This window comes from Eutrigla gurnardus, assembly GCF_963514095.1.
Source record: "Eutrigla gurnardus genome assembly, chromosome: 24".
Classification (NCBI taxonomy): domain Eukaryota; kingdom Metazoa; phylum Chordata; class Actinopteri; order Perciformes; family Triglidae; genus Eutrigla; species Eutrigla gurnardus.
In genome coordinates this window covers 6,966,194-7,038,282 of record NC_139935.1, presented here as the reverse complement: position 1 = coordinate 7,038,282, position 72,089 = coordinate 6,966,194, and the positions used below count along the sequence as shown (strand labels likewise).

The window sequence follows — 72,089 nt, the reverse complement described above, 5'->3', positions numbered from 1 at the left end:
GGGTAGGCATATTATCATAACCGTGTTATAACTTTGAAGGACTTGCCTTTTTGCTTTTATGCAAAACCACATTAATGAGGCTAAAAAGCAGACTACAATGTACACACGTTATATGACCTCCAACCAATTTCACACCAGCATACAACCATGATTTAGATCTAGCATGTATAATTATTTTGCTTTGGCAATATGTGCTATTAAAAAATAAAAAAAAATCGACTATAGGGTTTGAGTATGATGATATTGATGGATCATATGCTATGGTATCACAGAAGAAGAAGAGACAAATATGCTATGCAACATTCTTTATTGTATTTTTAATTCTATAGAGAAATAGAGGACATTCACTCAGGAGACCCGTGTCTGTGTCCTGTGTGAAACCAAAGTTTTTATCCACCCTACACTACAAATATACTTATTTCAAGGCAAATCATTTTTTTTTTTTTTTTAAATTAATATGCAACAATCATGCTGGCAAAAATAAAAAAAAACAACTCCATGGTCAACAACCATGCAAGCCCTCTCCATCAGCGTCATCACGGCACTAAATGAGGGAATGTATGTCTGATGGCTTTAATCCCTCCGGCGGAGTTCCAGAGACTTTTAGATTCCAAGCCAAGGAACATTGAAGCCACCATCTGTACTTTTCTACAGATACACAAAATGCTCACACATAGTTACCCAACCATGGCAGCTAAAACAAGATGACTGTATAGTTACCATTAGGGAAATAGAGGTGTCATTAATCTGCTGAACAAATACAAAAGCATCCCTTTTGATTAAATAGGCAGCCCAGTGTCGTGAAATCATCTTAGTTTCGCGTGGATTGCTTTTGTGGAGCACTCGGGATAACATTTCCAGCATTGCGTTGCTCTGTTATAATTAGAACAAATACAGCAGGAAAATGCAGTCTTGTAAACACACTCACACACACGCGCGCATACATATTTGTAGGCTTTCTACAGAGTGCATAATTCCACATCTAAAAATACCCTGGAAAACAAATGAAACAACATCAAACCACCCATCCGCATTAATATGCTGATTTCTGAGCAGCCACTTTTCAGCGCAACAGAAAATATTAAACCAATAACAGCTGCGAGCCACATGCCTACTAATTTAACTTCATCGCGTCTGTCGGAAGTGTCCAATGTGTTTGAACCACGGCCATGAAATATGAGCGTGAGCTTTCTTGATCTACGCGAAGCAAAAAGCTGTTTTATGTTAAAGTTAAATGGATACAAATGGAGCTAAAATCTCCTCTTTTAAAAAATGTTAAGGTTTAATTACCGGGGAATAGAAAGTCAACTGTTGATAGAGTGTGAAAAATTGGATTTCAAACTGTTAGAAGTGACTTTAAAGCTCTGTCAATAATCAGATGCTGTCTGTCTGGAGGAAATTAATTGGCGAGTTTCAATCAATCATAAAATAAATCATAAAATAAACAAACCGAGGGGAGTCTAACCTTGGCAAGGTCAAAAAAATAATAGAAATAAGCACAACTTCCAGGAACTACTAGGAATTTATTCCACACCAAATCAGGATGCCAATTTAAAGCAATCTGGTCTTCTTGAGCATTTTGTCATATATTAATAAATACAGAACAGGAAAATAACACTACACTAATATATATTTCAAGTCGGCTCAATGATTGGGGTTGAGTTTCTTTTCACCTTTACCTGCCGTGATGATGGAGCTCCCAGAATCCTCGGAGGAATCTACATGATTTAGCTCACCAACACCAGCAAAAGCTCCATTTCCACTTTATTTTTGTCTTTTTTACATGAATTTTTCACCACATGGACGTGAAACAGGAACAGGAAGTAGAAACAGTAACACGTAGTAGCTTGTTTGGGCTACAATGTGATTCTCAGCCATTCAGCACGAAGATGTTAATACTACCTAGACAGCAAAATGTCTTCTCTTTACAGCGAGGTTGAAAACACTGCTTTTCAGCAAGCAGTGTCCAACCAGGTGGAGATGGTATTTTAATGGTGTGTTTTCTCTCTTTCTGCACAAGCAGCAACTGTATATCTGTGAACATGGATGGATTACTGATTTTGGTGGTAACTTTGGATTCCATGTTTCAAAACTTTATTTCCAGGGAGGGAAGGAATGAGGACATTTTACTTAAGGATAAGTGTTTTTGTAATTTCTTAACCATAAGCCAAAATTCCAGTGTCCTTGAAGGCTCTTAAAGGCATCTATAAATAAAATGTATTATTATTATTATGATTAAATTTGGATAAAGACTTCCTCTATACAAGCTTGGATGCCAAATATAGAGTCACCAATGTCAATTAATTAGGGCGCCTGGGTGGCAGCCTCTGTTTAAAGTGACGTACCATTTTTTGGTTGGAACATCAATAAAACAACTAGAACAAAAGGACCGCACATTAAAAACCACTAATAGACACAAAAAAGTTACTTGTACAAATAGGAATGTTTTTAAGCCCATAATCATTCTCACCATTTGGCATCCTCGGGAATTGTTAAGCATCAGCAGATCTGAAAACAGATCGCCAACTTGCCGTCTTCCTGATACTTCTTATGTCCTTCCTACAGGTTGTCAATCAAGCGAAAAACATTGGATTTCCTGTTGAAAAGCACTTTCTGATGAACACTTCATCACACTGGAATTACTCGGCTCCATTTGTCTGTTTATCCCAAACAAACGAACCCATCCAGAGGAATTTGCGATCGGATTGTGACAGGGAAATAAAAGCTGTTGTCGTAGAGCGAAGCGAAACCGATGTTTGTTCACAAGAACGAGCACATTGTGGTTTCTTTTCGGGGGCGGACGAATGTCTGGGATGGCCGACAATATGTCAATCAAAGGATTGAAAAGATGAAAGCTAAATGACAGCAAAATGATAGCGTGCGTCATATACTGTCCATACCCAGATGGTTGATGGTTTCGGAACAAGGTAGGTGGAACTTAGACCCTTGAGAATGTGACAAATTTACTTATAAGGTTAAATTAAATTTGCTGAAAGTTGCGTTGGGGAAAAGGATGACCTTTTCGCCCTGTTGGGGAAAGAAGGCACAACTTTTCCTCAACCAAGAGTAGTTTCGTCGCCTTATTGCAACTTCCCGTAAAGTTGCCTTTTGCCGAAAGACATTCCTGACGGCCTAATTGCTGCTGTTGAAGCTAATTATGCAAATGTAGGCATGCTGTCACTTCACACGTTACTTATGGTGCTCTTGTCATCTTGTGATGGCGCCATTAGTTCGTTAAGCAGCCGTCATCCTGCCCATGATGAGTATCTGTGGTCACGATTCCTGGAAACCTATAAACTTGTACTTTCCGAACTCAACTCAAGGATAGTTACATCACGTCTTGTGTATTGTAGTGTTGTGAAATACAAAAAAGGAGCAACTCTGCATTTTACAAAAGGCTGACCTTCATGAACTATTGTTTGGTTCCCTCTTTGTGTTGTTTAAAGGAGAAATCCTATTCATACACTCATGTGGTTTGGAGCATTTTGCTCTGCATTTATTACTATAGTTTGGATTTTAACAAACAATATTCATCCTATGAGAGGCAATGATTCTGTATGGGACTATAGAGTTCATTTCAGTGCACATTTCCAGGTTTTTTACCTATCCCAGAATGCAATTCTGGCCCCTTATCCTCTCGCTCAGAGAATTAAATACTGTATTACTGTTTGCACTGTGCAAAACAACTTCTTGAGTGGCATCCTCTTCTACTGTGATAGGTTGACCTTGCAAGGTCTCACAAAGCAGTTAAATAAACATCTAAAAACGGCAAACCTCTCCCACAAAAACATGTCTTTAATCCGTCTCAATCTCCCTCCAATGGCAGACAGAAGACCCCTCTTTCGTCCCCTCTCTCAGAGAAACACAACCCTCTTAAGCACACTCAAATTGCATCCCTCTCAAGTTTTGCCTTGAGTGTCGTTTTCACTGTCCAGGGATTGAGAGTTGCCATCTGTCTGGGTCATGCGCACTCGCCTGCAAACTTTTGACTCTGGGGCTTTTTGATCGCACACAGTCACTCGGCTTATTGATATTCAAATAACCTTCGCGGGGGGTTCCCGAAGCGCCGCTAAAAGATGCATGAGCCGAAGAGAAAATGGGATTATTTTCTCAATTTTTGACAATTTAATATCTCAAGTGGAAGGGTTTGGATCGGAGCAACATAGCGACTGGGTTTTCATTAGGAATTGTAAAAGTGGCAGCGATGGTCCACGAGTTTTAAATTAATCTGTAAACAAAAAAAAAAGGGGGGAGTTAACTCCGGCAATGTGACAGTTATAAAACACTTTTCCATTTCATAATTTTTCTTGTAAAAAAAAAAGATGTGAATCTTGGGTTTCTGCTTGTTTTTTTCCCATCCTATTAAACCAGCTGCTGTGCATAATAAAACCACTGAAAGAGCAGCACTTAATATAGGAAAACATCAGATTACTAACCTGCTCTCAATGCCACACATTTGAGAATTAATAATTGAATTATTCATAAAAATAATACAAAATATTGTCAATAAAAGACACAAACCGTTGCACAATAACACAATAACATTGCAACAGGAAATAAAAACAAAGATATGAAAGCCATAACAATCCTAATGATATACTTGGAGAGGTGCACTGTGCCTTATTGCTACCTGCATCTTTGTCATATCCAGCTTCCCTACTGCTGAATGTAATAGCTGTAATTATGGTTATGGGTAAGACATTCCAAGTGAAAATGAACATGAGTCTTTCTCTAAAATGGGTTCCTGCATATACCAATATGACGCTGTTCTGTCTTTACAGTGTCATTATTGTAACATATCTTTAACGGAGGCCAATTAGACCCAGAATCAAAGAAAGCACAATATTTCTGCCCCTTATTCATCATACGATATAAAGTGTAATACTTTCCAGATGAGCTTACAACCTACCTTTTAGCTCGCACGATACTTTGAGGAAAACTTTCCGCTGTTCGCTGTTGCGTAACGTGCTGACAATGAAGAATAAATGTAAGTTTCTTCGAATTACCTTTCACAGTGTTTCATTCGCCATTCTCTCTGAAGCATGCAGCAGTGCCTTTCTTTTATTGCCGGAGAAAAAAAAAAAAACGGGGGGGGAAAGCATAAAGAAAAGTTCCTGCGTGTGATGAGTCATGATTCAATTTCATTTTGATGCCACGATTTAATGACTGCCGCCATTATACAAACATGTCTGGTCCAGATTCGGTGACAATATTCAGGTTCAGGCTCTTAGTGTCACATTCCTTATCCCTTCCAACTAGAACGTGTAGCAGCAGATTAAAAAAAAAAGGCCTGAGGGTGATGTCACACTCTGAAGGGAGGAAGGCGAGGACACTGACCCAGCTATCTGCATCCTCCAGGAGCGAGGACTACTTTTGCTTTACTTTAACTTTAACTTATATATCATATATTTACTTCTCTTGCTTCGCTTTTTGTTTCGCACCAACTCAGAATCCAATATGCCGAAATTGCCAGGGCCTCAGGTGATGTCAAGGCCTGCGACTGTTTGCATCGGCGCTGCAGAAACTCCGTGACCTTACTTCCAGCCTATTACCTGGGGATTTGTGTCCTGGGACGCGTGTGCTTATAAAAGAACAAACAATAGGTTTTGTGAAAGCTGATTCACCACCAGGGTCAGGCACAGTGAGGTGTAGCGAAGCAGATGGGCTATGAAATATGTTTTATCGCTACGGAATTCTAAAAGTAGTTCATAGCATTCCTGAGGTGCGTTGTAGCCTCCAGGTATGAACCGGATCATTAAGTTAAATGATTGCGACTAAACGTAGCAATTAGACGGCCTCGTATGCACTTTTTTTGCTTTTCTGGTTTTTCCTATTATTCTTATCTTTCTTTTTGTTCAGCCGGAGCACAGGTTGGCTTCCGTTGGTTTCCTCGTAGTGATACCATGTCTCAAAAGTCCTTGAATTGATGGAAGGCTGCTTGTATTTAGATTTATATTCCAGTATGATAAAAGAGATTTAATAGTGTACGTGTATTTCATTAAGACCAGGCTGCAGGTGGGCATATTAAATCGGAAAAATGCTGCAATATCATCTCCGTTATGACAACCTATTACCCAGAAGATGACTGACATTTGATTATATTTTACATCTCTCCCTGAATAACTTACGATTAAGTAATAAGTACTTGTCGCACTTCTTTAAAAAGGTACTCATAGCGTGCAGGAAGTGACATTTACTTCAAAAGTTGCACAAGTAATAATGATCCAAAATGATGTGAAATTGCTCCATTTCTAAAGGGAGGACCCCCAAACCCAATACCTCCTAGTATCTCTAATATTCAATTTAATTGAAACATATCCCTGCCCTGCGAGAGATCAACTTCCTGTTTGACAGGTTGTGGCCACATCGGTTCCCGTTAAAGACAACCATCTCTAAAACACAACTACGTTTTAGGTCGTTAATATGAATCATATTCAAACGAGAGGAGCTACTTGGCCAACAAGCCATGTGTGGATATATTTGAGAATTGCCTGCTCCATATTAAGGACTCCTGCTTCTGTTCATGTTGGCACGACTGGCCACAGTGAGCCGAGTACAGCGTTCTGGCCCAAAGATAGATGTCACAGTACATTACGGCACTAATGACTCAGTGAAAAAGGACAGGATTTGGCAATTAGAGGGTTTGTGTGGATGTAGACGCGAAGCTGCGTTAATACTGTGTTGTGGAAGGAGAATAGAGGGGACTGAATTAGGTACTTGGACCTGCGGTTGCATTGCTGACAATGGGGATGCAGAGGAATAATGACTCTCCTGCTTCTGCCAATAGACAGAAAAGGGGGGGTGAGAGTGAAAACAAGGATAATAGAATCCCCCTTTAAGTAAATCCTCACAAAGGAAAATTGTTTAATGGTTTTCACAGACAAGAAGAGGAGTGAAAGCGACAGAAAGTCATCATTTTAACTTTTAGAAATCATCTTCCCAGTCTGCAGAGACTCATAAATGTAAGATGTGTGGTAGTTCAGTATGCAGACTTGTTGATTCATGCGTTGGGGAAGAGCGTCTGGGTCGCGAACAGATTTAAGGCCTTGAATCTTAAACATTTGTTGGCTTGTACTATCGGTATGGGCAAAGATCACCTCGAAGCTACGATTGATGAAGTTGCCCACACGGCCCAAGGTGACAGTGGTTGGAAAGCTCCGAAATGAAAAGCTCTTTGTGGTTGTTAGACCTCATGCAGAGTGATGATAAATAAGTACCATAATGTGTCAGAATTCCGGGAGACATTTTTAGGGTGCCACTGCTCGGCTGTTTGCTCTCAAAGCAATTTTTTTAACTCGGGCATCAGACCGGTGGAATCTCCGGAGCATGAAAGCCCCCCCCCCATGTTGTCAACAAACTGCAAGCTAATTGCTATTGGCTCGGCCGGTGGAAGGAGCAAAACAACGGAAGCCAAATCTGTTTTTCCTTCAACTTGCCTATGCCTGCTGGCGTAAAACTAAAAATATACCTCCAGTGATAATTCCCTATGATTTCAAAATGGTCGACATCTGATCTCCTCAAGCTGGAGACTGTAATTGGCTGTGATGAAGATTTGTTTTTATAAAACTGCCGGACCTCGGAGAATGGTATTTTCACCCGAAACTCAAAATGTACCATTGCTAAAACCATGCTATTGTTCATTGAGAGCTACGGCGCTCCAGGGAGGCTTGATCTCATGACGCCCCTGAAGCTAGCGCATCCAAACTTTAAAGCTAAGGCTAATTCCAATTCCCCGTACCTGCAGTCTCTGAGGGATGAAAGAGATTATCTTGATCATTTGATTTTGGTAGAAGAAGGGAGTACTGTAAGAAACCAAAATGCAAGACTAGCCAACAGCGGATTTGGCTACAGCTGTGGAAGTGGCTAGCTATGCAAGTACGCAGTCCTTTTCCAACTGTCCAAATATTTGTCATCTGAGTCCTGATCCCCCCCCTGGTTCAAGACCCTGGTGCTAACCCAAAACCACTGTTGGGGCAGCACCTGTCTACCTTGAGGCGACAGCGAGACCCTGTGCTGGAGCTCGATCCCTCCGGTTCACAAAGGTCCTCAGAAAAATGTGTCAAGGCCGTTCTCTGTTCTTGCATCCCAAAGGGGGAACAAGTCCAGTAGAGGCCAGGACCAGAGGACTAAGAAGAATAGCGAAGCCAACGGCAACATTGGGATGGAATTACTGATAGCAAAATGCTTTTGTTGTCCATTGCCCTGGGATCTATTCTGCATATCACTTAAATATGCATTTTCTCATGCTGGACTTTGATGGAACGTGGAATGAATTGCAACAAAACGAGCAAAGCATATATTTTTTTATGTTATTGAAGGTTTTCTCTGCACTGAAAAGGTTACCAGCCAGTACAAGAAACGTCAAAAAGCCGAAGGAAGATTAAAGAACACATAAAGAACAAAGGGAACAAACACATTTGCTTCTGATGGATTCACTCGCCGATAGATTGAAGAAAAATAGTCCCTTGAAATATCGTCGGGGAACTCATCGCGGAGCTGAAGAACCAAGCAATCCAGAAGGTCTTACGGTGATGATGCCTGGAGCTTGCGTTATTCCAAAGCCATCAAAATGAAGTGCCGATGTAATGTTTGGGCCCTTGGCATCTCCTTTCTTTGTGATAAACATGTGCATTTCAAGCCATATCACTCTAATCCCCCAGCAAATAGAAGATGATAGAAGATGACATTGTCGTGAATAATAATTAGCCGCTGGCAGCGAAAAAAAGAATTAGCAAATCACATTTAAATGCTATTGCATCTTCATCATTACCTCTGCAACAAGTGTGTACCCCCGGGGCTTCAATAATGCTTTATTTTATTAACCCATAATTCCTCTCTGTAAAATGCAGAATGCAAACTGTGTTCAATCATGTGCTTCTTCGCTGACGCAGTGTGGAAAAACAGACCCGAAGGAACCAAACAAGATTCCACGGAGGAGGAGGGGGGGTCTTGTTACTGGAAGGCAGTGCCTTGAGCTGCCACTCTGAAAGTGAGAGGGAAACGATTTGGGGCTTTTTAAACACTCCCCCCACCCCCCATACCTTACACTATTTGCAACACAGCTGAACTCAAGGCTGTCACTTTTACTTTTGCTTCAGATCTTGATGCAAAAACCCCCAATACAACCGAGTCACTGGGAATGGATTGGATTGGTAAATTCATTATTGATGTGCAAATGACCTGATTTTTATTTCCTTTCGCTCACCACTGAACTATAGTTCCTTTTGTAGCGAACAATCATGTTGGATGTTCATTTTCCCTGTTCAAACTCTCCCCTCACATAACCTCATCAACAAAATGTGACCAACTCCTGATTTTCCACCAATTGAAAACAGGCAACAGCTGTGCACCCCGGCTCCCTCCCCGCCGCAGCGCCCAAAACTCATTTCAATTAGGGATTTCGGCTGGCAGACCTAATCATACATCACTTTTTTTTTTTGAAAAACCATATTTCTGAGAGGCTGCCGAGCGAGGATGAGGTGGCGGTGTCCGCGGGAGAAAGGCGCAAATGGGAAAAATGCAAATGCGGCGAGTGGGCCGACGTCGCGTTTCATCATTCACCCAAATTGTAGCCCTTTGATTAGTCCGGCCAATCAGATAGGCCTGGCCTGTGACACGCCCCCTCGGCACCATCACATACACCCCAGACGGAATCTAAAAAAAAAACAATATATGTCACATTTATTGGCTGCTAGAGCTTGAGTGATCCTAATATAAGCCCAGCGGGAGCCCATCAGGAAGAAAAACCTCACTTGACGTATTACCAGGAGAAATCCTTATATATTCCACTCCCGTATCAGTGAGTATAGCTGCAGATGGAGATAGATGGAGCCTTCTTGATTGTGGCACCGAGGTGAACGCAGCATCAAGATGTAGGAAAGTTTCCCCTTCCAGCCCTTTGAAGTTCAAGGGAACTGTGGGACCAGCGCTGGAAGCAAATCCACATTTTTTCCCCCTCTTTTTCACTTAGAGCAAGCCACGCTCTTAAGATACAAACATGAAAGCAAATAGAGCCGTGAGGGAACAGAGCACTGTTATTGTAGGAGGACTCGCTTCTTGTCAGCGTATTGAGTTGTTTACATCCCCACATTTTGACAAAAGCTGGTGTCCTCGAAGGCAGGATGGCGGGATGCCACATGACCTGTAGCGGAGAAGCAGAAGAGTGTGGGAACCATGATCTTAAGGTTTATTGTAGGGCTTTAATTGTAGGGCATTAATGTTATCTTTAATAGCTTCAAAGCAACATTCAATTTCTTTATACGCTTAATAATGTCAAAGAAAGCCTCTCTGTTTGGCATCCTCTTACATAAATGTGTTTTACATGTATCAGAGTGGGTAATTAGCAGGAGACAAAGAAGAACAAAGAAAAGCTCCCACTCGAAAAAATGATTGACAAGTCAGCTCTGGTTCAAAACCAAACTGCTGTGATGCTCTTGAACGCAGCATCAAACAAGCATTGGATCTCAGATACTGTACTCGATTGACATTCAGCCTTCAAGGTTGAAAAATTGATCTCCTCCCAGCCAATATTTGTATTCTGTGTCAGCTACGTTTTAATGGAAATATTCTGGATGTCTGGTGAATCTTTTTTTACACATTTCCCCTAATTTTAGACTTTGAAGTGTTTCGACTTGTAAATACGTTTCGGGAGTTTGAGCAATATTCGTCTGAGTTGATAATGACGCCTGGAGGTCAGTAAGGTTCATTATATAAAAAAGGAGTTTTTCACATCTTTGACTACCAATGACTTTGATGTTTGCTGAGGGACTACTAACTGTTAAACAATCAATGCCAATGTTTTTAAATGACTTCCTTCCATGTCAATCAAAGATGTCCGCCTACCCAAGTTCTTCGCAACCAAACGGACGAATGCAAAAATAAAAGTTCCCGTAGAAAACCAGAACCCAAGATATCACCTCTTTTAATCAACGCAATCACCTGCCACCCACATTCCCCACAATGCAACTCCCCCGCCAACAGACTCAACCTCAAGCAGAGATGAGGAGTGGGTTTTCAGAGGTCTGGTGAGTTCACAACCACTTTATCAGACTTCACACAGCTCCCTCTGGAGCCACGAGCTTTATATCACTTTTACCCCCCCGACAGTGGTGCTCCACAAGTCCTGTAAACAGACTGTGATGTGGAAACGCTTCCCCTGTAAGGATGCTGGGCTGTACAAAGACTAGGGTATCAAAGCATCTCTCCGCAGGAACAAGTGGTACCTTTAAGTTCGTCCCCGAAAGGGGTTCAAGATCAACGTCATCAGAAATCATTGTTTTTGCTGACTCAAATCTATATTGTTTGCAACCGGCTGCAGCAAGCAGGCAACCCGGCTGTTATAGATTATCATCAGGGTGACAAATGAGCCGCATCGAGGGACATTTTTTGCACGTGCATGGATTGTCGTTAAATGCAAACTTCGCAAAAAGTAGTTTTTTTTGTTGTTGCATCGGTTGGATTTACTGGAGCTGGAATATCTAATATCAGATATCTGACCATATTTCCACTTCTCCGGCTGAGTGAAGCATGCATGGTAATTTGTCTGAGCGGGAACATGTGCGGGACGGAGCAGCTGATGGATATTGTCACATTGGAGCAGAGTATGATTATTTCTCTTAAAGCATCTGGCAGTTTCTTGAAGGCGGTGGCGACAGACTACATTCCCCTTCTGTGTTTGTTGGCGTGATGGGAGAGAACGGCAGCAGCTTATGTAACGGACACCACGAGCCTGAGGTTTCTTTTTGGTTTTACAAAAAAACAATCTGAATTACAAAAGTAGCTGCACACTTTGTCATAAATAAAAAAATAAAAATGACTCCATTTAACCCCCCGTTTTAGAATATCACAACAAATGAGCAATTAAAGAAGCATGCAAATTTTACAATGTTTTCATGATTACGAGGATGGCATTTTGGTGCCGTACTAAATATTTAGGATACTTATTTCATGAGCCCCTTGGGTTCAAAACAAATGTGGCTAGGGAGCACAATAAGACAGATAATGTCCCGTGTTTGAATAATGCGTATTCATGGCCTGGATACTAAAAATATGAGTTGGAGCCCAATATGTTTTAATGAGCTTGGTTCCCAGGGTGAGAATCTAAAATTTCTCATTTGAGCTCCAGACAGAAAAGGTTAAAAGAGCGGTGCTCTGCCAACGAGAGGGAAACAAAGCCAAACGCTCTTTTTTATTATTTTTCCATCCAGGTCACATGATCACACTGCGCACATCCTGCACGCACCTGGACGTTTGGATGGTCCTCATCCTTTGCGTTGCATAATTCACACGGTATCCGTGCAGGAAAAAAAAAATGAATATTGCAATATGCTCATCTTTTATTCAGAATATTTGCTGAGTTAATTCGGCGATGAGAGGAAAAAGTCCTCAGAGGACAATGAGTTTCCGTCGAATCCCATTTTTTAACCTCACGGCCTTCTTTAATTGATGGAGCTGCTGGGATTGTAACTCTATTAAGCAGATAAAAAAAATGCATATGGTGATTATTTTTATAGGAACAGTTGTGGACAATAACCTTCATGTCGCTCGGTTGCATTATGAAAACCTCTCAACACTCTCCTCAAACTGAACCGCCCTCCCTCCGGACCAGCTTCCGGCAGTACGACGCGATCTCAGATCTTTCCGAGTACGCATCATTTCACCCGCGGTCCGCCGAGAGGCAGTGCCGTCTCCGAGTTTAATCAAACCGGATCAAGAAGGTGGCGTCGGGCGACGACGTTAACGAGCGGGGACGTTCGTTTTCTTCACCCCCTTAGAGGCAAAAAATCACATCTGATAAGTTTCTCTCTCTCTCTCTCCTGTTTACACACCTTCTCCTTCAGTCTTAATCTGTGTTTGCATCCCTCTTGTAGTCCCCCCTCGCTTCTTATGATACACGATCCCCCCAGCACAGTGGCTGTAACCCGCAGCACGCCACGGCTCGTTTCTCAGCAGAGTGCATGGACACGAATTCATGTAAAATGCACGTGTGGTCCCGTCAAGGGAAGTCAGTCTGACTCATGTGAACACTTTATGTCGTCTATTAGACTCCACATCGTTGTCTAAAGTACTATAAAACCTTGACCTTCCATTTGGCGAGGTCAACCTGCACTTAAAGCATGCTGGAAGTGCAGTTTTTGTGAGAAATTTCCTTTTGAGGATTTTTTTTTTTAAAGATCTGCTTTGCCCTGACTCAATTCCATTCAAATGACCTTTTTTTTGTATTGTACTTGCTGGAGAAGAAAGCCCCAGCCAGAATTTTGTTTTTCTGTGCTCCAGACTTCAGAAACGTTCATCCAGTCGGCTTTTCTGTCCGACTTAAAATCACGAAACATCAGCTTCATCTAATCGTCGGCTTCATTATTAGCACGAACGGGGCTATCGCTAAAATAAAGTTCCCCTCTTCAAATGTGATGTCCTGGGAAGTGACATAAGAGTGGGCTTGGATATGAAAAAAAAAAAAGGCACAGGTCCAAATTTACTCCAGGCATTTTATCCATGCAATTATTTTTTATAGCACAGCAGCACTGCACACACTGTGCTGGCCTGGTTTAAAGTAGTCACATTGAACAAGCGCTTGAAAAGATAATCATTCTTTGATTTCTTTCAAAAGGTAAAATAAATAAAACCATGTGAGAGTCTGGGCTGATATTCAGAGAAGCAAAAATAGCTGAAGGGATCATTCCGGTCTGATATTGAAGTCACCAGGAGACAGAAATAGGGTTTCTTCTGGGCATGGATATTTCTGTCTTTGTTTTAATTTATTGAATATATTTCCTTCTTGCGTCAAACATGCACGTGTTTGCTTTTACCGGCCAGATGGGGGAAGTTTGTGGGATGTTCCATTGATTCCAAAACTGTGATAAAGCTGAAGCCTTTGGGAGCTTGTACTGCTAATAAAAGACTGAGAATCTAACCTTTCTCTCTTTTTTTACCCCTATTCCCGTGTCCTCATTATACCAATGTAATGTGTGGTGGAGAGCAGCCAGTTTGAGAGGTCAGCAGCCGGAGCAGCTGAGCCTGATGGCTCTGCATGTTGAGATCTGGCAGGAGGCAGAGACACTCATCCTGGTCGTCATGGATCATAATGGATCAAAGTAGTGATAGGGAGCAAGGGTTTGATTAAATACTGATTTCAAGTGTGTTGAATCAGCAATTCATTGCTATTTGGGGGATTTTGGCGGCCCCTGTGGACAAAAGTGGTAGTACAAGCTTCCCCAGTTGCTGCCCGAGGCCAATCTTCTCACTGATGGACTTGTTTTTGCTTTGTGGAATTCACACAGAGGCTTCAGTGTTGCACCAAAACAGTTTCATAACCACTTAACAGTTCTTCACAGTAACTACTGTTCATGCAGTGTGTTGACACTCAAATGCATCAATAATACATTATAATCTAATAATATGATGTAAATTTGATGGTATGTTTGCTCCAATGAAAAAAGGTTCCATGAATTCTTTTTTCGGAAAACAGATTAGGTCTTTTCTAGAAAACGTGAATTGAAAGATGTTTGCCGTTGCTTGATATTAACCGCATAAAAACATGAAGTCATATATTTTCCAAAATATCCATAATAATAATAATAACCATTTCTTTCCTTTGGCCACCACACGAGGCCAATAACTCCAAAAAAGGAACTGATTCAACCCAAAAAGATGAGATGAACTGCTTCCACACAGACTGTTGCCACCAGGCTGGAAGCACGATAAAGAGTGTGGCCCTTTTCAATGTTTGGGAGGCTCGTTAGACCAAACGAGCTGCAGCTTGGGGCCAGCCAGGAAGCCACCGGGGCAATCAAGACTTTTAGGACTCTAAAACCCAACTGCATACCATTTATGATTCTTTTTTGTTCTTGAAAATATTCCCACAAAACACCTTCGCTGTAGCCGTCAAATCATTTTCCACTCTCTTGTTTGCGAAAGTCGGGAGGTAGCGCAGCTTCAACATAATTCCTTTCCTGCGATTGGATCGGGATGTTAAAAATAACGATTATTTCTCAACCGGCAAGTGACAGTGACAAAGATGCTTTGGATTGTGATGATTTTTTATTACATTCCTCAAAATTATGTATACATTGCTTTTAAAGGGGGGGAAAGCATCTTCCTCCTACTCCTCTTCCTCCTCCGAGCCTGCGACATGCATCAAATCAAGCCGAATTGATGCAGCCCGACACCCGTTCCATTGATATTCATGGTGATCAGGTCATTCAGAGCCAGTGTGAGGGGAATTATGCAGAAAGCGCTGAGTGATGCAGAATTCTCAGACCGGAGGAGCGTCTGGGACCACGAGATGCCCTTGGATCGTCCCCTTTAGTGGACTCCCACATAAGTGTGTGCCGGCCAATTTGTCATCATCTGGATATGTCCAAAATATCAGTCGCTCATGAATATGTAAGCGGCGCGATGAGATTCGCCCTTGTCGGAGCATCTTTACACAGGAATTTAGCGTGTAATAACGAAGCTAAACACACAAAAAGCTGTGAGGTACAGGTGTCGCAAACAAACAAGATAATATGCAGCAACAAGAAAACGACTCCCCAAAGTCCCCCCCCAAAAAAATGTCAATGCTTTTTTTTTTTTGTGTAGAAAAAAAACAACCTGACATTTGCATATTGCGCTTGACAGAGTCATCCCATCTCTCAGCAGCGCCGACGTATCAGCGATGCAGCAGCGTGGAGCAAATGGAAGAGATTCCAGTCACCACAGTCTGCTCGTGTCATCCTCTATCTAGGTCACACAAACCGGGAGACTGGTGATACTAAATGGCATCATTACTCCGCTAAGTGCTCACCCCACTTTTTTTTTTTTCAACATTTCTGTTCTGTCCTTTTTTCTCCAAAAATACTACTTTATTCAAAGTTGCAAAGCAGTGGCGGCGAAGCAAAGAGTTGATGTTCTCTGTTGGCTCTGAGGTTCAGACGATCAAACATGACATTCTTTGATCTGGAGTGATTTGGGGGAACTCTCAAGTGAGGTCATAGCGACTACAGAAGATGGCTCGTATCAAAGTGATTGGGGAATGAATGGGAGCATAGTCTTCACAGGAAATACCAAACCGGGGTGCGTTGATGCTTCTGACTGAGCCACACAAAAAAAGAAAATCTACGAATGTCATTGGGGCTCGATTCGGCTCATGAAAAGGATCGCGGAGATCTGATCGGAGCATTCCTAACACGGGGGGTAATGAACGAAATGAAAGCGTCCGCGAAACGTTTCGCCGCAAGCAACGGGAGAAGCTTTTTGTGCACCAATTTCACGGTGGAATTGTGGGTAATTTGGAAGAAGTTACAGGTCAGGATGCCACACCATTAGCAAAGATCTCTGTTTAATTCACAGAGAATAGACTCCGTTTTTAGATTTCGGTTCCGCAGAAGGCCTCCGTCTGGTTTGTGTCGACTCTTCAGCGTTCTAAAAATGGGAAGTGTTTACGGTGTGGGGCCCGTGTTCTTTATGAGGCCATATGGGCCGGTCAGATCTGTTTCCAGTCAAGGTCTTACGAGACTTATCTGCTTTCACTTTTCCTCCTCGACACAGAAAGGATGGTCCCCGGTGGCGGCCTGTTGGAGATCAAGGTGGGTCAACGGCGTGAGCAGGAAGTGCACTTTACATCCACGTGGTGTCCATTTGCCAGTTGTAGTTCTTGGAAACTATGGCAATGAAAGTCAGGTGCTTCCATTACATTTGTTCCAATTTCTTAAAAGTTAATATTCCTTATATGGGTAGGGAGGTATTTAACTGTTTTACTTTCTCCATAAATGGATCAAAATGGCATTTTCTATAGAAGCTTTTATGTCAATCACCAACTACTGTAATTGTTTGGCTTTCATTAGAGAGACAAACTCTTCACCATCACACAAGCTCACTGGAATTAGATTCTACATCTAAAAATAGCCAAAACAAGCTGAGAACAGGTGCTTAACTTGCTTTTCATGACTAATGGCCTCAACTGGAAGAGGTTTACATGACCGGGAAGTACAGGGTTTTGCCACTTTGCCTGTTTTCTATCAGTCCGTCCCGGATTGCAAAATAAATGCGGTAGTATATGTTTTGCAGCCTGTCTGCTCTCGAGGGGGAAATAAACTAATTGGCTGAGTTTAAACTCACTCTGCCAAGCTAAACAGCCACATTTTCCACGATTAAGCATCACTCCAGTAAGAAAACTTGAACCTTCTCATCTTCAGGTTCTTTTAAGCATTGCAAACTTGAAATATGTTGAAATTGGACCCATGTTTTGTGTATAAACATGATAACCGTCACATCAAAAACGTTCCCAGGCCCAATACCTGCCCACATCACGCGGACTTAACCCCCTCCGTTCACACGGGAACGCATTGTGGTAATCCAATCCGAATGCCAAAGCTTTACACAATACCTGCAATATCATCACTTTGTTATTTATTAAGAACACAAAAGCCCTGGGAATGAACTCGGCAGGCAAATCCCCAGCATGAAAAAAAAGGCGGCCGCATTTACATTTGTTAAAATAAACAGGGTTAGGTCTGCTTCGTGCTTTGCTCACCCACCAGGCGAGTCATCGTCACGCCTGTATGGAATCATCTTCAATCACGGAGAGGGGGAAAAAAAAGAAGCAAATATTTACGTTAAACGGATGGAAATGCATTCTTGAGAGGGGCTCGCGATAAAGCCGTATGAAAGGAAATCAAGACTAAAAGTGGGTCATGGGATTATGTGAAAGTGTTTCACCAACGATTGTCTTCTTAATGCTTCAAATCTTGACTGCCATGCAGGATTATGGGAAAAAAATGTACGTCCATGTAGAGTATTATTCCCTCTTTTGAACAATCATTCACAGCTGTTTGAACGACACCTTTACCTTTCCGTACCCCCGCTCTAATGCATCGCCAAAGGTCATAGGTCGTTAGCTCATATGTCACACCTTGACAGCTTCACTCCTCCTGTTTCAGCAATGAGACACCCGGGCCTCGTCCCTGTGGTCATCCTCACACACACATACAGCCCCGCAGTTCACCGCCGTGGCTGCTCGCTAATGATTAACGGTTTAAAGCTGCTTCCGCCGATCTGTATTTGAAGAATTCCAAAAAGGGTGCGACTCCAAGCGAAGCCGCCACTTGTTTAAATATTGATAAGACGAGTGGTGGCTGTGTGCCAAATGTTTCATTTGTGATGGAAACGCTGTGTGACGGGCTGTAGGCCCACACTACAGTATGGATAGAACTTATACAATAGTGAATCTGTTCAAAGATGTGCTGTCAAGTAAACCCCCTTGGGATGCCAAATAGCACATTGTTATTAAAATCTTTCCATGTAGTAGTTTTACTGGGGAGGCAGATTGCCGAGGCTTGTAACACCATGCAGGGTTTTATTCCATTGTGCTTTATCTCTCTGATAACGGCCACACTGTTTACCCTTCACAGTCTTTACAAGGCAAACCCATCATCTCCCGATGCTTTTATTGTGAAAAAGCCACAGGAAACAGCGAGCGAGATCGCCTCCTTTTATTAAACGTGTTCCTTTATTTATTAAACGTGTTCCGCCCGCATTGTAATCGGACACAGATCGGCATCAGATAGCCATATTTAATAACACGGGCTTGTTGTCGCCACGGTAACCACGGATGTTGACACATCTGAATCGCACTACTTCAAAACAATAATTACACTCAGTGAAACCTGTCTGTCCAGAATGCATGATTAAATGGAGTAACCATTACATGTGAGGTTTATTGGTGTGACCCTCCCACTGATCCTGGATAAGTGTCCCTGCAAGATGCTTTGTGGCAAGAGGGCCCAAGGGTGGGGTTCTGCATGTACCGAGGCGCCTCGCCCGACTTGTTTTTACGAGGTCAACAGTTCTGCAGAAGACGGGGACAAGTGGTTCAAGGACGGCGTCCGAGAATAAATGAAAAAGGGCCTCGTCCCATATTCGGATACCGCCGGAGACCTGCTGGGCGAATAATATTGAGGGAGAAAGGTGGCCTTTCATGTAGCACTGAAAAATGAAGAGACTGCGTTATGACTCTGTCATCTCCCAGTCCTTGGATGCCCTATCACAGCAACAGGCTGTACTGTGAGTGAGCTACACACAATAAACACTCAAAGAAAGTCCACAAAGTGTAGAAATTGAAAATAATGAGCTCGCTGAAGCTAGAGGGAAGGATAGATGTGCTCACCACATGCAGCCACCCACCTCCATTGCCCTTAAATCAGCCTCCTGTGCGCCACTGTTTATCCTCTGGACAAAAACAGTTAGCTCACGGCGACTTTTTCACCGCCGGCTCATATTTAGATTGCTGTGACAGCCTACCTGAGATATCTGGGCCACGGTAAACTTTCCCGGGCCCCGTTTACTCCTCTGGCTCCAGTAATCATCACAAGACACTGAAGCCTCCCGCTGTGGGGGGATTATTTAGTCTTGCCTCAGCTGGGGTACAAACAGGGCCCTGCTTGCCTCTCGCTTACATTTTAAGAGTTTGCAAACAAAGCGCACGTGCACACGTGCTTCTTTTGGCATGACTGCTAGATTGTACTTGCACTGACAAAATAATAAGAAGCATTTTGCACCGGTTTTTCAGGTAAACTCATTTCCCGAGGCTCAGCTTGTATCGTGCTTCGCCTCAATCAGCATGATTGGCCTCACATCTGGGACGAAATGTTCCTTTGCCCTTGTTTTTAAAAATCGCTCAAATGGATATTTTAAGTAGTGGAAAAGGCAATTAATGCGTGCTGTTCACCAATAATAAAACTCAAGTAGGGAAATCACTTACGTCAAATAAACACTTTTGCAACAGGGCACTTATACTTCAATCTCGAAAGGCCCCGACTTGATTCCATTTCTGTCTGTGTGCATCATGCGATGATTTACAACGTTGCAGTAATGCGATTACTCGTGTAAGAGATTACACTACTACTACTACTTCTTTGACGCTCGAGTGGGGTCACTAGAATACAAATGCATTGGTGTAAGGAGTGGGAGTCATGAGGTCAACTCGGCATCCTTGCCCACTTTTGGAGATTTATTAAGCTTTAAAGACAAAAAAACAAAGCTTTATAAAACAATTCAAACCATCGTGAGATAGATTTTAAACAGTTTATCAAATGGAGAGAACATAAAAAAAGACAATGTCTTCCTAGGGTGTCAGCAGCTTCACAGCGAGGGCAGTCTGAGCTGTTGATGGTCAGTAAATACCCCCGAAACACTGTGCTCTATTACATAAGTTAAACACAAAAAAGATGTGACACGTAGGTGCAGCAGCCTCGGAGTTGCTGCAAGGCGAGTTTGAGTAACAGAAGTAGTGGAAGTAAAGTAAAAGACAAAACACTGTGCACCCTGTACACAACCATTGGTATGATGATTTATGCCGCATGCACACACCAGGTGAAGATCCTATAAAAATAATCATTTGAATAGCAAATAAGCCCTGCTGTTGTTCGTGCCCGGGGAGAAGATGGTGTTTTGACAAGAGGCAAAAAAAGGGATTGACAAGTGAAAGGAGGAGACGATGACAAGGGAGTGGGAGAGAAAGTAGGGTGGCCAGCGGGGAGGGAAAAAGATATGTATGTATGCTTGTGGAGATGCAGGGAGGAAGACAGTGGAAGGTATGTATTCAGAAAGAATAGAGTGCAAAGCAAAAGTTAGACTGTGGGAGAGAGATAAAAGCAATACAGACCAAAAGGAAGCAAGAGGAAGAAATAGACCCAAGAGAGAGGACAGTGATGAAGAGACAATAAGGGACAAAGAAAAAGAGTCAGAGCTGGAGCTCACTCGCTGTGTTTATAGGTCCCAGATGTCCGGAAGGTAATTGTGGAGAGGGATTGCTCTGCAGACATCTGGCTGAGAGCTCAGTATTCGTTTGCACAGACACACACTCAAACAAATCCATCTGAAGAGCTCCACATAATCCCATTGGAAGCATCGCTTCAAGCATGTAACCTGGGTTAATTTAAATCGCTTCAGGCTTCCCCCTCCCCCCCCTCTGGCGGGATTGACCTCTAATTCTTGAAGTTTCTTTTAAATGTTAAACTTTGATACCAGTCCTGACTTTAATGAGTAGAAGTTGGGGTCGATTGTGGGACAAAACAAGGCAAAGTGTCCCACCATGTCTGAAAGCTGGAGTGAAACTTGTGAAGGTCCATTTATTGTCAGCTCTGTAAATAAAAACAAAAATCAATGGTCTTGGATTCGATGCAAGACGTGCTGGACCGTTTGATGCCATTGCCGTGTTTATAGCTTTCTCGAAAATTCGCAATGACGCCCGCAGTCCACCTCTAGGAAACCAGACTGCAGCTCTTTCAATTCCAATCCGTTTTCTTTCAAGTCTGCCAGTCCATGTGTGCCTTTGGGGAAGTTATGCTGAATCTCCACTGGCAGAACACCTTTGAAAACATCTGAAATGTTTGTTGAATGTATTATTGAATTTGGGTTATCGTTGTAACACTACTGCAACGGATTCTTTCGTCCGCCCGTACCAGAATCTACCTCAGCTCTTTCTGGAATGAGCCAATCAGAAGTAATGAGCACAATTGGCTGGACCTCTACCTTTAATTCTAATTAAAGTTGTAATCAGGGCCAAGCTAATTGCCACTGTTGGAGCGTGTACAGGCCACATTGTCTGAAATTACCAGACCTTTCTCGATCATACCTTTCATCAAAGAGGTTGTCGGCAATGCAAGTGTTTGGTGCTCTGGGGTAGTTTGTATTTTATTATCCAACCCACCTCCATCTGCTTTTATATGAACCTTAGACCTCTCCATAAAATAAATTAAATATAAAAACCCTCCTGGCATCGTACAAAACTGCTGTTACTCATACTACTCTCTCTGCACAATAATGCGAAAATAGCTCTTCTTGAAAACTTTCATCCATAAGTAGATCTCGCCCTTAGAAACAGTGATTGTGCTATCAGTAACTGAGGTATTCTGCCAAAGCATTTTTGGCAGAGACTTCTAAAAAAGTAGAATTGGCCTTGCGGGCTGCATTTTAAAACCAGTGCCTGAAAGGGAGTAGGTACAGAGCGATGCGAGATACAAGCTCCGAAACATAAAAGCAGTCTGTTCGGCAGCAGAATGCTACATTAAGCCTCCCAGGAAGCGGAGCTAGGTAGCTTCCAGACAACAACAGATGCTTGACAGGAAGTGAAGCCATACAGGGGCGGTCTGTCAGGCAGTTAGGTATGAATTTAACCTTGCAGGCAGTCAGGAATACCAGATTGTCTTAACCGCGCCATATGCCCGGCAGAAAGCAAAAGGTACCATAGGGACAGGTTATTGAATTATCCAGCCCTTTTTTCTTGGCTTTCATTCTCTGCTAAGCGGCCAGTCTGTTTTTGTGTGTGCTGTAATTCAGTGTGGCCTGTACACTACTATGGGATAGCCGTCCTTGGATTTTTCAAATGTGGTGTTTGATAAAGGCCAATGGATGTCAATATTGGACAATTCTACAAAACCTATTATTACTTATTATTCTGTATGCTATACCCTGACCCACCAGATGGTTTGTTACACAAACCATTCTGGGAAGTCATTGGACCTGCCTGGAAAAAGGGCAGTGATAAAACATTGGCAGTTGATTGGTTGAACCATCTGTCAATCAAAATCTTACCAAAGCCAGCAAAGAGAAGAAAAAGCCCTCAGTGCTGTGAATTTTCAGGTGTGAGCTGACACTGAACTGTCCACTATGTATTCTTCAGAATACCAGGCTCTTGTCTATCTAGGAGACAGGCCTTTTCCTCATTAGACAGGACATCAAGGGCGATTTTATTCTCCTCACTGTCTTTTCCTCAGTTCCTGCTACTTAGGATGCATGGAAGCAAACAAGGGAAGATGAATGGAATATGTGAAAAGGACTTTTGTCTGTACATCTTTTCTATCTGCAGAAACTTCCCAGGAAATGTTCAAATTCGGACTTGATGGCCACATTATTTTAAGCTGTCACTCTCCTCCCATTCTTCTTTTGTTGCAGTCTTTTTTCCCCCTCCCCGTTGAGTGGCATTTTAAACAATTTCTCTTTGAAAGGCTGGACATCAGAGAGGCAACTTCCTGGATTTAGTGCAGGAGGACCCATCAGTGCACAGTGAGCAAAGTGCCTTCCTTCCAGTACTCCGAAACTCATCTTTCTTCCTCTAAATGCACGTCACAGAGTATTTAGATTACACTTCTACAACTTTTAGAAGTACCAGAGAGCTCTCTTGGAGAAGACATAATTGCGAAGACTTTAACATGCTAATGCGGCTCTTATTGCTCATTCATTCCAGTTATTTTTGCATTCATGCGGACACACTGAAAAACAATGTGGTTTTTGAGATCCCTGCAGGAAGAGGCGTTATGACACCGGTGGCACTTTGTCCCTGAGGAAAGTAATGGCCTGCCCTGGAAAGTCATGTAAAATAACTTTACACTAACACACACAGAATCAAGGAAGAGGATTTAAAAATTAATTACTTTCCATCTTATCTTTGTATATACAGCTACTGAGATGATATCAGCTTCATTGTAAGGGGCAGAAAAAACATGGCATCTCCTTATTGATAAGACTTTGTGTTGAGGGCGATTCAAGGAGGGGGGAAAAACTGTAATATTGCTTATGAATTCAACGGATGGGTTTTTTAAAATGCTCATCCCACTCATTAGACATCAACACTCCTCTCAGCAAACTGAAGTCAACGGGGAATGAAACGATTCCCCTGTACAACATGTACAAGCTATTCTATTTACTTTCATGTCCGACATTAATAATTCAGATCCCTGGAACTTGTCGGAGCATACTCGCATCAACACCATTTAACGCACCACCTCCACCTGAGAGATTACCAAGACAGACACCGTCCTGAAATATTTAATGTATTCCTCCTTTTGTTGCCGGCGTCAGAGTTATAGGAAAGGACAAGGAGCTGGCCTTCCCGGGAAATCGTGACTAAACTGGAAGGAACAGTGGAGGGAACACAAATGCTTCCTCCCACCCCGGTAACCCGCTGCTCAGCCGAAAGGTACACAGTGTGAAGGAGTCTTAAAATGGATTATACACAGTGGACCTGGGAGCGCTTCAACTTTGAGTGGGAAAACAAAATTATGTACTTTCTTTGATCCGAGGCACATTAAGCAGGCAAAACGGATGTGTCACCCGGAAATTTTACATTACAGTCGGCCGCCGCTCGCTCGCTGGCGAGATCAAGTGACCACATCAAAGGGAATACAGAGAAACACTGAAATCATTTGATTTCTGTTGGTTCCCATTTTATGGTCCAGAACCGTAACATTGGATGGCGTCCTAATTTTGGAGTTCGAAAATGAACCCTCATCCCATCCCCTGTGGAAAAGTGGAAAAGAAAGTGAGCACGTCAGTATCCTCCTCTTCATCCCCCCCACCCCCTGCTCGCTTTCGATCAGTGGAGCAGGAAATAGATCCCGGGGAAGAGGGGCTCGAACAGAGTTATCTAATAACCAATTGAAAATGGTCCAAATTCACATCAAGATGTAAATGACCTTCTTTATGGCACGCTGGCCGCCGTCAAACATCCTGTTAGCGATACGATACTGCCATGTCACATTGATATGGCTCGCTATGTGAACACGTCTGAGGAGATGCCACACACACACACACACACACACACATATAAATATAAATACATGCACAATTCTGACCACTCAGACTAAGGATTGTGACAAGGTGTCGAGACAGCGCGACTTGGCCAATGGCTCTCGGGTCCTTCGGGGATGGCCGGGGAATATACTGTCATCGACTTTTTCCCCTCTCTCCGTGTGTGTGTCCTTAACTTGTGTCACTTTTTAGCAATTGTGTGAGACAGTGGCTTGAGGACCATTACTGATATAACCCATGGCAGCCATGTAACAACACAAGGTCATTATATCCAAAACGCAGGCTTAATGATAGCTCGTACGGTAGAAGGAGCGAGGATTGCCGGGTAGTAATGAGCTCTCTTTAGAGTGTTCTTTCACCACTCTTGGAGTTTTTTTCCCCTCCCCTACCCCTTCTTTTCCAAAGCCAGAGATGCTGAGTCATTAGCGCTCCGGCTCCGATGATAGTTCAATGCAGTTCAGTCTGATCATTTTGATTTAGATGAAAGCGGCCGACTGACAGAGGGTTCTTTTTTTGACGCCAGTCTGGGCTCAAAAGGAGAAGAAAGAATAGGAAATGAACCTCTGAGGTAGTCACCTCCAGTCCCATTAAAGGACCACACAACTTTAAAAAAAATAAAATAAAGAAAACTTCAGAGTCCAGTCCCAGAGGAATGTCTTCAGCATTTTATGAGTGCGTCACATGGAGCCCCTTTAAAATAAGACTATTATTTCGTCCAGTTGTTCTGGCCCATAAAGTAAATAATCACCACTTTCTGTGGTTGCAGAATGTCTTCGCCATTTAAACAGTGAGTCTATAGAAACATAAAGCCGTCTGCCGCCAAGACGGGGGGAAGGGGGGGTCGCCCTCACACTGTACAGCAGTCTATGTGAATCACATGTTTACAGCACACGTCACATGGAATAAAATAAGGCTATTATTTCGTCCTCACAAAGCAATGCTGTGTTGAACATGGAACAAGACGTATCTAATGCTAACTCCTGATAAACACAACTTTATTCTTTGTTTAACACTGACTCACAAACCTGTTAAGGCAGCTGGCGAATGGCGTCCAACCATTATTGCAGATGGAACAACACCGAACACGGTTATCTGTCGGGCCTGATCGATACCTCCAACTAAGCGTTTACTTCAGCTGCAGCTTCTTGGAGCTTTCGGTCTCGGGAAAAACCAATGTTTTCATGTTTCATTACAGATTCTGTTGGATTCCTGCTCCGTTTAGCTCATCTCTGGTTGAGAGACTGCGATGAGGAGAGCAACGGTACCAGAGATGTGTTTACAACTCGGCTAAATAATGACTGTACTGTTTGTACTATACTAAACAAGGATTCAAAAAGTGAAGTTCTTAAAATGTCCAAATGTCCTAAACACAGCATGAGGGCCAACACAGCTTTCAAGATGAAAGTCACATTATTATACAAATTTAGATTGCGGGAGAGAAGGGTCCTTGATGCATCCTTTAACCCAAATATAATGATGAATTGTCTCATACTTTAATCTTGACATATTGTGTCTGTTTTTTCTTCTAAATAGGACAGGATTCTTCACTTACAACGTCACATTCCAATTGAAATAATTCTGAAATAGTTTTGCTCGAAATATCCTTACATTTTAGGACTTTTTTTTATTACTTTTACAAAACAATACCTAATAACAATAACTGCCTGTTTGGTTGATTGAGTGATTGGTGGGATTTGGAACCTTGTTCTTCAAGGGACCCTTTAGATGAATCTGGACAATTAAACTAATCTCCCTCTTGTGGCAGTGGGGGTGTTGGACAGCAAGCCCTTTTATTCTGGAGTGATTCTTCAGCACCTGCTTGAGTCTTTAGTACCTCTTTAGTTGACTTCTCATTGGAGGTATTAATAATCAATACATGGCCTCGTTTTTTAAAAGCCTTTTCGGGTCCCCTGACCCCCAAGCGTTACCCCGACAATGAGATGGAGCCTCTCGAAGGCAAATAACACAAAATAAAAAAATCAATCATTGAGATTGCCCGCTTAAAGGGATTCTTTACCCGCCAGATATCGAGGCGTTTTCATCCCTTCAGAAGAAGCTATTTGCTGCCACTCAATCCTGTACTTGAAACAACTTGAGAAAAAAGAAAAACACCAACAAAAACGGTCTCCAGCTAAGGTAATCCATCATAAACACCAAGCCGTAATTTGGTGTTTGTCAGCGTTGGCTTAATCGTTATTTCATTGCGCCACGGCTGAGCGTTCCCCATATCTTTACTCTGCTTCCTGCCAATCACCTGACTCCCACACAAGCAGGTGTGTGTGATCGTCGTCAGGGTACAATCCCTCAAAATGTGTCACATCATCGTTTTTGAGAAGCTTCCTTTCATCTTTAACAAATATATACATAAACGATTATTCCAGTAATAGTATTTTAAGGGATTGTCGATGGCCTGTGGTTACTCTGGCCTCAGACTGATTGCTTAAGTGTTTTTGTGTGTGTGTGTGTGTGTGTGTGTGTGTGTGTGTGTGTGTGTGTGTGTGTGTGTTGCCAATTCCAGGTGTCTTTTCGAATAGAAGGCTTTTCCCCATGATTGCAAGTGATTTCATTCTTCAACACCTAATCCAAGAAACAGTGCGTGGAGCTTTCTCCGAAGCGTGTTGTTGAACTGCAAACAACTTGAAAAGCCATTTAAGGTTACAAAAGTTAAGTTTTGGACAGCATTCTCCTGGCAAAAAATAAATATATATAGATATTTATTTTATAAGTCTGGCATAATATGACAGTTAGAATACCTCTGAGCTGGAAGCTCCAAAATCTGAAATATTAAAAGATGTAAATATTTCCTTTTCATGCATTCTCACTTGCTATTGATTTATGTGCGATTTATTCAAGCCAGCTAGCTCGGAGCTGTGTGTAGGATGCATCTCCTGATATAATAATCATAAAAATGCCAACTTGCTACAAGAGCACGGTGCAGTAACGAGCTGACGAGGATAATCCAGTGCAATTCGGTCATGCAAACGGCGCAGCAGCTGCAGCCCATCTTCTGTTTGAGTCAGAGTTCACTTCATCATCATGTTGCAAATGTTCAATTTGACATGTTTTATTGCATTTTTCTATAGCAACAATATCCGTTTATGTTCCTATGCTGGTCTCCAGGGTGTTAAAAGTCTTGAATGGATGATTGGCACTAAGTATAAACTAAATTACACATGATTTAAAGCTCCTGTGTACAGATACTGAGGCACCTGTGACTGAAATGTTGTGTAACGTTCGTACAGGTGGCGCCGAAAGTGGGCAAAATAATCGCCGACTCAGCACCCGCACTATGCAATCCCATTAAATCTTTCATTTCAGATTTTGGCAGCGGACGGTGACAGCTCTTAATTGTGTATTACATTGCAGCTGGCATGCCTTTCGCCTCGCGTCTCGCTTTCTAAGACTCCCGATACCGCCAGCGTTCCATCCATTTACGTGGAAGTGACACTTGACATTTTCATGCACCGGCACAAAGTTTTGTAGCCCTTGAAAGTCGAACGGGAAAGCTCCTTTAAATAATAATACAAATGTTAATATGCAAACACCTTTTGCATAACCTTGCCTTCTCTTGACACATAAGGGAATGAGACTTGTCATTGTATTCCATGTTTTATCCATAGTTTAGCACAAAGCCGCCCTGGAGTCCCAGTGACTGCCACATAGGTTAAATTGATGTAATCATCCGTGTCCTTGAGGGTACAAAAATCAGACTCCTCAAAGGAGCTTTTTGCTTGTAAGTGAAGAATCGACTCCATGCGAGATGGATAGCATAACGGCTTTTCACTATTCCAGACCTTCGTTTTTGAGAAATAAAAATGACAAGACAAAGTAAAGCTTACTATTACGAGCAGTTTGTCATTTTCTGGCTCCAAAATAAGGTGTTTTTCGATCACAAGCTTATTTTGCCGTTTGAATGGGTTTGTATGAGTGCCTTCAGCGTCAATAACCAGTTATGTTCATACTTTTCCAACCGGCGGGCGACGAGGACGATGCGTCCCTTCAGGGCAAAGTGCATTGACTCCAGAATGGCAGCTGGTTTTGTTATTTGAAGCTGTGAAAAATTAACCCGACATCACCCTGTTTTCCAAAAACGCCGCCATCACATTGTCCAGGTACGCTCCTGTGATAAATCCTTTGTGCACCGTTGGCGATTTAGGTCACTGAACTCATTCATTTCCCCCCATTCAGCCTATGCAAGTCGATGCATGTACGCCTCCTTTTCCTGAATGAGAGCCTCATATTTCCCCCCCCTTCTCCCGAGGCGGACGTATCCAAAATACATAATGCTGCAGAGCCGGAGCAACATTAAATTAAAGAGAGACAGCAACAAAAAGGTCAGCCTCTCATTCACGCCCTCCGGTGCTGGCACCCCTGCGACGCATGTTGAACACAGCCAGATGCCTGTAATCAAAGCAGCTAAATAGGAGTTTTGGAGGAATAAAATAAAAAATAAAAAAAGCCTTCTGGGTTTCCACATTGACGCAGTGACTGACAGCTAAGAGGATAGTTTAAATGCCTGAGTGATTTCCTGCATTTTTATGCAAGGAGAAAAACCCCCAAACGAAGCGCCGCAGTCACGTCCTGCGTTATCTCCGCGAGGATAAAGGCGCCCATTTGCTCCTCCCCCCACGTCTAACTTTCCCCCCAAAAAAGGGGTGCCGCATAATCAGTTCTCGGCGAAGTTGGAGGAGACTGTGGCTCGTTTGTGGAGGTGCTGCAAGGCGGCTATAAATAGCCCAGAGGATGATGGAGCAGAAAAAAAAGGAAAAAGAGGCTGCTTGCGATAGTGCCAGGGACTCGATGAGCATGGGACAGATGTTGCATTTAGTTTTTTGAAGGAATGAGCAGGACAAAGAGGAAAGGACTGAGGGGGAGACACTAGAAATAGAGAGAGAGAGAGAGAATTGGGGGAGAATCCGGCAGTAGACGAGCAGAGAAGAGGCCAAACTCCGGGGGCTCGCAGCCTCTTTTCACCAAACTGACAGCAGGCTGGAGCTCCTGCTGAGCTGAAGTGTGTGTATCCAGTTACACAAATCCCTCTTATGCTTGTGCACCTTTTGCATGTGTGTGTGTTGCAGCTGAAGCGTGTGACCCAGCTCACAGCCGACGTGACCGGAGCCCACTAGCACCAGGGGTGGATGACAATGCAGTGTCAAAAGCTTGAGAAGTGTCCTGTTCACCCCTTGAACGCATCATATATATATATTTTTAAAAAAAGGCTCCAAGGGGATTTTGGGCATGATTCACCGTGTCGGTTGGACTCACATTCGGCTGTGTGCAACGTTGCGCAGCGTGTGCAAAAAAAAAGAACCTCGCATTTGTCCGACGGATCATTTGTGGAGGCAGGAGTTCAGCGTTCAACACCAAATATTGATCGGGAGGGCCGCGGTTGACTTAGTCGAGTAGGACCGAGGGGAGAAGGAAAAACACGCGTGCATGTGCATGTTTGTGTGTGTGTGTGTGTGTGTTGTACGTAGGAGTGTGTGATGTTTTCATCAGGAACAAATTAGCCTGGGCAGCGAGATATTTGTGGTGGGTGGTATCGGAAAAAGCACATGCTGGCTTAAATAAGCATAGAAATGGCAAACTCTGGGGGGAGGCTACACACACACACACACACACACACACACACACACACACAAATAAACACACTATGTGTACTGGGCCATGTCAAGTCCAAGCAATCATTCCTAAGCAAGCTGGGGCTCGTTTGTGTGTAGTACATATGCATTGTGTGGTAGATGTGTGTCGAAGACCCCGCCATGCTCTTGATTGATTGAGTGTGTGTGTGTGTGTGTGTGTGTGTGTGTGTGTGTGTGTGTTCCCTCTTCCGGTATTTACTGTGCCACTCCAGAAAACGCTGACATTTATTACAGGTGCAGCCATCACTTTATGAAAAATGTCCTTGATTACATTCTGAAACCTCCGGAGGATTGAAAATGAAAAAATAAAATAAATAAAAATACAAAAAAAAAAACAGTGTGTGTGCTTGTCAAGCAAACCATCCAAATGGAACAAACGTGCGCAGTCATATTATATCTAGTTCTGCTAAAAACTCTTAATTAGGGTGTTTTTTTTCTGTAAAACCACAGTAGGGATACATATTTAATATGTCCCAGATCTTTGAAAAAGGGATGGAAAAAAATGGTATGTGTGTTTTAAATGTGCCTACTCAACTCTTGCAGCCTCCATACAACACAGGCCTATGGGTGAAGACTGACTTAATTGTTTTGACTTCTAACGTCAAGAGGACAACAACAGGAACACACGAGGCCCGGAGCTCAGATATTGTTGCATGAATTTAGATAAAAAAATAAAGTTGGCCGAGCTCAAAAAGCTCTGAACTTGAACTGCTGTTCATCCCTGCATAATCTGCGGAGATGGCAGGTGAACATCGGGGTCGGCTTTGTCCTCCATCAGCTGTAGTGCATTAGTCCATGAGATCATACTTGAAGAAATAGTGCAAATGCACTTTAATTTTCAGTTTTCCCGTTCAGCATAATATTTTCCTTTTCTTTTCGGAGCAATCCCTTCCTCCTAAATCCACAAGATTAAGGACTGGCTATAATTCCAAATAAGAGGCTTCAAAAATCCACATAAGAGGACTTAGTGATTTCACCAGGAGGGGGGGAGGGGGGGTGGTCTTAAGCCCCAAACAGCCAGAAGAAGTGTGTCACGAAGACGGAGCGAGGGGGGATCTCCAGACGATCGGGGGACGTGACCTATGAGTCACATGGTTTAGATGGACTTTTGAGACGGGGACAGGTCTATTGAGGGGACTATAAATGTGTCACTTGATTTTTAGAATTCTTAAGATTTTAGCGCAGATAATTTACCTTTGAGCCTCCTCGCCCCGCGTCACATTCAAACCCGTCACTGCATCGGTTTCTTTCGGGATCCAACGCCACGGGCCGAACACACAACACACTGTTTTACGCCGTTCCTTTATGTCAAAATAACTAAGTCAGTTATTAATGTCATGACATGGCAGTATAATAGATAGGAACGTTTCTGTCACGACCCTTAAGGCTTCTTGTCATCAAGAATATGTCACTGTGTCGCTTCAAATAAGCTAAAAAGATGGAATACTGTATATTATGACGAGTGTGGACAACCAAATACAGCAGAAGGTCGTTTCATCCATGCACATTTCAGGTTGTTTTTTTCTTCTCACAGCTTCATTGTACTTTTGATCTGTCCTGCTGCATACCTGTGATCTAAGAATTCCTCAAAAAGGAACAAAAAAGGAGACGAATCTCAATCTGTTCCCTGCAGATACTGTGGATTTTAGGAGAAAAAAAAACATACTGCGATTAAAATGCAGGCGGTGATTGAATCAGCATTTGTTTTCCCACCCTCCCCTTTTATCTCTACACCTTATAGAACACGCTGAGAGAAGAGTCACAGAGATCATTTTGAGAGCAAAAAAAGGTTCGAAAAAGTTTACTTCCCTAATTGATATGTTCTTCTGGAAAGGAGAAACTTAAAAATGAGGAGGAAAAACAGAATAATAAGAAATGGGCTTACATCTAATCTCTTTGTGCTTCGCATGACAGCTCTTTGAGGAGGAATATAGCTGGGGATACACTGCGGTGCTAGCGCTGGTGCCGGCACACTATGAAACACTTAATTGCACAGTCATTCAGTGGAGGAAGGATGGCTTGTGCAAGTCTTCCCGAGCCATGAAAGGGTTCATCAGCTGGGTATATTATTTATTATTAGCAACACTTTGGGCTACCATTTCATATTTCCCATGGCGTGATCATGAGGAAAAAGTCACAAGTCGCACTTGTTCTCCCTTGCGTTACAGTCTTTCTTGGAGGGTGTTGCCCCATCGCCCTTCCCGATGGGCATGATCGGCCATTTACCCTCTCATGGACATGCTTACATATTAGAATTGCATGAATGGGCTGTCCCTCAGCTGTAAAACTCTATTCATTGAATCCATACAGGGGGAAGTTCAGGGATGAGGTTCATTGAGCTTTGTTTGTTTATTCATACTGTATAGGCAATATTGCCTTCTATCTGAACTCTGTTGACGCTGCTTGGGGCAATTTCCCAACAAGGCAGAATGAACCAGGACAAATGTAGCGGTGGATAAATAATCCATAGTAAGCATTTAGGCATTCTTGACTTAAATTGTAAGCGGGCGTTGAAATCAGCATTGATGGTCTCTCACATGGGGAAAAAATAAAGAAAAAGTATGAAAACAATAATTTTTCTGGCGGCATGTGACGTGTGTCTCAGTGTAAACGGAAGAGACACAAACATCAAGTGATACTTTCTGAGACGCTGTGGTATATTAATAGGGCCTGAAGACCTGTTTTGAAAAAAAAAAACATTGCATCAAGTAATTCCATGCACCACTCGTGCTTTCACGCGCAGGATTTAAACTGCTTTGGCGCAGATGTGGGATTCAGAGTCGATTATCAGCTGATCCCAAAGAACTCGCCTCCAACCACATAACAGAAACAGGTATTTACAACAAGAATCATTAAAATCCCTCTTCAATCATAATAAAATGAGTCTTTAATTATAAAAATTAGTCTGGCCTCAAACACAGAAGAAGTGTGAAAAGGGTCCAGAACCAGCAGCATGCTAAAATGAGCTCTACACTAACACAAAGGGTGGATCAGAATGCATTGGTGTGCAATTCCCCATCTCTCTTAAACCAAAAGAAAAGGGCATCGTCACACCCTGATTGGCTGGAAAACAAAGGACCAAGCTGCTCTCAATTCTTAATTAGGAGCCAGCACCACAGGTGAGCCAATCAAGTCAGGAGAGTTGTCCGATCTGTTAGCAATGGTATCCCACACTTTTCTTCTACTCAGCAAGTCCAAGTTTCTCTAAATGAATTAAGTGATACATGACATTCCGTCGACGTCCTCCTGATTTTGATCGAATCGACAAATCCCGCCTGCATTGTAACACTATCTGCCTGTTGGGCTGCATAATGAATACCCATGAATGCAGAGAAACTATTCTTGGCCTCGTTTTCAATGTCTAGACATCCGAAAGGTCATGTCCAATTCCGTTAGATCTTTCAGCATTTGCATTTTCCACTCCACAATTTTCCACAAATCATAATGAGTATATAATATCATGTGACGATCTAAACAAAAAGGGCACAGAGGAAGGAATTTAAGAATTGATGTAATTTTGTTAATATAATAATCCAAGTAAGGGTTTAATGGGGTTAATCTATAAAATAATCACGTTTTTCTACTCTATGAAAGAGCAACTGTTCTTGTGTATTTAGGAAGAAGAAAAGGTTTTTTCAGGAGAACAGAGCAAATCAATACTATACATTAAATCTGTGTGCGTGCTTGTCCCAATGTTACCCACCATTTAATCCATCAATTGGTTATGATCTCACTCACAACCCTCATTTTTCTGTGTTACTCCCCATCCACTTCCCACCGGGCCATACTGTACGTGATAAAACGCTGCACACACTCCATTAAAGGGATAAATCCCCTCTTAGATACTTTTAGTGTTATATACCATCAATCCAGGATGTTCAACACATTCACAGGAGCTGTTGGGTGATGAAGTGCTGTAATTTACTTTCTCTCACCGGTGATTTGTAGTCCAGAAAGTGACTTCCTACATTTCCCTGAGTGCATCCCTGAACATCCAGCTGTGACGCATTTAGTTAATCCAAGTTTTTTAAGACTTTTCCCACACCCAGAAGAAACACTTGGCTGTAGCCATCTTGGATTTTGGCCATCTTTTATATATTTTTGCAACCAGTGAAAGGAAGTGACCATATTTGGACAGCGGAGGAGCAATCAGGGGGGAACAGCAAATTAGCTCCCACAATTCAAGGTGAACTTTACAGCTAAGTGTTAAAGGCATCTTAGTAGCTCATCGCAGTGGTAGCGACGTTAGCAAAGCTGCGGTAGTGACGCCATGGTTACGACCCGTAGCCTTTAGCATACCCTGTTTTTTGGTCTATTTATTTGCCAGACTTATTTGGCAACCGGACGGGTCGCCCCTTGAGGCAAGGAAAGAGAACTTTAAGGCACTTCAGCATGGGCTTCACTTTTCAGAACCGGAGGTTGCCGCCTGCCAAAACACACCCGAATTCAAAATAGATTTGGGGATTTTGAGGGAGGATTTGTTCCCCCTTTCATACAGCAGTTTTTTTGTTTATCCCCTATACCTGAGAGGCCGCTCTCAGAACAACAGATTCAACACATCCGATGACTAAATATTTCTGATGTTCTGATGGGAAATTGGGTCACCGGCTTGCTGTTTAAACCGTGTGCCAAGCAAACAACAGGATATAGGGGTTCAGTGTCCACGGCTTCGTAGCAAGCTGCTCTGCTTGGCGAGCCAGCATCATAAGATCACCCTCAGGGTAAAGCTCAGTCGTGGACCACAGTTAAATCAGGAAGTGGGGGCGTACTGACAGACAAAGTCACCCCTTATAATGGCTCCTCGTTCATGGTCGAGGCTCCCGAATACACGTCGCAGATTATGGACACTTGATATGGATTACTGTCACTTCAGTGCCTTGAATGCTCCCGCCCGTTGATTTTTTCCCCTCTGTTTGGTTTCTTCCCTTTTAGTCAGTGTTTTTGTCAAAGTCAGGACTTCAAGTAGGTATTCCATGCCAATGGTGTCTATTGAATACGCGCCAACACATTTGGCAGCCATGACAACACCGGTTGACATTTTAATAGATTTCATGCAAATTGTTTCCCGCTTTAACATGCTCAGGCTTCCACATTTACATGCATTACATGCACGTCTGCCTCGACTCCCCGTCCTGACCCTGAAGATTTAAATTTGGCTATAGGAAGTGGATGGATGATTGATTGATGTGCATTTGGTTCTAAATCATCCCCCCAACAATTTAAAGTGACCAAAGCTAGATTGAAGCTAGGCATGTTTGTGAAGGGGAGAATTTTAATGCACCGTGAGGCAACTTGTGGTTGATGGAGAGCCAAGGACGCCGGATGAGGGACATATTTTAGTACTACTATTAAACATGCCTATTTGTTTTATGTGATGGTTTAACTGTGAGTTTCATTGCATTTACATAATAAGATGAGTTGAATTGAATCATCCATGTCGCCCTCTTTGATGCAGTATCAACAGACAGAATATTAGAAGCATGCTTTACATATTACGTCGATAAAGTCAGCTGAGGGAAAATTCATTGGATTATTTGAGCAAATAGAATTCAAGCATAATGAGAGTAAACAAGCTCCTAATCATCATATTTAGCAAGTAAAGGGTTCACTCAATCAATCAAGTTTACACATAAAGTACCACTTAGTCTGTAAAAGTAGTGGTATAATAGTATATATGATATATTTCAGTATAATAGCGTCTGTGACTCTGGTGATGATGTCATGTCAGCTTGATTTGCATTGTGGGGAATGTAGGATCCAGTGTTTTTGGTAGTTTGCCTCATTAAAGAATAAAAGTCAGATTCTCTCAGCCTCCAGTGCTTCGATTTTTACATAAAAAAAAGAAAAAGAAAAAAAAGAACATCCCTTAATTTCCAAGAAATGCAATACTGCCTCACTTTAATTACTCAACCTTTTATATTTGCATAACCTAGTTTTAGGGGTGTGGCAGACTGGGAATCCAGAATTTCCAGCATTTTCTTCTGCCAGGGCGTTTTTACAGCATTTATCCAACTGTATTTGCAAGTTTGAAGTAGTATAAGCTAGAATAATATATTGTGCAAGACATTTAATTGACTGCGGCTCACTACACAGAACCTGGCGAGATGCAAAAGAGGGGATCGATAATGTTGCCCAGAAGAGACGTTCTGTTGTTGTTGCTCCCAGATATGAATATTAATGACCTGTGGTTGCGTGGGACAATGCAGCCAATTTCAAACAGACCATTTTATGAAATTACAACCGGCTTCTTCAGACCGTTATTTGAAAAGCATTCCGCTAACAAAGCTCGTACATTATCTACAGTACAAATGAGACAGCGGACCACAGCAGCGCCTGCGTTAATGGAGGCAACATAAATAGATATTATTGCAATAATATGCTGTGTGATTTGGACTTTCAAAGCCATTGTTTGTGTGCTGTTTTTGAGTGCTCATGTGTAAAGAAAAAGAAGGAAAAAAAAGTCTGTAATTACAGTTCCAGTCACAAGACACGACTCGTGTCTGGCTTCGGTGCAAAACAAACAGTGTTGAATTAATTGTAAATAGTCACAGTTGGTTACTGGTGCATTGTTTGAGTTCCGGACTGAGAGCTTGTTTGTGTATCAGCCCTGTGTGCTTTGTGCGCCTGTGTGTGCGTAAGCATTGGATTTTTTACATGCAGGTTTACCTTTACACTTCGCTACGAGTCACCACAATTAGCAGCATTGCTCACGCTTCCACGTCGTTTCATCGCACGTGCGGACATTAAGCACACACCTCTGCAGCAGCTGCCGCTTCATGTAAAGCGAACATCCCCAGTCATTAGAGCCACCTGGTCATAGCTTGCACCAAAAAGAAGTACTTTAATGTACCACCATGTATCATCATCACTGCAAATGGGTGCAGGAAAAACCTCATCGAATGCACAAGAGGCTAAAAACATTTCTGCTTAAAACTCAATTATTCCACTCTAATGTGCTTTTTAAATGAACAAAATAAATCCTCAGGGATTAATTATATTTGAGAAAAGGTAAAAAATAGGATGTTTATTTAACAGGCTGGGTCATCCTGACTATTCACCAAATGGGAATTGCAAAAGCATTAATGCAAAAGTACATTTTAAGAAGCCAGCGCTGAGCCAAATGTTCTCCGTTCCCCTCCTCTTTGGTTGTTTGCTCATCTTATTAAATGTATTCAACAGCGCAGCATGGTGAGCTTTAGTTCAGAAGTGATTCCATAAAGTAGCGAATCCCTTTCTGAAACACAGTTATGCACTCTGCTAATGTCTCACCTTTACAGGAGCATATTGCTTAGGAGTCTCATAGGATCCAGCTGCAATGGATAAATTATCTTCCCTGCTGTGTGTGTGCGATTCCCACTGTGAGTTTGCGTCGCACAAATGATGCGTGTCTGCATACAAATGTACAAATATTTATTTATTCATGCTGGTGGGGGGATCTTTATTTGTCCGTGTGCGTGTTTTTAGACTGCGAGGTTACATGGAGATTCGGATGCATCAATTATGATGAGAATACGAGAGGGTCCAGTGTTCTCCTCCCCCCGGAGAGGAGGAGGAAATGCAGCAAAAGAAAGCGAGGCTGGGTGGAACCAACCCAGCGGCCATTGTTGTGTGATTAAGGACCAGGTTTGAGCCATCATGGGGGGTTAAATTATTCACAGAGCAGGAAAACAACCAAATGGTGTACAGGTTAGTACATGCATGCACAAACACATACCAACCCATTAAGACAGTCATGTTTCTGAGTGCTGGTTCCACTTCATTAGACGTGTGTCTGAATGCAACCATAAAATCAGTTCCACGTTTACATCATATTGCAACTCTTTATTTCCTGTTTGTTACAGCTTCTGCTTATATTCTGTACAGCACTGAAGGCACACAAAAAAAACCCCAAAGCTATAATGGAACGGAAGTATATACAAAATATACAGAATAAATAATTCAATCTAATTAAGTAGAAAAGCTACAGAGCGTGTGCTTACATGAACCGTTTCAAAAGTTGAATGTTTTCCAGGATGTGGGTGTAAATTCGGACAATGTCCACGTTGGAAATGTCAGCAGTCCGTTGCTTTTTTTTTTTTATATGAGCTGAGAAACGGAGAAAAAGGTTGGCTGGAGTCAGTCGGCAGCTTGTCTGGTTCAAAACAGTTCCCAGTCAGCACGGGGACAGAGTTTTTGAGCGTTGTCCGACACAAAATTGTGACGTGAAACACAATCTCGCATACATCTCACACACTGAAGTATCATACATCATTTGTGGCTCATTTTCTTCTGGCAGAAAAACAAACAAAAAAAAACATTTCAGCAGGACTGATTGTCATGCACCATCTTATGGCATTTGAATAGTGCAATGCATTTATTTTTTTACAAGATTACAGAGTATATACTTAAGTGCTGTATTTACTGATTGAGAGAAAATAAACATCCTTTCAGTGAATTCCACCGGTTTGTGTATAAAAATAAATAAAGGTCCTATGACTGCAACCGTGCAGTGTGTTGGATCAATCATAACCGCATTGGAGCCCCACTCCTATCACCGTTTCCCATTGTACAGTTGGCATTTCTGCTGCTTCTACGGCACAATGAGCATTCCGGTTCTAGCACTCCAGCTGGCTTATGTTGACAGAGGGTGTAATCAGGTCATATCTACAGTCAGAATGGACTGATTAAACAGCAATTCTGGGTCAAGCGGTGATTGGAATTCACTCAATTCTTTCCAAACATCTGCTTTATCCCCTCAGATGTGTGTGTGTGTGGGCTGAGCGGATCAATTCATCCGGTGGCAGTGCGCCATGGAAATTTAATCAATCATCAAAAGCTGATTGAGCGGATTTCAAAGAGGGTTTGAACACCCCGTGATCGCTCCTTTAAGTTACATTTGGCCCAAAATGACTACACCTTCCACCAGCTACATAACATGGCTGTCAACAGATAAAAAGGGAACACAAACGGAATCAGTTTACATTCTGTGCTACGATTAAACTTAAAAGTGATGTGCCCATGATATATATTTCACACTGTGGAACGTACAGGAGGGCAAACAGGACAAGGCACTTGGTTGAAAACAGATTATATATATTGTTTTTTTTTTCTTCTGCTTAAGCTCAGTTGAACGCAGTTTGATGCTCCAGAACCTCCAAATAGTCCGGCTCAGAATGTAAGTTGGCCTTAAGTTCAAAGTACTCGTTCTTAGTTTGCTCAAGCATGACCTTGCGTGGTCTTGAGTACATAATGGTCTCCATTAGCTTTAACTCCTCCTGGTGCCCCGGGACCTGCATGTCCACCGCAGACTGAAGCTGGGGCATGTTTTTCCGAAGGTACTCCGTTATTCCGAGCTGCTGCAGCTCCTTCTCCCTCTCCAGAATGTTCCTGTACAAGGAGTTGGGATTTCCCAGCGTGACGAACTCCGCAGGGCACTCCCCGGTCATGGGTCGGAACTTTGAGCCGGGGTTCCCCGTGAGCGGAGAGGTGTTCTCCTTCTCCATGATGCTCCGGCAGAGGTGTTGCTTGGCGCCGGGTTCGTCGAGGCCGTAATCCAGTTCTGCGTCGTGTTCCTTGTGCTGGGAGCAGTAGGTGGGGTTGCGGCAGATCTGCACGATGGGACTATGTGACCTCTCTTCGTACAGAGAAGCCGACCCTGTTCTTTGTGTCAGGGTGTGGTGGGTCGTTTTCTGCCCGTACATGCTGTAATGTAAGTGGATGGGACTGCTGCTGGTGTTTTCTCTGGGCGGCTCCTCCGTCGCTTTTTTCTTTGCCCTTCTCCGCCGCCGGTGCACCACGAACACCACCAATCCGGCCGAGCAGAATATTATCATGAGGATAACCAGAAGGAGGCTTAAGATGAGCACCGAGAGTGGGACTGTGTCCATGACGGAGCTGAAAAAACTTTTGCTAGCACCATCAGGCCCCAGAGTGGCGGTCACACCCTCATCCCCACCTGGGGGTATTGGGTAGTACGTCCCCAACCCTGGACACAGCATCTCATGACGAAGGCTTCTCAGATCGGCTTGCATCACTTTCTTTGGGGTGTGACACAAAATGGAGCCCACTACTGTTTCTTTTCGGAGTTTCTCCACCCATTGTTTGAGGCTCAGCAAGTCACAGCTGCAGTCCCAGGGGTTGTCCTCTAAATAAATCTGCTCCAGTGAGTCAAGTTGATCAAGCACGTTGCTCACTGGCAGGTGCATAAGTAGATTTTTCCTCAGGTTTAATTTGGTGAGGGGCACATTGCGGAATATCTGCGCTGGCAGAGAGCTGAGCAGGTTGTTATTTAATGACAACAGCTTTAGATTGGGCAAGGGATTGAATGTGCCTGGGGCAAACTCTTTGATAAGGTTGTATTCCAGATACAGATATTCAAGGTTGTGGAGCCCCACGAACATTGTGGAGAACAGTTTTTCAATTCGGTTGCCGTTTAAATACAGTTTTTTCAAACTGCTCAAGCTGAGGAACGTCTCGTTATCAATGTAATCAATTCTGTTGTTCGCCAAGTTGAGCAATTCTAAATTGTCGTACGTGACAAAATCATACTTTAAGAGTTTCTGAATCATATTCCCCGTCATGACCAGTTTAGTGGGGCTTTGTTGAAGTATTCCGATATCTGATACCTTTTGAATCCCTCTGTCCTGACAATGCATCAAAAAGCCAGCCACAGGGTGATTGTGACAAGAACAGTGCTCCACACAAGGGCTGCCGGGAACGTGAGACGGAGTTGGCACCTTGGCGTCGTCTTTGGCGTCAATCGACTTGGGATTCACTTTTGATGAGGGTGTAACAACCATATCGAGTGACTTTGACGGCTCCTCCAGGTTGATTTCTGTGTGGGACGGGCAGAGAACATCCCGCTTGACTTTAGCCAGAATGGTCCCCTTAAGGTGATGAGGTGAGCTGCAGACCACATCTCCGATTGCCGACTGGGACCTCATGTTCTCCATCCAGATTTTTAAATGCAAAACGTCACAGTCACAGACCCACTCGTTGTCCTCCAGGAGGAGCTCCATTATCCGCCCGATATGTTCCAAAAAGCCGACATAAGGCAGCGTCTGCAGCTTGTTGCCACGTAAGTCCAGGTGGGTGAGGGGCACGAACCGGAAAATGTTGTTGGGTAAAAACTCGATGGAATTATCGTTGAGGATTAGGACTTTGAGGCGGATCAGTTTGTTGAAGGCCCCAGGCTCGATGACCCGAATAAAATTTGTGTCAGCTTGGAGAAACTCCAAATTCACCAGGCCTTGAAAAGTGTCCTCTTTCAGAGTGACGAGGAAATTGCTATTTATGTGGAGTTTTTTCAGTGAACCGAGAGCACTAAAGACCCCTGGTTCCAGTTCTTGAATGCTATTACCCCCGATGTGCAGTGAAAGGGCATTCTTAAGCCCTTCCATTTCCTCGGCGAGGAGCTCAACCAAGTCATTTTTGTAAAGGTTCAGGTGGAAGGGCACACCTGACGGGACTTTGATTTGAGAGATTTTGCTGATGTTTCTCTGCTCACAGTTAAGATGAAGGACGCCATCTTTCCCCTCACAGGAGCACAAGGAGTCACAAGACTCGCTCAGAGAGGATGATGCCTGTGAGGGATGGATATCTTGGGATCTGGCCACCGTGAGAAACAAGCCGATGAAAATGATGCAGGGCAGCATTTCGGTCCGTGATATCTGTGAAGCATAGAAGCATGGGAAGAAGGGGTGGAGGAGGGGGAAACAAAAAAAAACATTAAGGGTACATCTTTTCATACAAATTGTATTGTGAACAATGACTTCAATACATGATTCTCAGTCCAAACGTCATACAAGTTTCATGCGTTACAATACTTTGTCGTTGTATGTGTGAAAGTGAAAAATTACATTCATGGGTGAATCATATGCATGAGGGGAGAAGTCGCACTCATCAAGGATAAAAGAGTTGTCTTCATGCAGTGAACCGTCTTCATATAGTAAAAATGCATGAAAAATATATAACCGGAAAAGGCAAACAGTTGGCACCCACTATTCCACACTCCTTTGATTCTGCTAAGTAACCCTATGTGGTGTTTATACGTGCTATGGTTGTAAACCACAGCATGGGAATCCTAATAATCTACATTTTCATCATCAGAATCCACAGGATCCACCCGGACATGGCGTCACCAGTGAGTAAATGCATTTCACATGCTGAGCAATGACACTAAGACAGCATCTTTCTTCCAGTGACTCACACAGGGATAATGGCACATTTAAAGAAACGACTTTCTCATGTGGCTAATTTTTCTACCCTTTATGTGCAGACTCGGCCGAACAAAGACTTACTCAGTGTGAGTCATAGGGAGGCAGCTCGGTCCCTCTTTGAGTCCGTGTCAAAGCAACATTTATAAACGACGTTCTAAATAAAGCACGGAAAATGAATTGCCGTGTCTTCGTTGTTCGACCGAGTAATTCTCACCCGACTGGGCAGAAAGTGAATGCATCACGAACGGCGGCGATCCATCAATCTGATTTCTCGTCCTGTTAATCTAATTGGGTTATCCCATGCAGAGAAAAGAAACAGAAGGGGCAGCACTGGCCACTGAAAACAAGTTCAAGCAGTCTCTCATGTAGAGTCAAACTCACTGATCCATCTGGTACTCTCGTTCTAATCATTCGTACTTCACTATATTTGAATTTAAATACTTGCTAGAGCTTGACTACAAACGTTAAAAGATAAATCACACATAACGCGGACGTCGTCCAAGGAGACAATCAAACACAACAGAGCTCTCAGCTCCAAAAGACAAAAGCAGAATTGGAAGAAATTTCTTAAATTGTAGCTTCACTCGTACTTCTGTTGTCTTTGACGTTTTCTTTTCCTCCGATTTCAAAGTGCCTCTATAGACCTTTTTTTTTTTTTTTGCGCTGTTGGGTGAAGTAAAAATTATTGATGAAAACCAAGACAACACCAACTCCAACAGCTTTGATGTATTCAGGCATATATACCCCAAGGTCACTCTAAACTTTTTCTGCCAGAGCTAGATGCTAGATTCTCACTCCACCAAGCGAGGGGAATCTTATGGAGAATACAAAATATGAAAAAAGAAAAATCGTATCTTCACTAACGATCTACCTTCTGACTTAAATACAATCCCTCTCACTAATGCATTATAATCACTTCAATTCTACAGGGGACCACCACAACATCCGCCAGACTACACCACAATCACAATTAGTTGCGTGTTCTTGCCACTGGGGACATCCGGGGCTCGGCGTCGCCATGGACACCAGCACAACACATGGTGGTGAGACCCATCAATGAAAAATACTTCCAAATCACTTAGAAAAACGGTAGCATAAACATAACTTTGGAATAACCTTGATAACGTCAAATCCATGTATTTCTCTAAATTCTCTATAATGTTGCATACAGTTGGTAATATTAGGCATGTAGACAGACAAAGGTGACATAAAATGCAGGGAAATATGCAAAAAAATGTGATGTCACACTTGTCCAGGTGTTAAAAACGCCCACATTTGTGAAGTATCTTGTATATTACAGCAAAGACATGACCGTCTTAAACAAATATTAGGGAGAAAATGGGGAAATATGATTGCCTTTGAGCTCCAATTATCAGTGTTTATAAATGGAAGGGAAATATGATGAAATAGAAAAATCTAATTTGCCAAACCTATTAAGTATTCATTGTGTAGACAGTGATAACATTCCGAAAAATGGCTCCAAAAACCTGGCACCTGGGAATATCTAAACAATCTTTGGCCATTTCCGTTTCATTACTCATGTGTATTTGCTTGTCCAGAAGTCTGGCGGTGGTCATGGTACCCAAGGCGCTCACCTCTGTGACCCTGATGGCCTGGAAGACAATGCGAAATGAAACTGACTATTAACAGATGCTATCGGCCGCGCGGCGCGATAACGCTGTGGAGGGTAGATACGGAAAGGCATTAGGCTCGTGCACTCTTTCTTCTGGCTTTCAAACAGACTCCTGTAACTGCATTTTAGGTAATCAATGTTGCATGGAAGTCGGCGTGACGGGGGCGAGGAGATGAAACGCTCTTCCGGTGCACTCTTCTTTTTTTTTTTTTTTTCCTCAAACGTACACTTCTCAGTTCAGACAGTTCAATTAGGAATGAAGTGAAGCCCTATGAGATCTCACCTCATGCATGTGTGTGAAGCCAACTTTTTTTGGTCCAACATCAAATGATAGGGGGGGAGGGAAAAAAAGTGAGTCGAGAGCCCGGGAAAGTGGAGAATAAATACAATTGTTTGATGGTATATTCATCACACATTTAGGCTCTATAGGCGCTGTAACATACACAATAGGCGTCAGCCACTTCCAGAACCATAAACAGCACTTCCTGTGTTATTGTATGGTGATGGATGGCTGAATTCATGAAGAGGATAAAAACTATACTCTACTTTTAATAAATCCCCCCCCAAAAAATCCTACACACTACGCCTTTAAACAGTTCATAATTCCATCTCTGATATGTATTTTTCGCCGCTGTGAAAACCGTGTTGCCCACCAGCTGCTAACATTAATTGGTCTCCCGCTGTCGTCATGGTGACGAGGCTTCTTCAACACTCACACGGATAACTCATTAATACACAGACTTCTCCAACGAATAGATGTCAATATATTCCCTGATGATCGATGCAGATGATATACGCTGATGACTGAGAGATGACTCGTTGCTGGATGATACTCGAGTTCAACTTTAGACTTTACCCCCGCAAACTACCCAGCTGAACCATACTTTGCGAACTTGCGCCATTAACTAAAATAATGAGAGATATTCAATTAACGGACGCCATCCATCTATGAAATATGAATCTGTAATGGAGCTACGTATGCTGCCAAAGGGAGAGCTGATGAGAGCGTGCAACATTAAGATCGTCAGTAAAAAAATAATAAAACAAAATCATGTCGCTCCCATCCTCTTTCCAATATGAGTATGGACTTCTGCAATGCATTTGGAAATGTCTCACTGAGCATGTAATCTTTGCTGAAGAGCACAAAGCACATAGTGGCCCCTTGACTTCCATGGATTTTGCACGCTTCATCCACCAAGCCTGACCCCTTATTTTAACCCTCCGTCACACACACACACACAGGAAACCTGGACTGGAACCGACTGGAGTGCACACCCTCCAGTTGAGAGTTCGGGACATTATTTTGAAATAATACGAACACGGCTGTGGTCATGTTCCCGTCCTTGTCACTGTCAAAGTATGTAAAGTGTGCTGTGGCCACAAATAGCCCATGAGGCAGGAGCCTTTTCCCTTTTTTTCTGTAGTGAGAGGTTAATTTATGTACAAGTATGCAAGGTCCATTATCCCTCATGGCATTTGTCATCAGCCAACTCAATATTTGTCTGGTAAAACATCTCAAGTGGCTTCTGGGAATTTCTTTTAATTTCACATGATTCTTCTTTTGAAAAGGTTTTTAAAAAATGCATGGCATCCTCATTGCTAGTCTACCTGCAGCCATGGTGATGTATGGTTCCTGACAAGGAGTCTATTTAATTCACTGAAGTCCAAGGCTCCCCCTCAGAACCATATAATTAGTCTATTATATACCAGTGTATCATATGCATGTTTGAAATGGAGATGTACAACAAGGATCAAGCTGCAGCCGATCATATGGAAGCATACGACCGCTTTGCCTGCATACATGCTCACTCTCATTACCTTTCATACTGAGCCTCTTCTCTTACAGCTCGACTGCTGGTGGGCCTTGTTTTCTAATAACGAACATATGCATGATAGAACTAATAATAGAAGCACAAAGACTGCGTGGGGAGGAAGAGGGAGGGGGGGGGGGGTGGCTCTGCTCCCCTGGCAAGCGTGATTTAGCAGGCTTGCATTTCAAATGGTCTGTTTAACTAATGCGCAGTAATTAGTTCTCCAGAAAGGAGCCGGCAGATTACACCAGTGAATAGTGACATCGAAGGTGCAGCATGGAAGGAAAGACATCTGCACCAAACAGATGTAAAAAAAAAAAAAACATGTGTGCATTATTGTCCCTTTTAACGTTGGAACACATTTCTATTCGGGAGTAACCAGTGCCCATGAGGACTGCTAAATTGGAGATAAATTCATTTGGAATACGTCTGGCTCATAACAATCTACATAAATTCCTCACGATTGTTCTTTTTTGGTAATTATTAATTGCGAAGAGTTATCGTTCCTTTTCTGCAAGCCCAAATTAATTCTCATTTTACTGCAGCAGGGTCAAGCTCCCCTGTTCAATCCTGGTTCTGGTTCCCCCGTGCCTCCATTCCCCACCAGCAGGGGGCCCAGCAGTAAGACTGCGTCACCCAATGGCACCCATTGAGAATAACACATTAGAAGTCGCTCATATTCTCTCTGATGCTGGTGTTTACCGATATGGGGCATATAGAGGCATCAGTTTCATCACTAAATAAGAAGTTGTTGCGACATATAATCGCATTCAGCTGATCTCAAACATAATGATTGGCTTTATGCTCAGTTTGAATTGCCCATTTAAAATGAGTACCCATCTTTAGTAATAGAAGGCCGCGGGGGTGGAGGTTGATCTTGTGATTCGATGTGCTGTGTGACTCAAAGGAGCCACACATTATAGGTAGACCTGCTTACAGGGGATAAATAGGAGCCTAGAACATTCTGTAGTGTCCATACAACAGCTTGATCTTGTGATCTGATTTGTTTTTACGAATTCTTGTATCAGTAAAAGAAGAGTCTATTATGTACTGTATCTGTTGCAGATGCGCACCCGGCTTGTAATCAAGCTTTTCGGCAGGACAAGCTAATTTAAAGTCTTGAGCTGTTTTTACGATCACAGCTGCGGCGGGTGTGTAGTCATTAGTACCAGCTGAATGGTAGCGCGGCTATAAAACGACATTTTGGATGATTTGTGCGGGGCGCAGGTAATGGCGTTCGCTTTGCTTGTGTTTCACTGATGGTTACAACACAATCAGCGACACTGTTGCTGTCATTTTGGCAAGGAGCCCAACATTTTTCTAATTTGATGGGGAGACACAGGTGAAATTTACATTATGGCTTATTTCGATGTGTTTGTCCACATAAATGAGGTGCGTTTAAATGTCTAAATGAGGCATTATCGAATAGTAACTTTGGATGAATTCAGTGGAAGTCTATAGACACATAAACAAAGGTATTGACCAGTGTGTTTGCCTGTAGTCTCTCGCCTAAATGGAGTAGATATATATTTGAAAATCTCGAGCCCATGCACGTCCATAAGCAGAATGAAAAAAAAAGAGGATAAAAATAAATAAACAAACACAAGAAAAAGCCGCCCCGGCTTTAAACCCTTGGGATTAGCTTTCGGCGAACTTAACGAAAAAACATATCCAAAGTTCCCTTGGCTCTCGCTGTGAAGAGAAAGTAATAACAGGCCGCCAGATTAGCACAAAGTCACGGACTATCTCTTACTGTTTGGGAAACATGCACCGGCAAGTTTTACCCCTAAAGGAAAAAAAAAACGTCTTATTGTGATTCTCTATCAGTGCCTTCGCCCTGTTTATTCACTAGACCCTCCATACATACGCCATCCATCAAGTCTGTACAAGTCTGTAAGCAAAGCGTTAAATAATGCATTGGAGTAAAAAAAAAAAAGTTCCTTGAACAAAATCTGCTTTGGAGCTTGTGTACTTCAGGAAAGATCAGCTACTGTGTCTGAGTTAATTGACTGCCTAATGACTTCTAAACGGCGGAGACGTGAGCTGACCTGCATCGTCTTCCTGAGCAAGACCTTTCAAGACCAATTAAGAGAGGAATGCCACGGCGGGCAGCTAGAGGAGCCGGACGGCGTTCTGAAGCTCCCGTTTAAACCTGCCGGAGCAACCGACGCTCACAAAACCCTCTATTTGTATTCGGGATGGATTACCGCCCGCCTGGCACCTTGGAATTGCTTGGAAATCATAACAGAAACCTGAAGATTAAAAGTATTTACAGGCAACACACACACACCCGCACGCTTCTGGCATAAGAAGTGTGTGCGTATTACACGTGACACAACAGAAGGGAGCAATCTCAAACAAAAGGCTGTTTATCGTCTTAAATAATCTGCATCTCATGGTCCTATGCGCCTCTTTCCAAAGCAGCAGGGTTTTTTTTTTTCTTCACCATTCATCAGGCATTCCGGCGAGATTGATCGGCGGACAGACGGGTAGGCTCGTCAGCGCCTGTCACGTCTGCTTTTTTTTTCCCTCGAGGAGACAACAATTTCCCCCTGCGTCGGCGTTCCTCAAATGTCACTTTTAAAACATTGATCGACCCTCTTTAAAAAGGCATGAATGCACCGTGTTGGATTTGAGTGCTGTTCTGGCGTTTGAAACGAGGCCCCTGACATGGTTAAGTAAGGAGTGCTCCTAGCGGGAAAGTCTAGTGGAGAACTCCAATAACAGATCCAGTGGCCTGGAGCTGCCGCAACCTCCTATGTATGTCAGAGAGGTTTCCTGAAAGAGGCCATTTTTCACCCAGGTGTTTGGAATAACACACTCCTGGGCAAGAACAATACAGCAGGACGTGTCTCGGCATAAAATGCTACTTTTAAATACTGAAAAACCGGTCTGATGATTACTAGGAAGCATTTTGCAAGGGAGTGCTCCCTGCTAATTCACTCCAACACAAAATGACCTGGCTTAGCAGCAAAGGAGAAACATTCCCCCCTCCCTTCCTGACTTTCCTCCTCAATCACTTGGAGGTCACCAACAAAACAGTTGCGTGTATCCACTACTCAAAAGTCTGAACCCTTTTGCTCGGAGGGGCCGAGGCGAGAGAATGCGAGACTTGTTGCGTCCGGCTAGAGGTTATTTCATTTCAGCCTGACATGGGATAGCAGATTAGAGCTCCTTGTTTGCGTACCGCCGAGCCCCGACCGTCTATCAAGCCCCCCCCCCCCTGCGGCGTTCCCCGGCACCAATTACGGCGGGACTTGTCCCCTCTCTCCTCTGTATTGGAAGTGACGTGGCCTGCCCCGCAGGGTCGACACCACCGCTACACCCACGGATCTGCAGAGATCCTGCCAGCGGGGCCCGCAGCCTACCGCAATCCTGGAGAAATGATAATTATGACATCCGCCCACTCAAGAGGCAAGAGATAGTTCAACTCCCTTGCCCTTTGTTGCAGCCCTTTTCTCTTCTTTTCGGGACTGATTCAATATTCTGTGGGCTCGCGGTGCCTACTTTCTCTGTGTCACGGAGAAGGCAGAGGCTCTCCAATATATCCGCTGGCTCTCTCTATCTGAAAGTAAGGTGCTTTAATAAAGTTTCACAATGCCCCCCTTCCCTGCTCAACCCCCCAATACTCTTAAAACAGCAGACTCCTCTTGCTGGTCGAACCAAATTCCCATTTGACACATTGCATCAACACCTGTTTCCATCATTGCAACCCATTTGATCAACTGAGGTGTAATCAATAACTCTTGAATATTGATATGGAGTTCCTTTCAGGCAGAATTAAAGAGGGAGTCTTCGCACATTCAGACCTCTTAATAGATTATTACGGGGAATTCATTGTTAAATTGGCCCCACCAGTGATTAACCTTATATTATTCAGACACACAAAGGATGAAGCAGTCCATACATTTAGGGTATGCGGGCGCTTACATCGAATCTATTAGCGCCATTAACCGTTGATTCATCCAAGCAAATAATTGGGCCCCAAACTCAATTAGACAAATCACAACCAACAGCTAATTGGAGACATCTTCCTCCCTTCATCAACTTGCACTTAAATAGGACTATAACACACAGGAGGGGGTTGGGGGGGCAATACATCCAATTAGACTTGAACTCAATTGGATATGTATCTAATCTACAGTGTGACCATGATTAACGTTCACAATGCTGTATGGAACCTTTAATGAGACGAAACGCTATTAAAAAAAAAAAAAAATACCCTCCTCTCTGATTGGCTTAGGAGTCGTGATGCAGATCCTCATTAAACACACCTGTGACCCCGCTGACTGTAATTCTAAATATCCCTGCGCCACAGAAAGACGCACTGCCGGGGCATCTGGAGGTGTATGAGCGGAGATGTAGTTACGCGAGAAAAAAAATAGACCCCACTTAAAGTTTCGGCGATTAACAGAGCAGTTTAAAGAAGGCACAGCAGGGTTACCACAAGCCCGCAGAGCGCAGTGGGATACAGTAACTGTGTGTGGCACACAGCCAGGTGTGCTCGAGATAATGGACACACACACACACACACACACACACACACACACACACACACACACACACCCGCATACACACACACACAGTTAAACCTTCCTGTCAAGTCTTACATGACTTTTTTTTACACGACAGTCCCATTTTAAAGGAATGTACATTTTTCTTTAAACGTAATTCCAAAGGAGGGTTACAACATACTGTAGCTAGTTGGAACCTGCCCATAATGGACACCTGGATTCTTTGCGACTTGGGCTATTTCATTATGCAGCAGAATGACACCTTCCAGAAAGCACACCTGGTCCCCCCCCCCAAAAAAGAAGAAGTAATTAAGCACATGAAATGTGACTGAGCATCGGTGCTTACCGTCTAACACAGATGGAAACACGGGGAGGCTATTCCAAATGTCACCGTACTCAGTCCATCGGTACACGGCTGAAGAGACGCATTGGAGAGGGGCTAAACCTCCACTTCCCCTCCGGTGCTTCAATAATAATTAAATAAAAGAATGAAAAAAAAAAGAGAGAAGAAACTTCAGTTCCCACTCGCCCCCTCGGGTCCACAGTCTTTGCTCGAGTCTGACACCGCTGTCACACACAGGGCCACTAATTATTCCCTCGCGCGAGGAGCTCGCAGTGGAGGTTTCACTCCGGTCCCGGGATGATCCGCAGCCTCCTCAGAATGAATGTTTAAGTTTGAGCCACGGGGACAACACACTGGTGTGATCCTAATATCATAATAATATTATTATTATAAAAAGACTATATTCTGTCTTTTACAGTCCACTCTAAATGATGACGCGCGTAACGTGTCCAGCTCTGGCGCCGCGCAGCGCGCTCTGTGTAGGTGCTCAATCTGCGATATGTTGGAGTTGCTCCGTAATTTGCATGCTGTAAGAGGAGGATGGCAGAGGCTGGAAGATGAGTCAAGACAGTCGCTGTGCATAGAGGGAGTTCCGGTTGCGCCTTTCACAATAAAACCCAACGCTAAATGGATACGCATGTATTATTTTTGTGTTTCCCCAGAGAGGCACACAATCAATACGCATAGGATTATTTATAACACATCCATGTATAAGTAATAGTTATAAAAAATAATTATGTCAATGCTTGACCAAAAATAAATTTTAAAAAAATCAGCAATTTTATTTTGAAGGGGTAATTCGCCCAACTTCCGGGATATCCCTGACTATATCTGGTCATTATTGATGAAGTGGGAAAGCTCAGGAGCAGTTATACAGAGCTCCTCCTCTTGGATTCATAGCAAAGAAAAAGGAAAATTGCATCCATGGACTTGAAATTAAATTAATATAATAATCACATAATCACAAATTTATGTAAAATGTATTAATATCAGTCTCTATGGGAGGGAAAGTACAGACCAAATATGGTCACTTCCATTATCTGGTTGCAAAAAAAATCAAAAGATGGCGATGGCCAAATGAGGAATGAGGGCTTCAAAACTGTAGTCCACAAATCAACAGGGGACTTTTTATACACTGTGGCATGGAACCGGGGTTCATAGTGCTCTGTGTCCTTGAAGGAGACACTGAAGTGCAAAACAGTGACCTCTGACCCCTGATTCGTAATGCACGTCGCTACTTCAGCACATCCAAGCGGTAATCTACCAAAAAATAGCGGGTATCAAGCGATTCATCTGTATCTAAACCCCGGCTGTCGCTCTCTGGTGCTTTTCTGGTTGATCACTTTCAGATGGGGCCGGGGAGCGCCCCCCACCACGGTGACGTTTTATGCGTCTGCGTCAGGATTAGTGCAAATAGCTCCCATCTGGAACATCACAATCTGGTGCAAGTCACTCACGAGTGACCCCGACCCGGAGAGATCTTCTCAGAGGAGGCGGTCGGAGGATTGAGGGAGCAAAAGTGAAAAAAAAATAAAAAATGACAACCTTGAAAAACACTCGAGCGATTATAATGGAGCCCTGAGGAGTGATTACAGAATGAAAAAGTTACCCGATACAGTATATCACTTAGTAATTCATTTAAACGCCCTAATATCAGCTAAAAGTGTCGTCTTTTTCATATTCGAACATTTAGACAAAATCGATATTTGACAGCCAGCGCTCCTTTAATGGCAGTGATAATGTTTTAAAAGCAAGCATTAGTGGATTTAAAATGGGCTTCGCAATGTCACTCTCCCAATAAGTAAATACTTCATCCTTTCAGTGGCGTTTAACTACTTTCTACAGTGGATTTCCCAGTTAACCAAAGACACAAAAAGCCATTAAGTAGTCCTTTATGTGCTATCCCGAAGCAGTCCGGGTGCTTTATCACACATGCAAGAACGAATAAAACAGAGATAAGAGTCATATCTGTTATGTATTTGCATCCTGGGCGTTTTATTTGTGTTTTTTTTTTTCTAATCAACCCATTGTTTGAACACACGATGAGGTGTTCTTAATCAAATTTAATTATTAGATGTGCAAATGGCACGTCGATATACGTGAAATGAATGAGTGTTAGATTGCAGTGGATGCCGGAGGCGAAGGCGTGGATGTGGAGTCATGAAATCAGAAAAAAATAGAATATTTGCACTTCCACCATCTCCAAGTCTAATGTTTGACTGTAACCTGATGCTATTTTTCGAAACGAGCAAACATCCTGTAAGTGATGGATTCTCCATTGCGGCGACGTTGCCTGTTTTTTTCTTTTTTTTTTCTTTTTGTGTCATCATTTTTGAGAGTTTCCCTTTACTATGTTACATAAGCCTGCAGTGTTTGCATAGAGGCGACATACTGAAATCGTCACTCGTATTCTGTTTGTGAGAGCTGGTTTCAAACTTGTTGTTTTATTCATATTTGTGTGGTTATTTTGAAGGCTTTAATACACTGAAAAAGAATCCCGTCGTCTGCCGTGCATGGGTTCAAATCATTGGAACTAAAAAAAGAAAAAAACCTGTCTCCGCTACCTGTTTCGCTATATTGAAACACTCGTTTGATAACGCAGCAGAGAAATGTATTGGAGCTGAAAGAGAGCCTGGAGATACGCAAGAGCAGAGCGCCATTAGCCAACCTCAAGAGCGAGACTCGCACGTGGGTTGAAGATCGCCGGTTGAACACTGAAAAAATCTTTGTGTTTAACCAATCTTCAATGTGCATCACGACCATCCAGCTCCAGTTTTGTTAGTTCCTTAGTTACAGCTGCTCTGATGCATAATTTAAGAGCTCTCGAGTCACAGCTTTCAACAGAGTTGTTGTGTGTGTGTGGTTTTTTTTTGCATCATATTTTTTGCATAATGGCACTGGAACAATATGCGCAATTATCATCAATGTATTCCACAGCTGTTTGTCTATATTTCTGGCAAGGTCATATTCTCTGCCTGCGTTATGGAAAAAAATAACAGTGGATGTGTTCTTGGCTTTGTTTGGACCTCAAGGCATACATATTTTTTGCCACCCATTCCCAGCCATAGCCGCTCCTACTTCCAGTACTTCTGTTGTCACGACGGCTCATCTTCACGGAAGTCGCGCACGGAGCCAAAAGGAGTAAAAACACTGACTGCGTGATGACATCCGGAAGACAACTTTTGCTTATGCTGCACTGAGAATCTCTTCCCAAATAATGGAAGATTCTCATGCGTTTGGGTGGGTGTGTGTGTGTGTTTTTTCTTGCTCTTTGTCTTGGCCCAAGGAGCTATCCCACCCACAGTCCTACACTGCACAATTTGTGTGCTGCAGTCTGAAATGTCTCACATGCTCTGCATCAGGAATTCGTATGGAAAAAAATATCCAGAACCCAGACTGGGTAAATTTAGTCTTGCTTCTGCTGCTTCTCCTGTCAAACCACCACCAGAAGCTTTCCAACCCAAACTTTGGAACCCCTTTTTAAGCCTTAATTGTTAAAAAAAACAAGCAAGTGAAGTCAAATGTAATGTAAAACACCATACTATGCCATTTACAATCACATAATAAGTGTTGAACAAACTGAAAACACTTGTGTTTATATACTCAAGTAGCTCCTGGAGCAGACATTTCCAGCTGTGAGTCCGCGGTGCTGTTTTACACCTTATTTAACCCACGTACTTATCACTGTGTGTCCTAATGGGCCACTTCCATGTTTCATTTTTCCTCCGGGAGGCAATTCAGTGCCCCCAGAGTGCCCTTTTGTCCAAACAGTTGCTCCCAAAGTGCTCCTTTGGTTGGCCCCACTGCCATTGCTGTTGCATTAGCTGGTTGATAATTGCCTTGGAATTCCCGTAGGGCTCTTGTGGTCAAGTCAAGTGCTCAAATGCCGTTCTGGTGTAATTTTTAGGGTAAAAAAAAAATGTCATTACCTAAAATTCTTTGCTCAATCAGAGGTAAGTAAACCAGAAACACGGGGGGTCACGCAGGTCAAATCGCAAGGCATCATCACACGCCCTTTTCCCGTAAACAACTCGCATGACATTTACATTCAGCGCGTGGTTTAAGAGCAGTCTTTCAGCGCGCGGGCAAGCCAACACTGCATTGCACCGTTGCCTGATATTTACACAAGCTTACTCGCTCTTAAATCTCCTGACGACAGCCCCTTTCATGCGGCGGTGCGGGGTCAGCTGCGGTTGCCTTCTGTTAGCAGTGACTTTGAGTACACCAGGTTTCCGACCCTGCCTTTTTGTTAAACACTCACGGGACGAGGGGATGCTAATTTCCCCTCGTTCCACTCAGGTCCAGGCTTGTAGGACATTTGCTACGCTGTAGCCGTCCAACCTGTTGTGCAATGCATGTCTTCATCCAAAGCTAATGGCTAAATACAGTAATGTGTGCCTTGTGATCCTTCAATAGGCGATACAAAGGGACATGGAAAATGTATGTTTTAAACACAGGTTGGGGCCATGAAAGGTAATTTCATGTCAACTGTTCAGCGTTTGTATCGAAGGCATGATGACGCACAGTCGAGTTTATGTTCTCAACACAACCTTTGCTACGACATGCTTTTCGTTAACCGTAATTGACAGGTTTGTTTTTGAACATGTTGCTCTCCCTGTGGTTAGCATTGATTTATGGGTTGTAATGAGATACTTGGCTGTGTACTATAACTCTCTTTTCTTCCTTGTGCTGGTTACGAAAAAACAAAAACAAAGTAGGCCATTAGGTCAGGAACTTGTATAATTTCCCCTCCTTTGTCCATCACATTCCTCCTGCACCTTTAAATGTTCTGGGACAGTTTCAGTCATTTGTTCTGGCGAAAGGGGTGGTGCATTGCTTTCAGTTCCACTCTTAAACTCTTATTGTGACAACAGGGCAAAAGGTGAACGCATGGCAAGCCAGATGCAAAGGCCGGTCAGGACACGGGGACATGGCAGGTGTCGCATTTGATCCCGTTCCCCTCTGGGCGACATGCTCCAAGTGTATGACAGAGTGTAAGAAAAACAGGTGCCATGAGGCTACCTGGTCCAGAACAAAAGGCCTGACAGGAAAGGACAGAGTGCTCCCTTATGTCTTGTCGGAGGTGCAGGAGCCTTATTTCACCATTTGCCCTGAAATGCTCTCCTTTCTAGTTTCAGACAACACACAGCAGACCAAAATAACTCAAAGAGCACACTCAAACAGCCACACTGTCAGTCTCACACTCAAGACAAAAGCTTGCCAGGTGGCAATCAAGCACCTTTATAATTGGAGGTAATTCAACACACCTGTGCAGTGTCACGCAATGGCACATGGGGGAGTAGAGTTGAATAAACTTTAAGGCTCCAATGATTGAAAAGGCTCGACCATTTTCAATCACATCGACCAAAGCAAAGCCTCGACATGAAATCCTGTCCTTGAGTTGAAGTCGAGCCAACTTATCCCGTACGTGCATTACTCATGCTGCCCGAACCCCATTGATCTATTATCGAGCCAAAATCTTATTAGCAATTCAATCTCATTTCTCAAACCATGCCCTTCCCTTCAGCATCGTGCCTCTACTACCTGCGTGTGTCATAAGCGCTTATGATAATGTCGCCCTTGTGGTTTTTCCCCCGTCCCGCTAAAACACCTGCCCGCTCTCCGGAGACCCGATACCGCATCCACACATCCTCGCGCGAGACCCCCCCTTCGCAATCCCGTACCACACCCCTTCGGCATAAAAGATGACTACCTTGCCAATATCCTGCTCATTGTTCACCTGGGACGACTCTTGATTAAAACCTTTTGTTGTTTGCAACAAAAGCAGCCGGAGCTATTGTTTCCGGGCCGGGTGCCACCTCTGACTTCCTTTATTGACTCGTGATCTATGAGCCACTTCCAGGTATGACTAACCCGGCTGATGGAAACTCTGGTGAAAGAGGACAGCCTGCTTTGAGAGGGGACAAGAAGGGCCCCCGGGGGCCTGCAAGCCCCTCCGACACATGGTCCCTTCGGTCTATTGCTCTCCGATTTGGGTTTTATTCCGCCTGTCACTCTGCATGTCACTCTGCTGTATTTGGTTGGAACCACATGCAGACCGGTTGGGTCATTGCACAAATTGCTGGCCCGGTTTGGTTTAGCAGCCTCAGCGGTGAAACACACTTAAAAATACACACATCTCACATTCATACAAAATATATTTCATGGCAGGTGCCTTCCTAATTTGTAATATAAAACGATTACTCCGTGGCTGCTTTCATTTCGAAAACCTCCAAAACTCAGAGGGCGAACTGAAGGGATGTAATAAGTTGGCACAAATTAACAAGTGCATGTTTTTGTTGTCTTGAGAATTGATTAACAGATTAGAGGGGAAGAAATTACAGTTCCACTGTGCGCCACAAAGCCCATATTAAATTTCAACAAATCATTGCAGTCTGAAGGGGAACAAGTGGTGGGAATTGTTAGTTGTGGTGGCCCTCTGCTGGCGGTTTGACGTAACAACAATTGACACAGGGAAGTCAGCCTGAAGAACACCATTGATCATGTGCCTGCAGTGTATACATTATTAAAAGCATCATTTCAATTACATTCAATGGGAAGGTACAAAAATGATAAATTCATGGAGTGTTGAAAAATGCAAAAATAAGTCTTCATGTTATCTATTACATATAGATTTGTTGATAGAAGGCAGAGGGACACATCGTTTATGCATTTGCTTGAATAAATAATTAATACATAGAAAAGAGATGTGAAAAATACTGATCCATCCAATGATGGATTATGCACATACATAAACATGGTTCGGCGTGTCCACTGTGCATTATGCATATCCTGCAGTGTTTGTAAAGAATGTGAAAGGAGCTAGTGCAGCAGCACTGTTCTGTTTATACGAGTTAATCATTTTCTCTGAAAAAAATATGAAAAAAAATAATAATCCTTGTATATAAATAATCACGTCCTAGCCTCGCTTTAGTCATTTTTAACTGCAGTTTCGTGGAAATTAAAGTGCTTTACGGATTAAAAGAAGCAGCTAATTGCTTTTTCTTTTTCCGCTCCTCTTTTCAATGCACCCCGGCAAAGTTTAGATAAGAGACACTCTGATTCAAAGTCTACAGGCTTTATTTGAATCATACATGTGGAACATTTTTTTTTAATTTTGTTGTTTAATCAGCTTACTATTCTAACACTTTTGTTTTTCTACTTTTAAAAAAAATTTAAGCCTTGAGTTGTAACCAGGGTTTTCTTTTTTAGGTCACCCACGACTGAGAGGAAGCCACCCATTAAAGCGTCCGTACAGCGAGTCGGCCGCCCACACAGCTTAACCCCCGCCTCTGTGTGAGTACTGTACTCTGATGGCAAACCTTTTACTGACAAGAAGGTTCATTATTGGCTGTATGGTAAGTAAGAACAAAAACACATGTCTTTAGCCCACTTCAAACGCTGCATATTTGGGCGTGTGTCTAAAAATGCACAGTGTGTTTGGAGTATTGGCTCACGGGACAAAAGCAGCAGCCCTGAATTTCATACACACACACACACACACACACACACACACACACACACACACACACACACACACACACACACACACACACCATCTCTGGGCCTCAGCTGCAGGTTGCCCTCCACTGGCAATTACTTTCATCCACAGACTGTGACCAGGAACTATCACCCTTTGGGCTTGGCGCACACACACACACACACACACACACACACACACACACACACACACACACACACACACACACACACACACACACACACACACACACACACACACACACACACACACACACACACACACACCGCTAACCTGCTGAATGCTGATTCTGGGCTTCTGCCTGTGCAGCTTTCGGTTCCGAGTCTGGTCCTGATCCCTTCCTACACAGTGGCAATCCTCCTAAATGCACCCTGATGGCTGCGTGGTCACTGGTCCCTGCCACCCCGCCGTGCCGCTCAAACTCATAAAGACATGTGCACACACACACACACACACACACACACACACACACACACACACTGGTTTACTGGGAAGCCGTGTCCCACATTCACGGATGAGGCGATGGCGCATGCATATACTCACAGATCAATAAAGTCACTCATATACAGAGAACACACGCAGGGGGAAAGTAACCTGCTTGAGCTTTGAATTGCCTCCAAGACAATTGGAGTGAAAGCAAATTGTGAATGAGGACTTTGGGGAGGGGGGTGTGGGGGGATTAAGGCTACAGTGTTTGGCTCCAAGGATTAGTTCAGGGGTGGAGGGCCCTTTAAAAGCAGGAGATAAGCTCTCCAACAACTAAAGGTCACTCACCAAACAGATTGAGTGCTTAGGGAGGATGAGAGAAGATCTCAGTGGCAGTCAGGTAGAGCTCAGGAAAAGGGAAAGTGGGTTTGATAGTGCATAGCCTTTATGTATCCGACGCAGAGATACCCGGCCTTATAATAAAAATCGACCTCTGGAGAATGCAACTCCACTTTTTAAAGTCAAAGTCACAACACTAGCTTTGTACTTATTGTTATGCAATTAAAATGGGGAACGCTCGGCTGACTTAATTGCTCTTCACTATGCGGGCTTTCAGACCAAAAAAAGCATTAAATCTGTCCAATAGTACAAAGTTAGCTTCACGATTCAAGGGCAACTTTACAGCTAAGTGTTAAAGTTGCATCTTAGTTGCTGTGGTAGCGTCTTGGTCGAACATATTGGTAGCAACGTCTTGGTAGCAACGTCTTGGTAGCAAGGTATTGGTAGCAATGTCTTGGTAGCAACGTCTTGGTAGCAACATCTTAGAACGTATTGGTAGCAACATATTGGTAGCAATATCTTGGTAGCAATGTCTTGGTAGAACATATTGGTAGCAACGTCTTGGTAGCAACATCTTGGTAGAACGTAGTGGTAGCAACGTCTTGGTAGAACGTATTGGTAGCAACGTCTTGGTAGAACATAGCAACGTCTTGGTAGAACGTATTGGTAGCAACGTCTTGGTAGCAACTTGTCAATCACAGGTTAGCCCCGCCTTAAAGCATCCCCCTGCTTAATCGTCTATTTTACTCTAAATGGATGGATTATTTACAAAATAAAAAAACTAAAGATTGAAACTAGAGATTGACACCATAACATCATGTTCATCATGTTTACTGAGATAATAACTCAAATGAGAATTAGGGTCATTATCTCATAGACATCCATACAATCATACTTCTGTAACCAGAAGAGTCGCCCCCTGATGGCCAGTAGAAAGAATGCAAAGTTAAGGCATTTCTGTGTTGGCTTTACTTTTCCGGCCCCTAGGTTGTTGGATCCAGGTCCATTCTGGATCCAGCCTTCATAGTTAAGCCTATAAGTGTTTGTATGCCGTTTACACAAGTAAAACGCCAAATCTATTGAACATTCATGTCGTTAACTCTCATCCTCCAATCAAACGAGTGCACACCGAGGCACGCACGCAGTCGTGCACTTCAATTAGACGTCTTCATTCAAATTTCAGCTGGCAACACCTGCCTACCGGCCCACCTGCATGGACCCCCTCTCCCCCCTGCTGCGAATCAACTCGAGAAGCTCGCTGAGTTTGTAACAGCCGGCCTTGTTTAGCACCGGGGACAAGGTCGTTTAAGTGATAATGAAATCGTCTCATTACTGTAATGAGACACATTCATAATGAAGGTGATTTGCCAAAAAAAAAAAAAAAAGGTACGCAGACACACGTTTACACACACATTTGCACGTAGGGGGCATGCAAGCTGACAGATGAGCTTAACACAAGCCACAAACGGGCGCCATGCACGGGGAGACCCACGCACAAACACACGGGCGAACCCGAGAAAAAGCTGCCACCTAATTATCCAGCAAGCAAAAACATAATACGACTTCTGTTCCAGCTTTTTTTTTCCCTGCCACGGACCTGCTCAGTCGGAGAGGAGCTCTTTATAGATGCTGGGTATGCTTTGTATTAGTTTATCCGCCTCCAAGCTAATTATGCCGCAAAGAAGACTTGTCAATGCTAACGCCAGATGTGGTTTGACGCCGCGTGCCATTACGGAGACACATACATGTTATAATTGGCAGGAATGTGTATGGTTTTGCTTTCTCCAAGCAGCTTTGCGTCCTATAGAATGACTTGAAGTGTTACTTGGAAAAATGCCGGAATCATCCGACGGGACGGATGAGATGTAAACTCTTGATTACACACCGTGGTTGCCGCGTGACACGCAAGCACAACCGTTCTCATTAGAACAAAAGGGAACTGAACTCGAAGCTCCGATAGCTTTCGCTTTAAATGGGATTTATTAGAAGACGGCAGAGCTGTTATTGAGTTATTTCTCCGTCAAACTGGCAAATCGAAATCTGCCAATTATCTTAGCCCGGGCTGAAATAATTGCGCGAGGAAAAAGAAAGGAGTGATATTCGCTTGATATCACTCCGGGGATCTCTCTGAACGTGCTTTTTCCTTCAAGTCTCCAGGAAACCGCTCTAAAGGAGCGAACACGGCGGTGCAATTATCACACTGCATTAACAGAAGTTGTAAAAAAATAAAAGAAATTACAGAGAAGAGACTACAGACGGAAGCCGTTGTATCCGATTTGAGACAGGGGATTTATGAGCTCTTCCTCGCGCAGCCGCCGCCCCCGCTCCATAATTTGCCTTTTAACCCAGCTTGAACTGTCCACTTCCTCTTGTGGGCAAAGCCTCCTCTGTGAATGTGAAGGGGTGCTGAGTCTGCTTCAGTGGCAACCCATTTGCAGACCGACTCCCGTCGGGGTCAAGCGGGGCCACATGGGGACGGATTTCACCGCAACCATCTAATACCCCCTAAGACTTGAGTAAAACCCCAAATAAATAGACGTTTGGAAGCAGCTCTGGGATGGACACAAGAGGGCACTGGTGACTCTCCAAAAGTGCTCACTGCACCAGCATCCGGAGGAGTCAATCATACTGCAATGCCCCCTGGAGTAAGTAGCCCATTCTCTGGCACTTGTTCATATATAAATAGTCCCCCAAGGTGAATGTCCTATAAATTGCCTGTCGGGGAGTAAAAGGGATCACAATTAGGTCTGACTGGAAAAGATTGAGACCTTATGTCCCTCCACGCCGGCACATGACCCCGTATCTTTTGTTTCACCCCACATCAACTCCATAATTCACCTTGCCCCCCCCCCCCAACAGACGTGCATCCTCGTCAGTCACGGTTGTCTGTCTCGAATCTGTTGCAAAGCATGCAGGGAAGAAAGATGAAAACACACACACACACACAAACGCTGCTGCCAAACAAGTGAGCATCCAAGATGCAACAAAGTGATGGGAAGGACTGAAAGGTGCATTACGTGTGTTCAACTGTGCCTTTTAATTGTGTGTTCCTTCGCCACACATTTGCACCTCAGCAGACATCTGTGTGTGTGTGTGTGTATGTGTATGTGTGTGTGTGTGTACTCCCCGCAGATTGCCGCTCATCTGTGGTTTATTCGTCCCCGTGGATAGCGAGGGTGTACATGCTGAAAGGACACATCAATCATTGGACGAGGGGTAAAAATAGAATCGGCTTGCTCCAATACAGATGTGCCTCTTGACTCTGGATGCGTTTCTAATAGGAAAACAAGAAGACAATGGAAGAAATAGTTTTTCCGTCCCCTTATTTTTTTGCCCGGCTCCACAGCTTGAAGACACGTCTGGCTGTTACACACCACACAGCTCCTGCTGTCCATATCAATTAGCAGCATTTAAGCTGGTCACACCGCTGCGCTACAGATGACTACATTTCCCACATCCACAGTGAGGCACTTTGCCTCCCGTTATTAATGGCACTGCTGTGAACCCAGCAGTTGAATTCCTGCAGAAACCTCCTCCTCTCCTGAAAAAAAAAGGAAAAAAGGTTGCCCAGCTGTTTGCTCCTTGCAGGAAGTGATGTCGAGCAAAGTGAGGGAAACAACATTATGCCAGCATCTTAGCATATATGATGCACGTAAATGCATCCATCCGTAGATGTGCGGGGAGGGGGGGATGTGGAGGGGTTGCCAAGGGTGACAGATTGATCTTGGCATGGTGTTAATAGTTTCAACGATGGAAGGCATGACTCCCGGTGGCGTGTGCATGCGCATGTCCCTCCCAAGCTTCTATTGATCATGTGCCAGGGGGCAGGGGTTAATGCTCGAGGTGGGGGCAGACGGCGGCCAAAGTCACTCCATGAAAAAGTGCCGATGGCGAGGCGTGCGCACGTTTAATCCTTATATCAAGAGGAAGGGGTTAAATGTTGTGTGTCACCTTCATCTTAAGTGACTCCCGGGGAGCCGGGAGCAGGACTGCTGGTGTCCGTCACCGTGGAGACGCATCCAGAGTCACTTATGTGATTATATTTCTGCATGTGAAATCGAGTCACCTTGTCAACAGTTCATCCGAAAGGCGCGCTCGATTATTCGTAAAGACCGATGCCCCCTTTACTCTCATTGAAATGCTCTGCACGGCTGCAAACAACACATTATAATCTCTTTGCTGTCATATCCCTGTTGCTTTTATTGGATGAATCAGAAAAATAATACTCCCTAAACAGCATTTTCTTTCTAATATGGTAATTATCCCCCGTTTTGATACTGCCCAAATGACAGATTGTAGCATTTGTAGTAGGAATGAACCCTGAATTAGTCCACTTCCAGGCAACAACCAACATTTAAGCACTGTGAACCAAACTCGTATTTGGTGGGAAATTATTTAATATCACTGAGATCAGAATGACCTTGTAAAGGACCATGCAAAACCTGACAAACTCAACACCCTCCATTGGAACAAAACTCTCAACCTTCAACGTGATAAGTCAGGAAATGGTGAATAATTGTAAATTTGGGTACTCCAATGCCAGAAAGGGAAGTGAATTTGAAAGAATATATGCAAAAGTACAGCGATTTGAATTTGAAATGAAGTGTTCTTGAACCCCTGTGCATGTCTGGTCCAAACAAAATGCTGTATTGTCTGTTTGTTTTTTTTAAGAAACACCATCAGTTCAAGTGTTAGCTTCCTTTCTATGTGACCGTCTGGTAACTTCTGTCCTTGTAAATCTCACAGCTCCCTCTTTACTCTCACTTTATCCTCACGGATCATAGCCGAACGTGATACTGTTGGGAAAAGTCAATATTTTTTTTATAGGAGTTATGGTGATAAATGGATCCAAAATCCTACAAAACTACAATATCGACTCAGTTTTTTGTGCTTGAGAAATGGTCAGAGCAATCACAGCCGTGCCCTCCAATGCTATCTGGTTTAAAATGCCAGTAGTGTGCTGGGCAGTGAGTCAGAAATTCCAAACCCTTCATGTATTTTTGGGGGGGGGAATCGCTGGCATTGATCAATAACCCCGCCGATGATATGTTACGGTCATTTAGTGTTATGGGGCGGTATAAATCTCACTCATTGCCCCTTTTAAACGGAGTCAGTGAAGGAGGTTTAGTGCGAAACATCGATGGAGGCGATGGCCGCCGCATTCCAATTCCTCCTGGGGATTTATCATGCTTGGAGTCCCATTGGCACAAGTGGCAACCCAAACTTCATCTACTTTTTTCTGCCTTTTTTTGGGAGAGGGACATGGGGTGGGGTGTTAATAAACCGCTGATTCAAGCAGCATGATTGCTGGCAGCATACACCTCCATTTAACTTAACGGCCCTCATAAAATTAACAGTGGCAATAAAACACATACCGCGGAAGTATGTTTCTAATGACACCTGGAGCACCGCAGGTCATTTGTGCAGGAAATTATACAGTAAAATATTATTGAAGCCAACAACTGCGCAGGATCAGAGTGCATGGTGGGAGGAGGGCTCAGTTTGAAACACAGGAGCAACACTTTTCGAATAAAACAAGCGAAATCGACGAAAAAAAGCAACTATTTCGCCGAGTGTAAGCAGAATTTTCTCAAAAACTGAATCGGACCATCCCCGTGGCCATTTTTTCGATACGGCTATTGACGCCATGGTGCTGCCTGAAGATAGCAGAGGTTGTAAATTGTATCTATAGGCAACCTCGACAGTCAGAAAAAGCCATTACTCAGAGAAGAAGTCTCAATATGTTTTCGCGGAAACCCAGGAGGAACATGGAAATTGAAAAATCATCTGAACTGCAATGTGGAGTAAATGATCCTCTGCTTTGGTGAGATGGAGGGGGGTGATCTTATCTGTTGCTCCTCATCTTGGGTGAGTCATTAAATCCCTCGGCCTGCAGGAATGTACATTTAGGCAGGAGGTTATCATATATATATTGAAATATATATATTGAAATATAAATATATATATATATATATATATATATATATATATATATATGGTGTAGCCACAGTAGCTCATTATTTCTCCGCTTCTAGGTTTTGTTTTCACACAGAGCCCGTCAAAGGGCTGCTTCCCTTTTTTGATACCTTTGATATCTTCAGCAGGCGGGTAATGATAATAGGTCATGAAACTGTGTGCAAATGCGTCAATTTATCAAAGTGCGATCACAACAATGCGGCGAGACTCTACGAATGACATCTGAATGCGTGGTCAGCGGGGATGGCGTGTGACTCAAAACTCTTCTGCTCTTCATTCGGGATCCCAGATCAGACCATGTGATGTTATGAGTCACAGGCCTTGAGGAGAAAAAAAAGCCTTTCATATCAGCTCAGTTTCTCCCCAGATACAAGCTGTCTGTTGGACTTTTACATAGAAGATAGAAGAGGAGTCATGTTTGAGGTCATTACCCGACAGTATATATCATCTGTGATTGTTTGATAATGTTTCGGTCGGCCTTTCCTTGCAAAGCATCGGTGAAACGCCCCATGCTTTACCCCGTCGAGGGCGTGATTCTGAGCTTTCATTATCTTTATGAATCAGGAAATCATGCAACTTTTTATGCTTTAAAATTCCTGTGCAACCACTAATTTACTGCCCCGGATATAATGACATAATGAAAATGATCACATGTGACTATTTTTTTTCAAATGCAGTTTACCGTCTGACAGCAAGAGGGCATTAAAAGCTTGTGACACAAGCAGGAGAATGTCTGCCTCTCCAAGGGATGGTTATGTCATTCTCTCTCTCTCTCTCTCTCTCTCTCTCTCTCTCTCTCTCTCTCTCTCTCTATCTCTGTTCAGCCACAGAAAGCATGAATTCTGTTTATGTAGAGGGAGACACAAAAGCCTGATCGGTGTTTGTGCCGGTGTCCCATTTTCTGCCCAACTCCTCTGGTGGCGCTCAGACATGCTGTACCACGGCGCTCATTGTCTTTGGATTCACGAGCAGAAAGCCTGTCTATTTGTCTACTGGGACTGGAAAAGTATATATATGTATATATTTTAAACAAAAGTAAAATGATATTGTGATACACGTTTGTAAATTTTCTGTGCTGGTTTCTAAAATGGAGCGGCAAGCATCAGGGAGAAAAGAAAGAAGCAGTATTGATTGTGGTGGTAAAGCCAAGAAAGACATTTTATTGTTGTTGTTGTTGTTGTTGTCGTTCAAAAGCAGAATCTCAATCTATTGATTGCATGGAGGTGTGAAGCTACCGCTATAGGTGCAGGGCTATTTCATCCTCTTGATTGAGAACCCCATGGGGGGTTTAAAGACTGGAATTGTAATCATTCTGCCTTTGAAGAGGAAGAGTTGGAGTTGGAACAACCTCCGTGCCTGGATGTCTCTAGGATATTGAATGTTTGTCACACAAAAAAAAGAAGAGAAATGCGATTTAGTTGCGTTTCCATCAACTGGTTTGGAGCCCTTTCAACAAGAGCCTTGGAAACAAATGGAATGAGTCTAAGTGCTCCCCAAAGGTGGTCTACGAATGTCCTAATCGGAGACAGACTCGCTTGATTACTTTCAAAACAGAACATTATTTGGAAAACCTCCTTCCGGCCATGTGGCTCCTGTGCATACGGCTATTTCCCATTTAAGTGCAGCACTTATATCTACCCAATAACTAATAAAATGGTGAAAGTAGAACAGTGTCTCCCTCCAGCATGCCATTTATTCCTTCAGAAGATACTGAGATCGTAAAAACACCAGTCAGACCAAATGTACTATACTGTGGTGTCTTAATGAGGCCAAAAGGTTGACATTTTAAGTTCTAATGGGGCTCAACTTTACATGCAATGTTTATCACGAAGCGTTGCTGCTGATTCATTCATTGGGTAATCGTGGAAAAAAAATTAACCTGATTGTCGAGCTGGAAATGCACCACTGGATTGTATCAAAGCCACAATGGGATGTCTTATACATTTAAAGTGACATAAAACTGAATATATTTCGCTATAAGCTATGGTGGATCATTTTCTCATGAAAATGGGCCCAGATGCCAATAAAAAGAAAACGTTTGATGCAGTTTTGCATGTCTTTGAATTGTACTTTTTCTGCTATACATTTACTCAATAATATATACTGTAAGTGCGACTACGTTTGCCGATAAAACACCATTTATTTCTTTGGATCATATCATCCATCTGTTTAGTCAAACTAACCTTTGTTGATGTAAAACGAATTGGAAATAAAAAAATCGCCACAAATTGGACTCATTAAGACCGACCGGTTGCGATGGCGTTCGATGTGAATCTCGTAAAGCAGAGCAAATTAATTACGGCTAATTAAATCGTCTGAAGATTAAAACATTAAAATGAATTGGCATCGTGAGATAGCGCCATTAAACGTGCCCGGCGGAGGCAATTCACTGTAAACAAACTCTTTATTTGCATTCAACAGCTTTTCTTTGTCCTCAAGGCCTCGAGAAACATGTCAACATATCTTGTTTTTTTTCTTCTCCAAAGTTGCTGTTGTTCAGACTACTGTTATAGCCGCGCAGCAGAATAAAGCAACACTTTCGTTGCTCGTTCCCATAAGCCTCTTCTCGCTGCAACAATGAGGTTGAGCTCTTGCACCAAGACAACATTAACGGTTGGAATTGAGTATGAGGGATTGCTCAGATACATATGGTGCACGGGTCATTTCAATCCAACAGGGTCAGCCTTTCCATTACCCTGTTGTTGGCTTTATGTTGAGTTGGGTCGGTATATGCTGGACTGGGTTTAACCATTTTAATAAAAAGTGGTGAAAAGTACTTGGTTATGTAAAAACACTTTCTGAAAACTTAGGCCCTTAAAATAAGATATCATGACGGTCTATTTGCCGAATGAATCAGCAAATAGACTTTTTTCCCACCAAATATATCTTTGCTCAAAATACATAAAAGAGCGCCACAAAAGAAATGATGGTAATTCGCTTTGAGATTCCGCTCAGTCGTCTGATGCACTTAGCTCTCGGATATGACCAATTCTCTGCACTCAGGTAGCAATAAACAGAAATGTTTGAATATACAAACGGTCTCCTGAATAGCCTTGTAAACTCGGCAACACTATCAGACCAACATTTCGATGCTTGTCCTCTTTTGTCCCTTTGGTATAAAGCGTTGCAGATTTATTCCCCCCCCCCCCGACAGTGTTATCAACTCTCCCGATGCTGATCAGTGACTGTTACCTTCTCAGCTGCAGCTTACTGGAGCCTACCATCTGCTCAGGTTACCATGGGGCGAGCTAGACAGATACAAATCATGTGGGGTGTAAAAAAAACCCAAGTAACAAACCAAGAATCGCCACTAGATGCGAAGCTCTTCCTTCAAAAAAACCCTGACAAACGCTCAGTCACTCACTGCTTACAGGAGCTAATGATGCACACCTGTTTTCATTATCACTCAATGAGCAAATGACCTGCCCCAGCATTAGCAGCGGGAAAACATCGTACATCAACCCCCGATTGAAACTTGTGGAATTTCAACACGCTGGTGTTCAGTCAAGGGCATAACCTGACTGATTAACTTAAACACTGGACTGGAATTAATGGTTTAAGACAATGGGGGGAGGCGGGGGGAGGTGGGGGGTAGAATCTCTGAGTATGACAAATCAACTCTTTTGGTTGGTGGCTTTTGGCGGCAAAGGAGGTGAGCGACAAAGTCAATGTAAGAAGGACATTGGGGGTCAAACAAACACAGGACTTTCACCAAGGAAACTGCTGTCCATGCTACCTATGAAACAAACAGTTGTTTGCTTATGTTGTATGTTAGCCTTAATTTCTTTTTGTTTCACGACATGCGCCTGTCACTGGTACACTCCGAAGGTCACATTTATGGTTTTGAAGGTCGTTGCCAAAAATAAGCTATTCTGGATTTTAGGAATGAAGACTATACCGATTATGGCAGTTCCTAAATAGAACCAAGCAAAAGGCTTTAACAATGCTGAATCTCCAACTGGCATCTGTTGGTTAACTGCTATGGATACAAAATTAAACATTTCGACCCCTGTGTTAGCATCAAAAAAGAAACGCAAAACAGGATTGTTGGAATTGTTTGACAAATGATTTTAACGTCCATCATGTTCTACCTTGACGTGATTACGAAAGACAATTTCGCCGGGAACGAATTTTTCCTGCAGCTTTTGTCCTCCTTTTAATGGGAAATTCATTAGCGACACATGCAAAGTGGCGAGCTCGGGCTTCAGCTCATCGTGCACGCGGATGAAGTGCGTGTTTAATGACAAACAAGCACTTTGAGTCCAAATGTCAAGTGTTTTTCTTAAAAAAAAGAAAAAAAAAACTGCAGGTGCTTGCTCTGACTAGATAACGCACGCTGCCAAGGAAAAATTTACGCATGCAATATGCATGAATACATGAGGAGGCTGCATGCAAATGCTTTTCTGTGTTTGTACGTCTGCATGCATTTTGCATGCACGTGACACGTCGATGCAGGCCCTCCATTTGTGCGTTTGTTCCCATTGGCTGTTGAGGTGCTGACATGAACATCACGTACTGATTTGCTAGCATCACATCGCCGGTCATATATTATCTATAGTGAGCCATGTGGCACACTGCCGGGGCGGAACGCCGCCTCTGTGACTCCTGCTGGAGCCCTGAGCTGTCTCAGTCGCCGCATCACTCGTGTGTGTGTGTGTGTCACCATGCCCGGAACAGAGTGGAATATGGCTCACAGGAGAGCTGTCACACGAGGGGAGGCGGCCTATCGCGGAGCACGGCGAGCTCAGAGATGGTGATGGCGGGGGCTCTCAGGCCCACCCACGTGTTTTCTCTCACCCCCATTCATTCATTTCCCATCCGTCTGATTCATCCACGGTGCTTAGAAAAGCAGGATTTAACATGTTTTCTAATGTTCTGACAGACGTGTCTTGTGTTTGAGAACCGCCCACTAATTGATCAACAAATGCAATGCCTGACCGTGCCTTTGTGTTTGTCTTTTCGGTTACACCACCAGCTCAGCTCACATATTCTCCGCTATCTGCTAATCGATCGGGGCTAAAAAATGAGCCACAGGGGCCTTTAAAAGAAGGCAAAGCAACGTGACACACCTGATGTGCAACACTGCTATATCCCCCACCCTTCGTTTCATCCCCTCCGAAACCAACTCCGCACGTCGTCATAATCAATAGCATTAGCTTAGTCGAGCGCAGATGTGACAGTTTACGACTGCTGGATAAACTAACTCCTCGGCTCCCGAAATGCCACCGCACGGCAACTTCAAAAAGATAGCGGCTTTTGAAGTGGCGTGAAGGGTTGGTAAGCTGTTGCCGGCGCTGACAAGCAAAAGGATTTGTGAGTCGCAATCCAGAAGAAGAGCAGACGTAAGGAGGAGGGTGGCTTCTGGTTTTTGAGGGGTTTTTTTTTCCCTCTCGCAGTGGTTGTCTGACCCCTGGAAGTGTGATATTTAAGGAGACTTCAGTGGGGTCGTCTGGGTGATAAAGAGATAAAAACTGCCAGCTGCCCTGTTGGTGATGAAGATCTGTAGCATCTGGGCTTTGCACTGAAATAAGCTTCATATCGTTGTGTTCTGAAGCAGATCTGAAGCAGAAAATGTGCCTTTGTGTGCGGAGAAATCCCCCCGGGGTGCTGCCACGGTGTCGACACAGTTCACCTCCCCTTTATTGTCAGCCGAGGTGGACCTGCACCTCGGGCATGCGCATTAAGTTTTAATCATAGACGTAGATACTCGACTGGTGACAAACCCCCAACAGAATACATTTTTCTTTAACATATGGCTGCATCCATAGCCAGAGCCTGAGAAATGTGTGTTGAGCTTACCGTCAAACAGATGAAATACACCATTTGCCATCCCGATTAATTCAAACGTGGATAATGGTCGCCTTCTATAGGTATAAATCTCTGCCTTTAAGAGATTAACCGAAGATGGGGAATGGCATAAATAATGGTTTTTAAGTATCGAGACGAATGGCCTAAATAAAACAGTCATGCTCCACAAAAATATGCTATAGCAATAACTTCAATGCCCAAATGGCACTTCAGGGCTTTTTTTATGCCAGCGTCCCCTGAATGCAAAGTAAAGGTACGCAGCCATATGTTTAAGGGGCCAGACCTTTTTTAAGATTGGATGGTTGCTTGAAAGCGTTCGGAATGTTTTGCACGGCGAGACGGGATGATAGTGATTATCATTCAGCTTTATCTCCGAGGCGCGTCGCTTTCCCGCGTCTCTGAATGATCATCTGCTGCCACATCATTAGCCGGCGGAGACGAAAAAGTTGAACTCATAATTTGCACTGTCAGACCTGAGAGGAGCTGGGAATTATTCAGAAACAATAGAAGAAAGGGCTGCGACACCAGACGGGACACTGCAGCATTTTCCGGGGGAACGTGATATATTATTTCATGTATGGTTCCGCTTGTTGGATGGAATTGTGACAAAAGGAAAAAACTCTGCATGCAACCGCAAACATACTGAGGCAAAGACGATTCATCCAAACCCATGTCCTGTATGCATTTAGCTCTCATGGATGCATTGTTGCAAACACCTCTGCTTCAGGTCCTTCAGTTGTTTTTGTCAAATTCACATTAACCTACTTGGTTGTTAGCACCTTTCCCCTAATCGGAAAGTAGAACTTCCCTCATCCTCCGGTTGCACGGATGTTATTTCGAGATATCCAACGTGCAGGTGTTGAAAGGGCTAAGCATAGAGGGTCAAATGTGATTCATTGGATTCCCGTGTTGATACAAGTGGCCTATTTCTTTGTCTATAATGTGCTAGAAACAGAACAGCGGGAGGTTTTCGCAGCTTGTACTGCAAGACTTGTTAAGCATGCCTAAATAATGTGACGGCCAGATATAGATCGACATAGGTATTGTTAAATAGGCTGCGGGGAAATCTACATCGACGTTTTCACGAGGCATGGAATAGCTATGATGCATGTTTACCGACTTTAATAAGGAGATAATGGCTCATGGATGCAATGGGTTTTCAATCAATCCAAGCCCCGTCCTCTTGAACCTTCTCTTTTCTTGAACAGTATCAATCCAATCCCCTTTGCACTCAACTGCGCCCTACGTTCCATCTATTTGCAAACCAATTTCAGCCATAATTTTTATAGTGCTGAAATCTCAGGTGTAAGTACCACAGCTAGCGTCCTGTCT

At 43.3% G+C, this 72,089-nt stretch overlaps 1 protein-coding gene across 1 annotated transcript; it reads right to left on the bottom strand.

Annotated features, from left to right (window-relative positions):
• Window positions 1–38,015: 38,015 nt before the first annotated feature.
• slitrk6 (SLIT and NTRK-like family, member 6) lies at window positions 38,016–51,138 on the bottom strand. Its single transcript, XM_084004827.1, has 2 exons — window positions 50,711–51,138; window positions 38,016–41,857 (listed from the first exon to the last, which is right to left on the bottom strand). Exon 2 carries the CDS (start codon window positions 41,840–41,842, stop codon window positions 39,311–39,313), a length of 2,532 nt encoding a protein of 843 aa, XP_083860953.1. The 5' UTR covers window positions 41,843–41,857; window positions 50,711–51,138; the 3' UTR covers window positions 38,016–39,310.
• Window positions 51,139–72,089: the final 20,951 nt, after the last annotated feature.

Coding starts and splice junctions, on each gene's coding strand:
- slitrk6 (XM_084004827.1), bottom strand. CDS start 41,842: ATGCTGCCCTGCATCATTTTCATCGGCTTGTTTCTCACGGTGGCCAGA.